Raw genomic sequence first — 67216 nt, forward strand, 5'->3', positions numbered from 1 at the left:
AAAGAGCCAGTGCGGACTCTATTGTTTGTTTTGTCAAGAGAACTGGTTTCTGCCAGTATCCCACAATGCCTACCCTGATGGTTTTGCTGAGTGTTATGTGATCTCTGGTGCCCTGTTGGCTTGTGCCCCTCCCCTTTCAAAGCTCCAGGAAGTCCCGCAGCTCCTGGGACAGAGCAAGAGACGTGCAGTGTCTATGTCATGGACCCAGCCTAGGGCGTTAAAGGACTGTCAGACACTGACCCACATCAATGGAGTTGCTGTGAGGACAATGGGAACCCCAAGGACTGATGTAGCTGGAAGTGCCAGCAGGCCGACCATGTGACCCCACAGGCTTTGCCAGGGGAGGCCAATGGATGGAGAAGTGACGGGAGTCACAGCGACATAGCAGTTCTGCCCTGCTTGGCTAATGCTGGCCGGACTGAACACTGGCCAAGCCCCTGTCTCTCCATACCGGCTGAAGGCCACTCACATCCTGTGGCCTCGGGTCTCTTCCTCATTTTGCCGAGGCTGCCCACTGTCTCTCTGGGAGCATCACATGCTGGAGGGGCTCACTACAGGAATCTGGCTCGGATGGATTTGCTGCCAGGAGACAGGGATCACTGGCCCCAAAGGCCATTTCAGTGTTGCAGATAACACAGTTTCTGTGGGTCCTTGAGGCTTAGCACACCAAAGGGGTCCCTCCCAGGTAGCTGATAACAGGCTGGGGCATAGATCAGACCTTGCGGATCTGTGTCAAAGGGTACAGCAGCCAGAAGGCGGCTGTGGACACGAGAAGGAGGGGACTCCGACACAGACCTGAGCATCCAGGATTTAACAAAGAGATATTGGCGCTTCGTCTTGGGAGATAATGAACCTTCCTAATGGATTTGGGACTTTCTGACTTAAAGTGTTACCATTTGGGTTAATGAATGCAGGAGCCACCTTTCAGAGGCTTGCCAACCGCGTGGCTGGGTAACAGGACTTTGCCCGGGCCTATATCGAGGATATTACAGCCTTCGTTAATCCCTTGTGGGATCATAAGGATCACGTGGAAATGGTGCTGAAGAGACTCAGAAGTGAAGGTTTCATTGTAAACGTGTCAAAGGGCAAGATGGGGCCGCCCAAATCCCTTACCTTGGCTGTGGGCAGGAGGGGGACAATCCGCCTGGATCCCTGGAAAGTGGAACCCGCTGTTCATTGGCCCATTCCTCAAGCAGAGGACAAGGCCAGACATTGGCAGACGTGGCTAATCGTGGCCGCCAGTTTGAAGAGGGTCTCAGAAACATTGTGCCTGTTACCGTAGGACAAAGCCAGGCAAGGCAGGGTTGGCTGCTGCTTGTGAGAAAGGTATTGAAGATGCACCACAAATTCTGTCGGGAAAGCCAGTTCTGGCCAGTCCGGACTCTGGCCAGGTATTCAATAGGGATGTGAAAGTGTAAACAGTTAATCGATGAGCCTGGATTTATCAGTTAACTTTCATAGGGACACACAACCCTTCCCCCTTCCATGCTGCTGCGTCTGTATCAGCGGCAGCAGGGCGGGGGCGGGGTGCTTGCTTCCCCCACCCTCCGCTACCTCTGTCCTTTATCCATGGGATAAACCAGAATAAATGCATTTTACCATCCCTAATATAGGACATCCTTGGCCAGGCATGGGAGAGCAAGGACAGATCCAGAAAATGGAAGCAACACGCCCCCCGCTCTGGTTCAAGTACAGCTGCTTGGTGTTTAACCATTCCCCGTTGTTCTGACCGCTGAGTTCCCGTGTTAGCGACAGGGCCGGCCTCCATGAGGCGAACTGAGGCGGCTGCCTCAGGTGCCAGACTGTGGGGGGAAGCCACTAGGACCCAGAGTGTAGAAAATTGTGCCTGCTGCTGGTGCAGATGTGTTCTCTCTGCTCTAGATGCACAGAGATGGTGGAGAGCTGTGCTGGAGGAAGAAGGCAGAATTGAGACCTTTCAAAGTTTTGGCCCAAGCGAGGGGGCATGGGGGTATCATTTGAGCTCCCCGCCTCAGATGCCAAAATGTGGGCCGGCCCTGGTTAGCGATGGCCCCCAAGATGGAGATCTCCTTTGCCAAGCAGGCTGTGAGCTGCTCACGAGAACACACAGTCTGGGGAATCTCTGGGGCAAGGCGAGGTTAGCCACGCCTACCTGCAGATAAAGCACTGGCCGCGCTGGAGATTCACGGGACCGGTAACTCGCGTATGAAACAGATGTTAGAAATGATGGGAACCGTCCCTCTGGGACCCTGCTATCATCCTGATACAAGGAGTTTGATCTCTTGATCCCCTCTCTCCAGAGAAGCTGCCCGCCACGGAAGCAGCATCAGAAACACAAGATCTGTAACTCAGACGCAGCCCGAGCCTGGTCAGTGTGTGGCTGCGTGTCTGTTATGAATCTGGGGCTGAACAGGATTTCCAATTTATTACCCAAAGCAAAATGCCTTGCAAGCCGCAAGCAGCAGTGTGTAGCCAGGAATGGCAGATTGCCTGGAATTCAAAATGGAGGCTGAGAGCGTAACCATCGCAGACAAGCCTTTAACCTTAAACTTGGACTGGAAACTTGCACACTCTGACAGAGCTGCGCCGAGGGTTGCCAGTTTGGTTTGAACGTATTCCTGCAGACTTCGTCACATGACATGAATGATTAACCTTTAATTCCTGGGGGTCTGGCAACCATCGGTGAACCAGGGTGCTTAAAGAAAGAATCATATTCCCTCCTTTGTGCTGTACAAACCAGCCATGCCGCATCGGAACTAGCCACCTGTCCATGAAAGCTAGCAGTGGGGAGATTCAGTGTAAGAATATCAATGTCTGGCGCACGGCCACGGGGTTGTGTGCAGTTCAGAAATGTGCTGGGTGGACTGTAGATTGTTGGGAGTCCATATTATTGTGTGTCATCATCGTCAACAACCATGGGCTCAATGCCTGTTGGTGTCTGATGCCTCCCTCACTGTTTCCTTCCATCTTTCCCTGTCCAGCGCGGATTGGCTTAGTTTCTGTAGACGAGCTCCGCACCAATCTGCTATATCATCTACCCATTCTCTGTGGGGTTTTCCCCTCCTATTCGAACTATCCATTATGGCAAATACCAAGGTCTTGACTTTTCGCTCATTGTTCATTCTTCAGATATGCCCGAATAGCAGTAGCTTCCATTCTATAACCTTCTGCAGTCGGTTCACTTTCAGCTGTATCTTCCTATATAATTCCTCATTGGTGACCTTCTGCATCCATCCTATTCTCAAGGGATTTAAATAAACATGGCCGCCGCTTTTTTTCCGGCTTGGGGAAAAGCCGGAAAAAAGCGTCTAGACTGGCGAGATCCTCCGGAATAAAGCCCTTTTCCGGAGGATCTCTTATTCCTACTTCGAAGTAGGAATAAGAGATCCTCCGGAAAAGGGCTTTATTCCGGAGGATCGCGCCAGTCTAGACGCTTTTTTCCGGCTTTTCCCCAAGCCGGAAAAAAAGCGGCGGCCATGTTTATTTAAATCCCACGGGGGATATTTAAATCCCCTGCGGATTTCCCTATTCTGAAGTTGGACATTAATATGCCTCTTCCGGAGAAGGGGCCAATGTAGACGTAGCCAAGATGTTTCTATAGCAACTCCTCTCAAACTTCAATATCCTTCTTTTTTAATCTTTTGTTATCACCCATGTCTCACATCCATACAACATGCTGCTGAATACAGTACATACGTTTTCAAGACGTTCAGCTTAATTCCTAAGCTAATCGCTTTACTTTTCCAGATCTTATCCATCACCTTAAAACTCACTCTTGCTTTCGCTATTCTAGTCGCTATTTCCTTCTTACAGTCTAGATCATACGTCATGTATGATCATACGTCACCCAGATACGTGAATGTCTCTACGTTCTCTACTTCAATTCCATCTACACTGATCTTCCTTCCTAGTTCCTTATCTCCAAATATCATTGTCTTCGTTTTATCAATGTTCATAATCGGTCCATTCCAATTCCCTTCCTCATTTAGCACCTGCACATTCTCGCTAGCTTCTCTTCATCTTCCTTGATGATAACTATATCATCCATGAACCTCAAGTTGTTAATTCTCACCCCATGCACTGATATCCCTTCTGCCTTGTCCATCGCTCTCTCTAGGTGCATGACGAAGATACTCAGCGATATCGGAACTCCTTGTCTTGTACCTCTACTTGTTCTAAACCAACTTCCCAACTCTCTGCACGTTCTCACCGCTGCCTCCGCATTGTCGTCGATATCCTTCAGAAACCGAATCAGTCTGCTTCAACACCACCCAAGTCACTTTCTGATCTATACTGTCAAATGCCTTCTGAAAATCGACGAAGCAATTGTAGATGTTCTTGTTCTTTCATTGAGCTTTCTCCGCTATCAATCTTAGTGCCAATTATTGTGTGTGTTGGCTTGTAATCCCTGGATATATGCATTCAAAGCAGCCTATGTCAGGTGTCGTACGTCCCCCTAGGGAGGTAGTCATCCATGGATAGATGCCGGTTTTTCCCATGTTCCCACACTAGCCTCAACTTCCTGGACACCATGATCAGCTTTCCCAGTGGAACCCTGCAGACAGCTGTACACAAGGAACTCCCAGATCACCATACCTACCTTCACAGAGCCAGTAATCACCCAGACACACCAAGAAATCTGTAATTTACTGCCAGGCTCTCCAAAAAGGAATGTGCTTCTAGGACAAAGCCTGGTTGATCCACCTTCACACACGCAAAACCGCTTTCACCAAAGGAGGACACTCCACCATTAGCTCGCATCATGGAACAGGCTACTCAGATACCTGAAAGAACCTGTTCCAATATAGAAATAATGTCCCAATTGTGGGCCTGGGATGGCCCTGAACACAGGCTGGCCCAATAAAAGGTTTTACCTCACCCACCTTGTCTCTAGTAGCCTGGGACAGAGACAGCTACAGCCCCACTGCAGACATCTGAACTCCTTAATTAGTTCCCAGGCGAAAGCTCTTAGCTTCCTCCAGAAACCAATGCGAGTTATCTGTGTGTGGACACAGGGTATAATCCACGCTCATAAGTCCCTGCGTCGCCCTGTCCTCTAACCTGGAGTGCCCTGTGCCATGTGTTGCAGCTGTGTCCTGTACTGCCCAGCCCTCTCCTGGAGAATACAAGTGTATATAAAACCTTTCATTTCATCCACAGAAATAACACGCACACAGCTGGCTGTCTCCAAGAGCATGTCCCCAACACTTCAATGTAAGCACATGGGATTAGATCAAGCAATAAAACAAGTTTATTAACTAGGAAGAGGCAGATTTGACATGAGTACAAGCAGTGGGGCATAACAGTCAGAAATGGTTACAAGCAACAGAAAGGAAAGGTGCAGCTGTTGCCTAACACGTTGTTACATTCCAAGCAACGCTTTCTCTCCCCGTGCTCTCAGCAGTCTTGCGGAGCAAACTTCATAGGTCAGGAGCCTTCTCCCGTTCAGTGCTGTGTCCTTTGCCCCTTGTGGTGCAATGAATCGATGGCGAGAGCGAGGCCGGAAGAGGGGGGGGTGAGTTGTCCCTCCTTTTTATAGTGTCAGCCCCCACTTGGAGAACATTTGCCACTGAAATGCAGGAGAGAATCTACAGGGAAGGATGCTCCCTGCTGCTTTTCTTTCACCTGTTGGAGCATCTTTTGTTTCCCTTCCTGTTTGATGTTGCTGAGATGCAAATTGAGCTGGGAAGCCGGTGGTTTGAGACAGGCATTCGCCGGCCTCAGTTCGGAACACGTTAACAATATACAGCGGACGCCTATGGCTGCACGTACAACGCTGTCCCTCGCTTTTGATCAGGGCGATACTGACCAGCCACTTATACGATTACAACTGGTGCCTTGCAAGGTGTTAGGAAGATTGTGATAGCAGGTAGGGTGTGGACACGGGTACATTGTCACAATCCTCCACCTTCCCCCCTCAGTCCTTTGTTCTTGAGCCTCAGCTTCCCCGCTGAGAGGCGGAGAAATCTCTGAAAATGGGCACTTGCGTTGTCTTTCTGGCCCCCTTGTTGATGTGGGTCAATTTCAGATAGTTTCTTAAAGACTTCTTCCTCCACCCAGATGAGGGCACCACCCACCTGTCTAGCAGCCTGTCCTGCATGCAAATGTGCTTCCTTCCTTCTTTCTCCACACAAACAATACAGTACATAGGGGAAACTGAGGCACATATAAGAGGTCATAAAAATATTACCAAAAATATCCCATTTTGTCCCAGGCACCCATGTTCCCTGTAAGCAGAGTGCTTGTTTGGCCTCCCAGGAGAGATTCAAATGCTGCCCAGCTGATTAGCAGAGCACCCACAGCCAGCACATCTGTTTCTCCAGGTGGTGCACATCTGCACATGCCTCAGTGCACTGAACAAAATGTATTCTGCACATGGATGGAAAAAATTAGCAGGCACCAATCTCCCATCTATTTTGTTTGTTTTATTTTCCCTATGGCTGAGCTGGTGCAAAGTGTCTCTATTCACCATGGCACTGCCTTCCAGCTGGCCGAGGCGTTCACATTTGATAAGGAGCCCAGGTCTGACCCCTGGCATGTTATAGGCTGGGGCGGCCAAACGTACTGGATCTGCAAGCCACACACGACAATCTTCAGAAGTTCGAGAGCTGAGGCACACCTGCTAGGAGTCGGGGTGGGAACTTCAGCCCTGCTCCTGCTGAAGCCCTGAGACCTGGCAAGACACCCCACGGGGCTGAAACCCCAAGGCCCCCCGCTCCCTGCTGGACAGAAGCCACTGCCACACCACCCTGCTGCAAGGCAGAAGTCGTGAGCTCCCTCCCGCATGTGCTAGATGAAGACTGGGGGGCCTCCAGGACAATTTGACAACCCCTGGGGCCGCTAACAGTCAGGGCCTGTGGGGCCCCATGGGGCTGGGTGTGGCACGGACACACAGTGACCGAGACTAGGCAGTGGCTGCAGCTCAGACTGGAGGGGCATCGGTAGCTGAAGGGGCCTGTTACTCTGCCCGTGGTGCATGCTGGATGTCTTGGCATGTCCCCAGTACCCTCTACCTCTCCCCAGAGGACAAGCCCAATCAGCTGTGCCATGCATCTGCAGGGGTGTCTCCGCCCCTGGACCACGGACTCTGTTAATGGTTCATTCGCATAGGAATAAGAGGCTGGAGCAGCCCCTGAAAGACAGACAAGCAGGAACTGTGCAGCTCCACAGACACCCAGGTCCCCCAGCACTGTGCCATCCCCTGGCACGGCGTCACCCCCTGGTACGGAGGAGTGTTGGGGGCCCCTCTAGCCCTGTGCAGACAGCTCTGCAGCACACGGCCCCACAGCGGCCGCCTTAGTGTTGCGGCTCTGGTGAGCACAGCCCATGCAGCCTAGCGAGTTACTGTAGTGTCTCTGGTGAGCCCGGAATATACACTGGTGAGTTGTTGTGGAGTTTCTGATGAGCGCGCGGCCCACACTGACTGGTTATTGCAGGGCTCTGGTGACTATGGGGGATGTGCAGACTGGTGAGTTATTTTAGGATCTCTAATGAGCCGGGAGGCTGTGCAAACTGAGTTATTGTGAGATCTCTGGTGAGCTCAGGGGATGCACACAGACTAGTGAGTAATTGCAGGGTCTTTGGTGAATATGGGCTGCGCACAGACTGGTGAGTTATAGAGTTTCTGGTGAGCACAGGATGTGCATACTGGTGAGTTATTGTGAGGTCTCTGGTGAGCCCAGGGGCTGCGCACAGACTGGTGAATTAGTGCAGGGTCTCTGGTGAGCCCAGGGGCTGCGCACAGACTGGTGAGTTAGTGCAGGGTCTCTGGTGAGCTCAGGGGCTGCACACAGACTGGTGAGTTAGTGCAGGGTCTCTGGTGAGCTCGGGGCTGCACACAGACTGGTGAGTTAGTGCAGGGTCTCTGGTGAGCTCGGGGCTGCACACAGACTGGTGAGTTAGTGCAGGGTCTCTGGTGAGCTCCGGGCTGCACACAGACTGGTGAGTTAGTGCAGGGTCTCTGGTGAGCTCCGGGCTGCACACAGACTGGTGAGTTAGTGCAGGGTCTCTGGTGAGCTCGGGGCTGCGCACAGACTGGTGAGTTAGTGCAGGGTCTCTGGTGAGCTCGGGGCTGCACACAGACTGGTGAGTTAGTGCAGGGTCTCTGGTGAGCTCGGGGCTGCACACAGACTGGTGAGTTAGTGCAGGGTCTCTGGTGGGCTCGGGGCTGCACGCAGACTGGTGAGTTAGTGCAGGATCTCTGGTGAGCTCAGGGCTGCGCACAGACTGTGAGGTAGTGCAGGGCTTACACCTAGGCTACGTCTACACTGGCATGATTTTCCAGAAATGCTTTTAACAGAAAAGTTTTCCGTTAAAAGCATTTTCGGAAAAGAGTGTCTACATTGGCAGGATGCTTTTCCGGAAAAGCACTTTTTGCGGAAAAGCGTCCGTGGCCAATCTAGACGCGCTTTTCCACAAAAAAGCCCCAATCGCCATTTTCACGATCGGGGCTTTTTTGCAGAAAACAGTACTGTGCTGTTTACACTGGCCCTTTTGCGCAACAGCCCTTCTGAAAAAGACTTTTGCCCGAACGGGAGCAGCACAGTATTTCCAGAAAAGCACTGATAATCTTACATGAGATCGTCAGTGCTTTTCCGGAAATTCAAGCGGCCGGTGTAGACACCTGGCAAGTTTTTCTGGAAAAGCGGCTGATTTTCTGGAAAAACTTGCCAGTCTAGACACAGCCCTGGAGTTTGTGATTTTTGCAGGGCTGTGAGCTGGCAGCTTGTCTCGGGGGCTGGGAGACAGTCGCAGGGACTTTATGTGTCTCCCATCCCACAGGTGCCCCTTGCACTGCCCGGCTGGAAGCTGCGAAGGTCTCTCCCGGCCCGCGATGCTGCTCCTGGGCTGCTCCTCCAAGCTGTGGCTGCTGGAGGGGATGCTCCGGCGGGGCCTGCCTGACACGCTGCCGGTGACCAGGATTTGCCCTCGCTCCAGGGAGAGAACGGGGAAGGTCCCTCGGTGGCTCCTGGGGCACATTTGGGGCTGGGGCGAAGGCCCTTCCCCGGGCAGGGCAGCAGTATGCGGGTCCCTTCGCCTGGCAGGGGGGCGGCTGGGCAGACTTTCCTGGATGCACAGGGGCGGCGCCATACCCCAACCCGTGACCATTCTGAGAGCGATCCCTGCAGTGCCCTGGGGCCCGAGGCTGGACCCCCCCACAAGGGCCTGCAGCCCCCCGGCCTCTCCCTGGCTCCCCACAGCAAATGCCTGCGGGGGGCTTGGGCCGGGGCCCTGCAGGGAACGCCCCCGTGTGCGTGGGCAGAGACACCGGCAGCCTTGGCAACACACGGCAGCGGTGCACCTGTCCCGGGCTGGCAAGGCTAAGCCACAGCCCAGCCAGTGCAGGGGTGAGGCCACGTGGCTGCCCCTGAAGAACAGACACACCCCTGGGGGGCTGCTTGCAGGGCCCCACACAAGAGCCCCCCAGTGTCTGCTGGGCTCCAGGTGGTCCCACCTCCCCCCCAGCATAGCTCCTGTCAAGGGCCCGGGGCTCCCCACATTCTCCCTCCTGCCTGGGGGCTCCCCCCCCCGTTACTGGGACGCGGGGCTCCCTGGAGCTAGAACAGAGCTGCAGCGGCTGGGGGCTCCTCTCTGCCCCCCAGGCTAGCAGCAGGGAGCCCGCTGCTGGCCAAGAGGAGCACGAGGGGGCAGGGAGAGCCCGGCAGCAGCCCCATGGGACGGCCCTGGTGCGCAGGGAGCCTCGCCCCCGCCCCCGCCCCGGGGAGCAGGCGACCCCGCCTCTGACCCCCCCCTCTTGGCAGGTCTACGGCGCGGTGATGCACGTGAACCGCGGGAACCCAGCCAGGAGCGAGGTGCTGGTGGATTCATGGCCCGAGTTCAAAATCGTCCTCACCCGGCCACAGAGAGCGGTGGGTTGTTGGGCCCCTCCCCCCTCTACACCACCATCTCTGCCCCCCTCCCCTCCCTCACCTCGTGCCCTCTCTGCCCGGCTCCCCTCCCCCCTTTCCTTAACCCTCTCTTTGCTTGGTGTCATCCCTACCCCTCCCCTGTCTCAGTCCCACCCCCCCCAGCCCGTCTCCCCTTCCTGCTGCACAAAGCCCCTGGGTTCTGTTGATGGGGCCTCTTCCCCCCCAATCCCTGTACCCCACTTCCCCCACTGCTGCCCCGAGGGGCGTGGGGGGTCCCAGGCTGTGCTCACCCCAGGCAGTCTCCCCCCCACAGGCGGCATGGGAGCGGAATGATTACGGCACCAACTTGTACGCGGCTTTCTACCGGGACGAGGGCGCTTGCCGGGCCCTGCTGGCGAACACCCAAGCCGTGGACTGGGGCCAGGCCTTTCAGATGCAGGGTGAGCCCCTCCTGCCCCATGGGCCCCCTACCACTACACAGTAGGTCCCCGGAGCCCACCTGGGCCCCTTCTCTGTCCAGCCCCAGACACCGGGATGAGCAAAGCTTGGAAACGTGCAGCGGGGTCGCGCTGATCACAGCGGCCCTTGGCCCGTCTCTGCGGCTCTCCCCCCACATCCCAGGCACCGCTCAGGGCCCCTCTGCTCACTGTGCGCTGTCCCTGCAGGCCTCCAGCGCGGGGTGTACGAGACCATCAGAGACACTGCCAAGGCCAGGGGGCTAGAGCTGGAGATGTATCCGTACCTGCCGTTGCTGCACCCAGACCCGCCCGCCCTGCCCCAGGAGCGGTAGGTGGTGGTGGTGGTGGGGGGGGGGGGTTAGGGAATACGTAGCCAGCCAGGGCTAGACAAAGGGGGGAGTAGGGATAGGGGCCTGAAAGGACCCCAGGCCAAAGGCTTCCATTGCATCATGGGTCCGGTGGCTCGGAGCTCCCCAGGCTAACAGCACTGACAGGGTAGGGGCATCACGTCGGCCGCACACGCAGCCCCAGGCCTTGGGCACGTCGACCAGGATTTCCCATCACGTCCAGGGGTTAGGTGTAGTCAACCCACGTGCTTTGTTGGGGGCAGGAGCAACCCAGCCCGGCCAGGGAAGCCCTGGTCTCTGTCCCCACCCGAGATGGGGAGAGCAGGGGGAGGTGCAGCCTTCAGTCTCCAGGGATCCCGGTGCTGCCCTGAGCCCGGAGCCAGCCCCTCTGAGAGGAGGGGGGCTCTAAGCACGGCCCCCTTTTAGGCCTCTCCCCCGCCAACAAGCAGGTGCCTAGGTTGGGCCCTGCAGCGCTCAGCCCGGGGACTGTGGGGAGCCGAGCGGAGCCGAGCCCCACCGCCGGGGATGCCTCTGCTGGGGCCGCACTGGGCTTGTCTGACAGCCCCTGCGCCAGAGCCCGGGGTGTCTCAATCCCCTCCCCCCAAGCTGGGTCCAGACTCCTGCTCCCCTCAGACTCGCTTCCCTCTGCTCGGGGGCCAGGCCCCCTCCAGTCTCCCTCCCTCCATGGGTGGCACTGGGGTGGGGTGGGGTGGGAGGGCTTTACACCCTGGACCCACAGCACAAAGCCCAAAGGCGGCTAAGCCCTAGCACGTCACCCGTGTGCGGCGCTGCCTTCAGAGCTGGGCACCCCGCTCCCCCAGGGGCACATCCCCCCACCGGGAAGAGGCTGGCACCACCATCCCTGCTGCCCTCACATGCCATGTCAGGCCAACTCAGTTTCCCCTCCCAGGCTCACTCACCCTGGTACCAGGCTGGCCCCCTCCCCCAAGCCGGGCCACTCCTGCTACGCTCATGGTGCCCCCTTCCCTCCAACTCCCCCCTCCCCCGACCCACGCTGGTTCTAGCCAGGCCCAGCCTTAGGGCCACACGGCTGCCCTGAGCTCCGCACCTTTGGGGACCCGCCCTACCCGCCCCGCAGCCAACCACACGCCGCCTTGGGCCCCACAAACACTGTGGCCTGGTTCTAACCCCCCCACGATGGCCCCTCCCTTTGCCAGGGCAGTTCCCCCGTGCTCACCTGCCCCGTCTCTCTCCCCCCTGCCTTGTGCTGCAGGCCCAGCGAGGGGTTCAGGCTGGCCCCCGTGTCCCCCGCCCACGCCCTGCTGCTCAGCGACGCCTGGATGTTCGGAGGGAACAGCTGGAGCCTGTGCTACGTGAGCCACCTGATCCGTGACTTCCCCAACGCCTGCCTGCTGGCCCCCGAGGGGCACCCCGTCTCCTGGTCCCTCTCCGACCCCCTGGCTGCCCTGACACAAGGGTACACCCTCCCTGAGTATCGGGGCAAGCACTACATGGGGCATGTGGTGGGGATGCTGGGGGCACATCTCCATGCCCTGGGCTTCCCTGTGTACTCCAGGGTGCTGCCCCACAACAAGTCTTCCCTGAGAACCATGCAGCGCCTCGGCTTCCAGATCCTGCCGGGGGTGTTCTACCAGCTGGTGGTGACACCCGCCTTCGGCCAGTCCCTGCCAGCTAGTACCCTGCACTAAGTAGGGCCCTGCGCCCAGCTCTGGGGGGTCGCTGCCTCCCATGGCATGGAACGCTGTGATGGGGGGGTGAAGGGGACATGGCCGGGAACCTTGCGCCCAGCTCTGGGGGGTTGCTGCCTCCCAGCACGGAACACGGGGCGGGGGGGGGATGGGGAAGGGGGCTGTAGCGTGAGTGATGCCCAGCACAGCTGATCCTAGCGACTAAGCCGCATGGCAGGGGGGCGAGAGGGGCACGGGGGAGGCGAGAGATTCCCCTCGCTGCCATGGGGCACAGGGCTCTGCACCCTACGAGCCCTGGGCAAGGCTTGGAGGCGATGGCTGCTGGGCTCCTTGCAAGGGGCCTCCCCCTGCCCGGGGCCCCCGAGAAAGGGGGACACCACCAGCCAGCAGGGGAGGCCTGGGGCAGGAGACTCGCTCCTGTGCGTTGCCCCCTGCAGGAGGGCAGAGGCTCAGCAGGGGGCGCTCTCCAGGCAGGGACACAAACTGCCTTCATCCCGGGGGAGGAGGGCAAAGGGAGAATTTTGTCATGTTTGTGATGCCTCCATGCCTCAGTTTCCCTCTGTACTTGGCACCAGGGGTGCAAAAGGGGTAAAAAGCTGCCCCTCAGCCAGAGTAGGGACGAGAAGGGGGAGGGGTCACGTGGCTGAGGAAGCAGGATCTGGCCTCCCACTCAGAGCAGTGGAGGTGCCGCAGGAGTGGGAGGTTCCCCCAGGCAACCAGAGCTGAAGCAAGGCGCTCTCGGCTGCCACCCCCAGCTCGGGAACAGAGGGGCCCCCCCGGGTGCAGCGCTGGCTTTTGGCGAGGATTCAGGAGCTCCAGAGCTGCCAAAGGCAGAACCAAAACCAGCCGCAGCAGCCAGGCTGGGCGGGGCCCCGGCCTGTGTCGCCGTCACTTCTCTGTGCTCCCCTGGGATCCCGCGCCGGGCTCCAGGCTCCAGTGAACTGCTGTGGGGGACAGGCTGCGGCGTCGCTGCCGACGTGGGCCAGGGTGCCAGACGGGCTCAGCGGGACGCCGGGCAGAGCTCGCAGGGCGAGGCAGAGGGCAGGAGCCGGGTGGCTGACCCCAGCAAGAGGCCCCTTGGGGGCTGGCACGTCACCGGGTTCCGAGGGCTGGTTTGCAAGCCGGGACCCAGCACCAATGCGGGGAGCAGCGCCGGGGGCTCGCCAGGGTGGGCGCGTCAGCAGGCAGCGCCGGGGGAAAGCCGCCCGCCGGGGAGCTGTCCTGCCCCAGCCAGCGCTGAGACTCAGACTCGCACGCACTCGCCTCCATTTCCCGAGATTGTATCGTTATTTAAAAAACTGTGTACAAATCACCACGCTCCCGTCATTCAGTGCGTCGGCCCGGCCGGCTCAGTGGAACCGCTTCTCCTCCCACACGTACAGCTTCCCTGCAGGCGCCTTCCGGAAAAACAGGCTGTTCCCTCGGCTCATGTTCCCCTGCGGGGGGAGGGCGGGGAGAGACGGGCCGTCAGGGGGGCCTGCCCCGCCCCAGCCAGCCAGCCCCTGGCCCACCTCGCCCTTTCCCACCTCCAGGCCTGCTGCTTCCCAGCCCTTCTCTAACCAGCCCCCCAAGCCATGCCCCCCCGCAGCACCGCTGGGCCATGGGGCCAGGCTGGGCCGTACCTCCTTGAGCAGCTGGCTCCAGCAGTCTAACCAGGAGGAGTAGTTGGGGGCATAGGGGGGGAGGCCGCCAGCCAGCCTGCAAGAGAGAGGGGGGGGAGTGAGCAGAAGTGAGCCATGTGTCCCATGGGCCCCACATCCCCCCTCACACACAGACCGGGCCGTAAGCCCTCCGCGCCCCAGATCCACAGCCCACACCGAGCCCCGCCAAGGCCTCTGGCAGGGGCCAGTCACCCTGTGGGCCCCCTGCCGGCCCTGGCCGCCACCAGCAGCTGCAGCCCATCCATTCCCAGAGCCCCACACGGCCTCCCCTGGGCCACTTCCTGTCTGAGCCCTTCTGGGCGGCGTTGCTAGAACAGGGCCAGAGCCAGGCAGCTCGGCCAGGTCCCACGCTCAGCACAAGGGCAGATGGCCCAGGAGAGCAGCCTTTCTCCAGGGCACAGAGCCGATGCTCCCTGGGGAGGGTGTTGCTGGCTCAGGCTGTCTCGCCCAAACAGGCCCAGGTCCGTCCTGGGAGGCTCCTGCCAAGCGCCCGAGGGGGGGGGGACACGGGGGGGAGGCGTCGCAGGGCCGTGGCGCCACAGGAGGCTGCGTGAGGGGAGAGGCGGGGCAGGGGGCAAGCAGTGAGCAGCAAGGGGGTATGTGTGTGTCATTTCCCTTCCCAGCCGCAGGATCCATGGACGCCCCGGTACCCCGGTCTGACCCAGGGGTCACTTTCACTTGCTTCCCTCAGCTCTGGCAGCCTTGCTCTCCCTCAAACATCTCCCAGCACCTCCTGTGGCAGGGAGTTCCCCAGGCCTCTCCCGCATGGTTGCGGGGAAAGTCACCTCTTGGCATTTGAACATGCTGCCCGCCTGGGGCCATGCCTGGGCTGGGCCGAGCGCCCTGACCTGCCTGGGGCCCCTGGCTTGCGGACGGGCTCTCCCCACCCCCGAGGGTGCCCTCGCAGCGCGGGGGCAGGCAGCTGGCGCGGCCAGCGGGGCACTCACCCACAGTTGTTAATGGCCATGAGGTTGGAGACGAGGACGAAGGGGTACGTCAGCATGCTGGCGAAGAACTGCAGGCAGAGACGGGCCATGGTGAGCGGGGCGGGGTGCTGGCTCCGCAGCCCTCCCAGTGCCCCGAGCCCAGGGCCGTGTGGGCGGCTCCCAGTGTGGCAGGCCGCTGCTGCCGCCTCTTCCACGAGCTGGGCCCCTGCTGGGCTGGGGGTCTGCGTCCTGCCCATCCCGGAGCACCGGGGGCCCAGAGAGCACAGGGCCTGCTTGGGGGGGCACTGGCCCAGCCCTGGGGAGGGGGCAGCCCACGTGCACTAGGAGCTCACCCACCACGTGGTGCCAGCTAGTGATTTAAACTCACGTCAGGATGCCAACCCCACGCCCCGGCACAGCTCTGTGGGGCTACTCCTTGGGGGTGCCCCTCCCCCACTCCAGGGCAGGTGCCATGGGGCTGTCCCCTCCCCCCAAGGGAGAGGAGAGGTTACACACGCACTCCAGTGACGGCCTGCGAGTAGCTCTTCATCTCGCTCATGGTGGAGACCTGGAGAGGGAGGGAAAGGCATTGAACAAGGAGACCCTGTGCCCTGCCGCAGCCTCCCCCCCGCATGGGCCTGGCTCTGCCCCAGTTCCCCACCCCGAGCCCACAGGCTGGGCTGTGCCAGGGCCAGAAGCCCAAACTGCCCCCACGCGGGTCACGGCCAGGACAGGCTCCCCGGCCAGGCGTGGGGTGGGGAGCGCAGAGCACAAAGGGGGCGCCAGGCCGGGCCCAGCAAAGACGGGAACTTCCCAGGCTGAGCAGAGACCCCCAACCCCCGAACTCCACTGGCCTCCGCCCCCTCCCCCCAGAGCGAGGCGGCAGGGCCTACCCCGTTCTCCAGTGCATAGGTGTTGATGAGGTAGGCCAGCATGTTACAGAGCCACAGCGACAGCACGTCGCCCAGCAGCCGGGGAACGAGCCCCCTGAAAGAAACAGCAGGTGAGTGAGCGCAGGCCGCCCCCAGCACAGGCTGGCAGGACCCCCCTCCGGCAAAGGGCAGCCCCACAATCCCCCCACGCAGCACGGGCGGGGCTGTTACCCCGAGGGACTGGGCCCTGCTCACGTGCAGACTGAACCCAGGCGTCCGAGTCACAGGCTAGTGCCCTACCTCGGTGGCAGGGGGAGACCGGGGCGCACAGGCCTGGGCCAGCACTGGGGGCGAGAGGAGGGGAACAGACATCTCCACTGTGCTGAGCTGGGACTGGAATTCATCGCCCCTTCCTGAGCCACGGGGGGAGCGGGGCAGCAGAGTCCCTGCTGTCCTCCCTGACGAGCCCCCCCCTTCCCATCCCTCCCAATTCCTACCCCCCTCCAGGCACCCCAGGGGGCACCCCCCCGCCTCCCGGCCGCAGGACTCACGCAAAGAAACCCAGGATGCCTTCTTCCCGGTAGATGGTGACGAAGGGGCTGAAGAGGCCACTGGGAGAGAGGAGAGACGCCGTCACACGTGGCTCCCGATGGAAGGGCCTGCAAGTTACCACGTCCCCTGGCACCGCCGCACCCCCCAGCCCATGGCCCTGGCCGCGCCGGCAGGTGCCCTGCCCCTCCGGCCTGCCCTTACCTGTACTTGGTCTCCCTGCCGATGAACTGCACCATGCATCTCAGCGTGATCACTGCGGGCAGAGCCAGACACAGCAGGTCAGCGCGGGGCAGCCGGGCTGCGCCCCCGCCAGAGAGCACCCCCTGCAGGGGTCAGACAAGGCAACAGAGGCCCCGAGCCCACTGGGTAAACAGGCCAATTCCGCCAGGCACCTCCTGGCCGTGGGCAGAGCTCTGCTGGGAAGGGATGGGCCCGGACTTGTCCAGCCCAATCCCTCAGCAGTGGGCTCCGTGGGTGGACCCCCGGGAGCAGGGCCGGGCATGAGCCCCACCAGTGGCCCCCTGGTGCCGCACACCTACCGTGCAAGGGGTGGGTGACGAGCGTCGCGGCCGAGCGGGCAACCATCTCGCGGGAGGTCTGGAACAGACACGGGCCGTCAGGGCTCAGCCGGGTGGCACAGAGCAAGCAGGGAGGGGCAGGTGGAGAGAAGCGGCAGACGGCAGGGCCGTGCGGGGGCAGGGGCTTGCTCCACGCTGCCCAGCGCCCAAGCCAGGAGGTGGGAGCAGGGGCAGCCGGGGGGCTTTGCACACTGCCCTCAGCCCAAGCACCGGCTCTGCAGCTCCCACTGGCCAGGAACCGCAACCGAAGGAAACTGCGGGGGCGCCCCTGCCGATGGGGGAGCTCACAGCGCAGCCTGGACCTTGCTTCCGAGGAGACCCCGGAGCGGGGACCCGCTGCTGCTTCTGGGAGCGGCTTGATGTTAGGGGTGCTGGCTCTGGGTGGTGCTGAGTCCCAACCCCGATCCTTCTCCTGCCCTCCAAACCCCCCCCCCCAGTCCGGAGCACCCTCCTGCACCACAACCCCGCCCCCGAGCCCACCCCCCCAGCCGGAGCCCTCCCCTCCCATCACACCCCAGCCCCCTGCCCCCGTGGCTCCATGGGAAGGCAGTTACGGTGACCCAGGAGTGCACTGGTCACTGCCTAGGTGAAATCTAACTCCAGCATGCACCACCCGTCTGGGCTGGTAGCCCCAGTTCACAGCCTGCGTGGAGGCAGCACTCCTGGGCGTGAGCCCCCAGACAGCATGACACACCCCTCGCCCCAGGGGGGCCAGCTCCTGTGGCGAAGCCCCCAGGCCCGTCGCTGACTCCAGCCTCCCTCCGGCCGGGCCTGCGCTCACCTCCTTGACCACCTGCTCCAGCGAGGACACGGACTCCTTGTGGCTGGCTCCAGACTCCTGGGAGAGGGAGCGAGGCCAGTTCAGACAGGAGAGCTCCCCTGCTCCCCTAATGGCCCCCACCCCACCCAAGCACAGTCCCCTCCCCCAGAGCTGGCGCAGAGATCAACAGCCCTGCCTTGGTCCCCTTTGTTATTCCACATTCCCACCCATAAGCCAGCCAGGCCAGACCCACCCAGGTGGCTGCCACCCCCCCCCCCGTAACGCATCAGGCTCTGCAGGCTGAGCATCCCCCGACAGGGGACGTATCTACCATCTCCCCGGTGCAGGGAGACCTGGGAAAGGCACCTGCCAGGGACAGGACTCAGAAACCAGCTCCGACATACCTCCTCCTGGTCAGCTTCCTGGTACCGCTAGGAGCAAGGGGACAGGGTTAGCACAGCCAGGGCGGGGAACATGAGCATTCACCGCCCCTACGCACAGGGCCCAGGGCAGAATGCCATGTGGACCAACAGCAGGCGGCCTCCCTGCTTGGCTAGCTCCCCTTCCAGCCCTCCCACCGGGGACACCGCCCCACTCCCGCTTGAAATCACAGCTAGCCCCCCAAGAGGAGCCGACAGGCCACTGGACCAAAACTCCAATCCCTGGATGCCTCCTCTACAAGGGACAAGAGCACACGGGAGACCCCTTTGGACTCAGGACCTGGGCAAGTCCAGCTGCCCCGGGAGTTACCGAACCCCCCAGGCCGGGCCAGCTGCGGCCATAGCCAGCCTGCGGCAGCAGCCGCTCCCAAGGGGGTTTCCCCGCCCAGTGTACCTGTAGCACCCTGCTGTGCACAATGGTGCCGATGGCGCCTGAGCAGAGTCGGGGAGTCAACCCTTTGAAGAGTCCGGCTCTTCCGTCTATCTTCATAATGTGCTTCGCTGCAAAGTGACACGGGCATGAGGGGCACCTCCCCTGTAGCCCAACCAGCCAGTGTGGAACCCCCCCCCCTCAGGAACCCCCGCACCGTGCTGCAACCCACTCCGCAGCTGGCGGATTCGGGGGGTTACACCAGACAGCCTGTTTGCAAGGACTTTTCTAGCTCTGAGGCTGGCTTCCAGCGCTGGGGCTACGGGCCATTGGCGCGACTCCTGCGGGCTGGTCAGAAGGGGGCCTGACCCATGTGATGCCAGGAGCAGAACTCTGCAGCTCAGAAACCCTGGGGAGAGGAGCAGGGGGCAGTGCAGGACCTAGTGACAGGCCAGCCAAGTCACGCGTGGGTGCGATGCAGCCGTTCCGCGCGACCAGGGCTCAAGCCCTAACCCCGTCTGAAATGGCTTTATGACCAACGCCTTTGTTGGGGGGGTTTTTGCTTGCCTGCCGTGGATGGGATACGAGGCTATGATATGTGCTGCATATGGACATACAGGCCTCAGGGAGCAGAGGTCCCAGCTGAACGCCCAGCCCCCTGCTCAGGGCACACACTCCAGGTCCACAGGGTATCTGGAGGTGACGTCAGACTCCTGCCCCTGGAACACACCCGTCTTGGTGGCACAGCCCATGGGTGGGATCCTCCCACAAAATCCAGACCGGCTGAGTGGTCTGGTGCCATCCATCAGGCATGGCAGGGGAGACCTCACTGTGTTCACTTCAGTATTGGGGGAAGGGCCCGGCCTACTCTCACCTACAACCCCCACCCTCTGGTGCTTCCCTTCCTGCCCTGTCCGCAAATCCACGTGCTTGCCGCAGACAGGGACTCACCGTACGCAAAGAGCCCCGGCAGCTGGTAAACCTGTCGCCCAAATATGTTCCTGCCCAGGGTCGGAGGGAGCGGCTCATATCCCACCTTCAAAACAAACAGAGCAACTGCAGCAACCTGCCCTGATGATCTTCCAGTGCCTCCTCCGGCCCGGGACCGTCAGTAGCTAATTGAAGGGTTCCAAAGCCAAAGCCGCTATATTTAGCGGTGGGCCCAGCGCCTCCGCAGTCTGCCAGTGGGCGGGACTCAGCTAGGCCTGGGTTTAACCCCTTGCCAGCGAGGCACAGGGAGGCCGTGAGCCCTGGCGGCTGCCCTTTGGCGTGGCACAGGAGAGCCACAAACACATTCACTTATTCTCCCCTAAACGAAGCCCCTGCACGTTCCTGGCGCTCTCGCTTCTCGGCCTTGGTATCCGCATGCTGCAGGCACAGGATTAGACTCAAAGCCGCCGGGCTCGGGGCCTGCCGGAGAGAACGATCCGGGGCATGACCCTGACAAACATGGGCCGTTCCCGGCTGCTCCTTCCGGTTACCAATGGATTTGGCCTTACAATGATTTCAAAGGGTTTCTCTAGGGGTACCTGCCCGTGCGCCCTGCAGCTCTAGAGCAAGCTGCCTTCATTGTGTCTGCGAGGACAGGGGACTGCCCTGGGCGCTCGAGGGTTAAGTGGTCTCGTGCTGCTGAAATGCTGCCTCTTTCCAGCCAGGAATAGTATGAGAGGACTCCGACACTGGGCTGAGACCTGACAGCCAGCCAGCAACACCAGGTAAAGCAGAAGGGAGCGGTGCGACTGGGTAGCTCCACGGAGCTGAGGATCGGAGGGGAGATTGGCAGGAACCGACAGCCACGTTGGGAATCAGACCGCTGGGGCTCCCCCGAGGCAGAAGCCCACAGACCCAATGAAGGTGGCCGTGTGGCTAGTCCTGGTAGGCCTGTTATTGCTGTTTGCCCGCGAGGCTCAGTGCAGCCAGCGAGGGAGACGCAGCCTCCTGGAGCTGGGCCTCACTCTGTGGTGTTACCGACACAGGCTGCAGACCCCGCTGCTGGCTCTCAACCTCTATGGGTGTTACTGCGGCAGTGGAGGCTCTGGGACGCCACGGGACACAGTGGATGAGTGCTGCTTCCTCCATGACTGCTGCTACCGCCACGCCCGGGTCTCTTTGGAGTGCAGGGGAAGAGTGAAGTGGCAGCCTTATGAGTTTGCGTGCCGCCGCCGGGGCACAGAGTGCCGCTCTCAGAGCGTCTGCGGCAGGATGGCCTGCGAGTGCGACAGGCAGTTTGCAGAGTGTCTGATGGCAGCCAAGCCCAGGAGGGGGCATTTCTTCTACAACAGGCGAGAGCTGTGTGCTGGCCCCAAGGGCACCTGCCCGGCCACCTTCCCTGAAAGGGCCGAAATCCTTCACTGGAGTAAGACCCCTCCCACCTCCACTCCTAGCACTGGCTCTTGACGCCAGGGCCCTGAGCTGCGCAGGGAGCCACGGATGGAAACTCCTCCCCGGGACTGAGTGCTTCGTGGGGACGTGCAGCGCTCTCCTGGTGCGGGGGCAGCTCTCACCCTCTCGATGAGTAAATGTTTTCAACAACTGCTGGGCACTCTCACTGTGGTCTGAGCAAACCGGGACATGTGGGGAGAGCAGGACGGAGTCACAGGGGGACAAGGAGGGTGGGGGGGGGGGTTGTTATGGGTTCTGCCTGGATACGCGGGGATCAGTGGCTCTAGCGCTGGGCAGGCCCCGTATGGGCAGCAGGGAGGTAGGTGGGTGCAGATAGCTGCTCCAGGGCTGCAGGGCAAGCAGAGACCTAGGACACTCCCCGCGCTGTGAGCCCGCACCTGGGCAGGGAGCTGCAAAGGGACTTGCCCCGCCCGGGTAGGCCCCGGGGTGCTCTGCAGGGCACGTTCCTGTCCCGCCCCCTGGACTTTGACCCCCGCAGAGGCCAACAGAGCTGGGGGAGGTGGGTCCTACGCCCGGGCGGGGGCTCACAGGAGATCATTGCTGGGGGGCGGGGCTGGGGGGGTCGCTGCTGGGGGGCTCGGCGGGGGGGTCGCTGCTGGGGGGCTCGGCGGGGGGGGTTCGCTGCTGGGGGGTGGGGGGGGGTCGCTGCTGGGGGCGGGGCTGGGGGGCCCGGCGGGGGGGTCGCTGCTGGGGGGCGGGGCTGGGGGGCCCGGCGGGGGGTTCGCTGCTGGGGGGGCTCAGCGGGGGGGGTCGCTGCTGGGGGCGGGGCTGGGGGGCCCGGCGGGGGAGGGGCACTGCTGGGGGGCGGGGCTGGGGGGGTCGCTGCTGGGGGGCCCGGCGGGGGAGGGGCACTGCTGGGGGGCGGGGCTAGGGGGGGTTCGCTGCTGGGGGGCGGGGCCCGCTCTCACCTGCACCAGCACCTTGACGTACATGAGCGGCTGCGAGAGCGCGGTGAGGCCGGAGCCCAGCAGCACCTGCGAGGCCGCGTCCGCCATGCTGAGCTGCACCGGGCCGGGCACGTCACCGCGCCGCCCCCACGTGACCGGCACCGAAAAGGGCACGGGGCGGAGTTACCACTGCCGGGCACTTCCGGGTACCCTCCCTGCCACTTCCGGTCCCGGGGCGCTTTCCGCGCTCCACTTCCGCCCTCCCTGCCTCGTCATTTCCTGCTCGCGTAAATGGTCCAATGGGACCTTCGGGGGGCGGGGCGATAACCAGCTTCGTGCTCGGGCCTGCTGCGGGTCACGTGGCTTTTCCCGTCCCAGCGCGGGAAAGCCGGGGCGTGGCGCTCTGGGGCCGCGGCGAAGCGCCCAGCAGTGGCAGGGCAGCCCCGGGGCTGACGGGCCGGCTGGAGCCCGCCCCGGCTGCAGGTGCCCCGGGAGCCCCCGCCCGCCCGGCCCCTTGCGGGGAGGAAGCCTCCAGGCTGCTCAGATCCCTTTAATGCGCTGCCGATGCGGAGCGGGGGGCCCAGCCCGCCCCTCGCTGCGGCCGCGGGGGGCTCTCGCTCCGCTCCGGCTTGGTGCAGAGGGGCTGGAAGTCCCGCAGGCTCCACGTCACGCGGGTGGGAGGCAGGAGATGCTGCGAGCGGCTCCGCTTCAGCTTGTGGGGCTCAAGGGCCGCGGGCTGGGCAGGGAGCTGAGGTCTGGGGAAGAGGTTCCTGCTCAGCAGTAGAGTCACAGGCGGCTGCTCGGGGCCCCACCACACGGACCTAGGGGACAGACACAGTCAGCGCCGCTCAGCACCTCCCCCCTTCCCCACGGGCTGCTCACACTGGGGCCCTCTCCAGCTCCCTCTTGTCCCTACTCCCTTTCCCCCAGGAGTGCTGCCCTCGGGCTTCCCACAGCTCCTCTGCCTCCCGGCCCCCTGCCCCATTCCCCTGGTACTCTGGGCTGGGTCACTACACTTCCTTCATGTCCCCTTCCCTGCGTGTCTGCTCTTCCCACAACTCCTGCCCCGTGGCCAATATCTCCTCCCTTCCTGCAAGCCCCTCCAGTGCCAGTTGTTGCTGTTACCTGCCCCAGATCAGCACTGGTCCAGTCCTTGGCTTCCCAGCCCTGTTCAGCTGTTACCTGGTAATGCCACTGAACTGAAGGAAAGGGGCTTCTGTGGGGAGAGCCCCTTCCTCTGGAGATAGTGAGGCCAGGGAGGACACAGAGTGAGCAACCCCTGGAGCACTAAGCTGATTCACTGAAGGATTGTGCCTCATCCAGGCCACTGCTGTCCCCCTGCAACATGGCTCTATGGGGCAGTGTAATGTGCTGCTCTGTGCTCATACCTTCAATGCTGCCCCTTCGCTCCCTCCCTACATGGATGCTTTGGGGGTCATCTCTGCTCCCAGGAACCAGCAGTAGGCACCAGGGCCCACTCCTGCTTCCCAGTGAGAGAAGGCTCCATAGGCTAAGAGTCCATCACGGCTGCCTCAGGCAGGGTTCCCCAGATTTCACCTGTGACAGCACAGCTCAGTCAGTGGTACAGCAAGCCCCCCCAACACACACACAAAGGGCAGCCTGGACAAGGAGGCGCTGGGACTCCCACTGTTCCAGCTGGCTGTTAAAAGCCCTGCTCAGGAGCACATATGCTCAGGGTGCCTGGAACACTGCTGTGCCTCCCGGGCCCTGGGGTACAGTTTGTGCTGCGAGTTTGGAGTCATTTGCTGAAGGGACTCCCAGATCCAGCTACCGCAAATGACCTCACTTTCTATCAGCTGGGTCTTAGAGTTTTGCATGTGGCCAGGGAAAACCGATGCCCAGTAACCACAGGACTCTGATCCCTCTCCTAGCTCCCGTGGGCTTACATGGAAACTGGTCCCTAACCTGCACCATAACTGGGGTGGCCACAGACAGGGATGTGCACCAAAGTCAGTGAACTGTGTGTAGCAGAGCATCATACCCCATCCTGCCCCCTCCCTGTCCCCCGTCAGCTCCTTTGCACTGGCATCCGTTTGCCTGGAGAGTGGGATGAAGAGGGAGGGCAGGTCGTGGCGTACGCGGCTGCACCCACATCTCAAAGAATCAGTTGCCATTCCTTCTTCCAGTGGTGGCAGGTGTGTAGTCTGCTCTGGAGACTTGCAAGCAGTACCGGCTCCATGTCTATTCAAACAGAGACAGCAGAACTGCTCTTCCCCAGCTTACGCCCCCCACAAGCAGTCCAGATATTGCAGTTTGCTAAACCTGGGCACTGCAGACTAAGCAGCAACGCTGCATCTAGCTACTATGGGAACAACCCCGAGTAATGCCACTAAGGCAGCCTGCACCCCTGGCAAGTGAGCCCAGAACCTGCGTGGAGGCTGGCGTTGGCTACAGTGTATGCTGTCATCGTGCAGGAAGTGTCTGGAAACAGTCTGAGCTGAAACCGCTTGAGCGCTCATCTGGTCTGCACAAGACACATAACACTGGAGAGAATCAAATAGGCTGAGTCCCGTCTGGAGAGAACGCACCCACTGCATGAAGGCGCAGTTCATCTGCCTGGGAGCGCAGCTTAGGAAACATACAGGCAACTGTGTTGTTTGGTTGAGATGAAGCAGGGAAACCACTTTAGACCAAAATTTTGGATGTGGCCTTAAGGGTCCTTTGTCTTTCAAGTAGCTGAGTGTCTGTTGGGCCTGGCCTTAGGGCTTGAGTTCACGTAAAGAACAGTGCTTAGCGCCAGGCTTATCTAACCGCTCATTAAACATAACTAGTGAGCTAATGGGGATAAAACTAACTGGCTGTGTCTACACTGGCACCCCTTTCCGGAAAAGGGCTGCTAATGAGACCAGTCGGAATTGCAAATGCCCCGGGGATTTAAATATCCCCCGCGGCATTTGCATGAACACGGCTGCCGCTTTTTTCCGGCTCGGGGTTTTGCCGGAGAAAAGCGCCAGTCTAGACGGGATCTTGTGGAAAATAAGCCCTTTTCCGGAAGATCCCTCATTCCTACTGAAAGTAGGTGGCAGGTGTGTAGTCTGCTGGGGTGGGCAAGCAGCTACTGAAAGTAGGAATAAGGGATCTTCCGGAAAAGGGCTTATTTTCCACAAGATCCCGTCTAGACTGGCGCTTTTCTCCGGCAAAGCCCCGAGCCGGGAAAAAGCGGCAGCCGTGTTCATGCAAATGCCGCGGGGGATATTTAAATCCCCGGGGCATTTGCAATTCCGACTGGTCTCATTAGCATCCCTTTTCCGGAAAGGGGTGCCAATGTAGACACAGCCACTATGTACAAAGCACCCAGCGTAATCTCACCCTGGGGCAATAACTCAGCAACTGCAAGTCAGGCTGAAGGTAGTGAGAAGGAGCTGACTATGGGGGGGGGCTTTGCCCTTCCATGGCCTCAGGAGGGGCCATGAGGAGGCACTAGCTGCTTGCCCACCCCAGCAGCTTCTGCTACACAAAGTTCTCTGCCTTGGGTGTGCTGGGCACTCATGCACTTGCATGGGAACAGGTCTGCCCTGAGCTATCGGCTGCTCAGTTCCCTTTTACATGCCGCTGGCTGTAGTCGCTGGCTTTGCTTGGCCTGGGTTGCTGGCTGGACTGACCCCTCCCCCCTGCCATTTCCCCGTCCTTTTCCCCTGGGCGCTCAGAAGCGTGGATGCCTGCAGAGCCCCCCAGGCTGTTTCTCTGGGGAGCCTTTGTGCCAGCTGAAGGCTCTGAGTGCCCCATTCGCTGGTAGCAGCAGAAGGAGCCCCTGTAGAAGTGGGTCCCTGCAGAATGAAACAGGCAGGGCGTCTCCCTATGTCTGGGGAAGGTGGGATGGCAGTGGGGTCACAGCATTGGGGCAGCAATCAGACCCCTTCCGGGCCACCTCGGCTACCCCACCCCCTCCACACGTACACCGCCAGGTAGCGAGCCCAGGCCCAGCGCCGCACCTGCATGGGCTGGCTCCAGCAGTGGATGCAGAGTGCGCCATTGAGCTGCCTAGGGGCAGAGAGGAGACAAAGGTCAGAGCACTAATTAGCAACAGCAACCCCTGCTCTGGTTCTCAGTGCAGCTCCATGTGAGCAGGCAGCAGGATGGGGGAGGGGGAGAGACCCCCCTCCCAGGCCCCACCAGGGTACAGCCATGACTGGAGAGATCCCTCTCCCTTCCCCCGCCACACATCAGCTCCCACCCTGGCAGGACAGAGGCTCCTCTTGCACCCTTTGCCCCCGGGAGGGCCCCAGGGTGAGCCCATGTGGGACAAGGTCCCTGTGGCCACCTTGCAGCAGGGACAGGGCCTGGGGCACTGGGACAATTGTGGGGGGGCTGCTGAGTGTCACTGAACCGACCGTAGGCTCTGCACATGATGGAAACCACTCCGAGCCGGGGGTGCAGCAGCAGCCCTAGACCCAGCGCCCACGGATGGGGCCCAAATAACGCCCTCCTTCAGTGGGGGGAGTATTTCACTGGAACAGCCCAGCTCTGCCACACATGGGGGGGATGGAATTTCCCTGGAACAGCCCAGATCTGTTGTGGGGGGGAGAGGCAGGTTTCCCTGGAACAGCCCAGCTCTGCGGGGGGAGGGGGGGCCTGGACCATGCCAGGTGCCTAGCCTGTCCCTTTGCCCTGAGAGCGCGGTAACCCCTGTGGCGCCAGCCCGCAGCCTGCTCTCCACCCTCACCTGTGTGCCGCGGGCCCTGGGGCTCTCCGTCCAGCAGGGCATGGAAGGGCGGGGGCTGCTCTCGGACGGGCGTTGTGCCGGCAGGTCGCGGGGGCTGCGGCGGGGGCAGCGTGGTGATTATCAGGGGCTGGGGCGGCCGGGCCCTCCATAGGCGCTCAGGCCAATGGCTGTGCTGGCGGCACAGTTTACTCTCCCATAGGCGCTCTTCTGGGAGCAGACAAACAGCGGGGGCAGAGGGTTTGAGCCCTGGGACACAGCCCAGTGCCGGGGAGCTGGGGCAGGCCTGCTCTGGCAGGGGTGAGCACCCATTCCTCCCTTTCCCTTCCCCTTCCCCGTACTCTTAGCAAGCCCCAACTGGCCTACAGAGCCCTTCATGAGGAGCTGCCCGGCCCCAAGGGCGGGTTCATGAGGGACCCTGCAGATGCTATGCCGCTGGGATGGGGGCACGTGCTTTGCAGCAGTGGGGGGCAGGCCAAGGGTCCTGAGGCTGGGGGTCACACTGGGCAGCCTGCAGGGGCTCAGAGTCTCTGACGTCTGCTGCTCCCCCAGCTCCCTGCTCCCTGTCAGCACTGCCCTCCTTAGAACCCCAGGGACCGGGTGGGGAGCTCAGAGACTAGCAAGAGACTCTGCCGCAGTCGAGAGGCGTGTCCCCCCCAGGTCTCCAGCCAAGCCACACGCAGACCATAGACCAGCTTCATCCAGAGAAGCGGGTGGGCTCTGCTCCTGTGGGTAGGGGGCCTCGCAGCAAGCGGCTGAGGAAGGGGCCAGGCTTAGCTCTTACCCTTGGCAAAGAGAAGTGAGTTCCCGCCTACCCAGGCTCACCCACACCAGCCCCTTCTCGGGATCCAGGGCAGCTGGAGAAGAAACCAGAGCCCTGCCCAGTGTAGCTCGGCTGACCAAAGCCCCGCGTAAACACAGCTGTGGCAGGGCAGTGTCCATTGACGGAGCTGTGGTCGTTCGGGGCCGAGGCTGTCTACACACAGGGCCTACGCCGATATGGCCTCCGTTGTGTAGACACATTCTGGGCATTTAGGGTCAGGTCTCCAGCCAGCCTCTGGTGCCCTCCAAGCCATCGGGAGTTGGATCAGGCACTAAGCCCTTCGTAACTGGGCTGGACCGAGCGACCCTGGAGCGGAGGCAGCTCCATGTGCCATCCTCCTGCTCTCTGGGCTGGGGCTCCGCAGGGCAAGCCAGCGTTTGAAGAGGCTGGGGCAGTGGAGCTCGCCGTTCTGCAGCATTTATAGTTAAGGAGCAGGCTGAGCAACTCACTTCCAAATGGGCAGAGAAATCCGACCTGGGCCCCAGGACTAGCCTCCGGGCCTGCAGTTCCTTTGCTTCGTGGTGGGGTGACAAAACTGAGTGTATACTAGACACTTGGCAGCTGCTACGCTGTCATTACCCCCACCCTGTACGTACCCGCACAGACACACGCAGCCTTTCTACCACGCAACGTGGGCCAAGACCACTTTGTGCCTGGACCTGGGACCTCCTCCTGGCCGGCGTTGGGCTGTCTCCTCGGCAGATCGGAAACGAGGCCGGTTTCCAGGGTCCTGCCCTATGCGGGGAGACACGGACCCTTCAGCGTCTCCACGCGGCCTCCTGCCAAGGGCCTGCGTATCGGAGCCCCGTCACTGTTTGTAGCAAAGCCGATTGGGCCGTGCTAAGGGCCAGGTGTCCTGAGAGCTCAGGGCCAGTGCACAACCCAGGGGATTGAGACAAACCCGCAGGGAGAAGGGGAGAAGGAGCGAAAACAGAAATGTCCTGCTCCAGAGCTGGGCGCGTGAGGTGGTGGGCAGGGGAGAACAATTAGAAGTGTTGGTGTGTGCAGGTGTGTGTAGCACTCCCTGACCCAGAAAGTGTCTCATTGCGGCACCAGGCCTTTTCGTCACGGAGACAGAGCCTCCCCGGCTGGGGCTCCCCTCAAGCCGGCACCCCTCCTTGGTGTCAGACGCAGACCCTGCTGCAACCCCTGCAGTGGGGAGCTCAGCGCTGGGGCACCCAGTAGCCCCGGCTGTGCAGAGGGGCAAAGCAGGTGGTGCTGTTAGCAGTGGGCACGCTGGTGGGGGGGGCTGCACTGCACCTGTTTGCCAGAGCTGTCCTCCGGGCACAGAGCCGCCGTGCTGACAGGCTGGCGGGTCCGGCAGCTGGGGCTCCCCGACCTTCTCTCCCCTGTCACCTGCAAGGAGCCCCGGAGGGGTGTTTGCAGAAGCAAGCAAAGGAGCCCTCTCCTCCCTCGGCCAGCCGCTGGCAGAGCGGGCACGAGCCAGGCCACACCCCCGGGGGAGGACGCGCACTGGGCCCACTGAGGGATCGGAAAGCCGATGTGGCCAGGGCATGGGTCGCTCTGTGGCACGTGCGTGGGCAAGGTCTCTGTCTCCCGGCAGGGAGCTGAACCCAGAACCGCTCCCACAACACCCTTCAACCAGCCAGAGAGCCCCCGAGGCCGCCCCTCATGTCATCCACCGCCACAGGGGACTCATCCCTTGGCAGGCCCCCGCCTCGCTCCGTGGCGTGTTCCTTACCGGGGCCTTGTCTTGGCCTGCCAGCCCCTGATGCGAGCTGTACTTCTGGCGCAGCTCGTTCCTCTCCTTCCTCGTCCGCAGCCGCTTCTTCTTCTTCTTCTTCTTCTTCTTCTGCGGGACCTGGGGGGAGAGCCAAGCCCCGCGCTCAGGCCTGCTCCCCTAACACTCCTCTGCCTGGCCCCAGCCCTCAACCGAGCCAAAGAAACACGGGCCGAAGCCTGGGGCCTGACCTGCTCCGGCCCATCCTGCTGCCCCAGGCCTGGAGCCTCGATGCCACACGCCCCTCTAGCGCTCACAGACTGCAGCAGACCCCAGCATTGCCTGCTGGATGCAGTCCCAGCCCCAGTCTTGCTCCCAGTGGGGCAATAGCTGGGACCGGCCCAGCCCTGGGAGCGAGGGAAGAGCCCAGCTGGGCACTGCAGCAGGTTTCTCGCTGTGGAGAACCAAGGATGAGCTGGGCAGCCCAAGTTCCTGGCAAATGGGGGAGCCCAGCCAGGCAACGCTGCCCTGCCATTTCACACCTCCGTATGCCAACCCCTTCCTTGAAAGCGTCACCCCATGAGCCTCCGGCCACCACGGGGCCCCGCCACAGCCCCCTGCCTAAGTGGCAGGTGGGCACGAAAGGGAGCCAGGCGCAGGCAGAATGGCTGCCCCACACGGAGCCTAGTGGCCTCATGTCTATGGGCTGGGATATGGGGCATCAGGTGGGGGGAGCTGCCCCTTGGTGCTGCCCACACTCAGTGTCTCCCGTGGCCACGTGGCTCTCACCTTCTCCGTCACATTGAGATGAGCAGGGAGGCCATCGGACTGGGAGCTGTTGGAGCCGCTGGTGCTGCGTCGGGCAGAGAGAGCCCCTTAGCTGTTTGCACAGGTTCTGACCAGCCTGCAGATGAGACAGCCTCCCCCAGCGGCCCTGGGCACCCCAGAGCCCCAGCCACCCCACACCTGGCTGGATTTATGGATGCCAAGTGGTGGAGACTCGCCGTGGCCCAGCCGGCTGCTCCAAAGTCATTCCCCTCCCTGCTAGACACGGCCCCTTGGCTCTCTGAACATGTCCCTGCAGCGCCAGCTGTTGAGCCTCGCTCTGCCAGTGTCTGCTACACTCCGACCCCCAGGTCACCTCCTACCCTGAGCCAGGGGGCTCCAGCCGAGCTCAGGCTGCTTGGCAGGCCCCCAAGTGCTGGGCACAGCCAAGGCCCACGAGAGGCAGCTGTTGCTTGGGGGTTCCCTGAGGCTGGCCAGGAGCACGGGCCCACAGCTCTGGGGGTGTCTGGGCTCAGAGAGGAGGGGGCAGGTGCTGAGCAGGTTTCCTGGGGCAAACCAGGCTTGGGGCTCAGTCCTGCCCTGTGTACTCAGAGAGGGGTGTCCCCGGGGCAGAGCCCCTGAGCGGGTGACAGGGCGGCGGTACCTGGACTCCATGTCTGACAGGGAGAGGTCGCTCCAGGCGCCAGCTGAGTCCTGCTCATGCCCCAGCTCCTGCAGCTTCCCATGGATTTGCTGCTGCAGCAGGTCCTGGAGCTCGGACAGACACTGCAGGAACTGAGGGTGGAGAGGCGAGAGCTGCCAGGGGCTTCCCGGGGCAGAGCGGGCCTGGAGTCTCTGCTCGGCCAGGCCCCCTCCCCCCGAGCGCAGCCAGGGCAAAGGGGGGAGCATGGAAGCCCCTTATGGGAGCCGCTGCCCAAGGAGACCCAGCGTCCCTGTGATGCAGAGCGATTCCAGAGCGTGCAGAGGAACCCAATGAGAACAGACACGTTAGGCTGCCACCTCTGCTCCTCTGCCTGCCTCCCCACCCGCCCACGCCCCGCTGTGCCCACGGCTGCTATAGCACTGCCCCCGCTGTGCCCACGGCTGGTATAGCACTGCCCCCGCTGTGCCCACGGCTGCTATAGCACTGCCCCCGCTGTGCCCACGGCTGGTATAGCACTGCCCCCGCTGTGCCCACGGCTGCTACAGCACTGCCCCCGCTGTGCCCACGGCTGCTACAGCACTGCCCCCGCTGTGCCCACGGCTGCTACAGCACTGCCCCCGCTGTGCCCACGGCTGGTATAGCACTGCCCCCCGCTGTGCCCACGGCTGCTACAGCACTGCCCCCGCTGTGCCCACGGCTGCTACAGCACTGCCCCCGCTGTGCCCACGGCTGGTATAGCACTGCCCCCCGCTGTGCCCACGGCTGCTATAGCACTGCCCCCGCTGTGCCCACGGCTGCTATAGCACTGCCCCCGCTGTGCCCACGGCTGCTATAGCACTGCCCCCGCTGTGCCCACGGCTGCTATAGCACTGCCCCCGCTGTGCCCACGGCTGCTATAGCACTGCCCCCGCTGTGCCCACGGCTGGTATAGCACTGCCCCCCGCTGTGCCCACGGCTGGTATAGCACTGCCCCCGCTGTGCCCACGGCTGCTAGAGCACTGCCCCCGCTGTGCCCACGGCTGCTATAGCACTGCCCCCGCTGTGCCCACGGCTGGCATAGCACTGCCCCCCGCTGTGCCCACGGCTGCTATAGCACTGCCCCCCGCTGTGCCCACGGCTGCTATAGCACTGCCCCCGCTGTGCCCACGGCTGCTATAGCACTGCCCCCGCTGTGCCCACGGCTGCTATAGCACTGCCCCCCGCTGTGCCCACGGCTGCTATAGCACTGCCCCCCGCTGTGCCCACGGCTGCTATAGCACTGCCCCCCGCTGTGCCCACGGCTGCTATAGCACTGCCCCCGCTGTGCCCACGGCTGCTATAGCACTGCCCCCCGCTGTGCCCACGGCTGCTATAGCACTGCCCCCGCTGTGCCCACGGCTGCTATAGCACTGCCCCCGCTGTGCCCACGGCTGCTATAGCACTGCCCCCCGCTGTGCCCACGGCTGCTATAGCACTGCCCCCCGCTGTGCCCACGGCTGCTATAGCACTGCCCCCGCTGTGCCCACGGCTGCTATAGCACTGCCCCCGCTGTGCCCACGGCTGCTATAGCACTGCCCCCCGCTGTGCCCACGGCTGCTATAGCACTGCCCCCGCTGTGCCCACGGCTGCTATAGCACTGCCCCCGCTGTGCCCACGGCTGCTATAGCACTGCCCCCCGCTGTGCCCACGGCTGCTATAGCACTGCCCCCGCTATGCCCACGGCTGCTATAGCACTGCCCCCGCTATGCCCACGGCTGCTATAGCACTGCCCCCCGCTGTGCCCACGGCTGCTATAGCACTGCCCCCGCTGTGCCCACGGCTGCTATAGCACTGCCCCCGCTGTGCCCACGGCTGCTATAGCACTGCCCCCGCTGTGCCCACGGCTGCTATAGCACTGCCCCCCGCTGTGCCCACGGCTGCTATAGCACTGCCCCCGCTGTGCCCACGGCTGGTATAGCACTGCCCCCCGCTGTGCCCACGGCTGCTATAGCACTGCCCCCGCTGTGCCCACGGCTGCTATAGCACTGCCCCCGCTGTGCCCACGGCTGCTATAGCACTGCCCCCGCTGTGCCCACGGCTGGTATAGCACTGCCCCCGCTGTGCCCACGGCTGGTATAGCACTGCCCCCGCTGTGCCCACGGCTGGTATAGCACTGCCCCCGCTGTGCCCACGGCTGCTATAGCACTGCCCCCGCTGTGCCCACGGCTGCTATAGCACTGCCCCCGCTGTGCCCACGGCTGCTATAGCACTGCCCCCGCTGTGCCCACGGCTGCTATAGCACTGCCCCCCGCTGTGCCCACGGCTGCTAGAGCACTGCCCCCCGCTGTGCCCACGGCTGCTAGAGCACTGCCCCCCGCTGTGCCCACGGCTGCTAGAGCACTGCCCCCGCTGTGCCCACGGCTGCTATAGCACTGCCCCCGCTGTGCCCACGGCTGGTATAGCACTGCCCCCGCTGTGCCCACGGCTGCTATAGCACTGCCCCCGCTGTGCCCACGGCTGCTATAGCACTGCCCCCCGCTGTGCCCACGGCTGCTATAGCACTGCCCCCCGCTGTGCCCACGGCTGCTATAGCACTGCCCCCCACTGTGCCCACGGCTGGTATAGCACTGCCCCCCACTGTGCCCACGGCTGGTATAGCACTGCCCCCGCTGTGCCCACGGCTGGTATAGCACTGCCCCCCGCTGTGCCCACGGCTGGTATAGCACTGCCCCCCGCTGTGCCCACGGCTGCTATAGCACTGCCCCCCGCTGTGCCCACGGCTGCTATAGCACTGCCCCCGCTGTGCCCACGGCTGCTATAGCACTGCCCCCCGCTGTGCCCACGGCTGCTATAGCACTGCCCCCGCTGTGCCCACGGCTGCTATAGCACTGCCCCCGCTGTGCCTACGGCTGGTATAGCACTGCCCCCGCTGTGCCCATGGCTGGTATAGCACTGCCCCCGCTGTGCCCACGGCTGCTATAGCACTGCCCCCCGCTGTGCCCACGGCTGGTATAGCACTGCCCCCGCTGTGCCCACGGCTGCTATAGCACTGCCCCCCGCTATGCCCACGGCTGCTATAGCACTGCCCCCCGCTGTGCCCACGGCTGGTATAGCACTGCCCCCGCTGTGCCCACGGCTGGTATAGCACTGCCCCCGCTGTGCCCACGGCTGCTATAGCACTGCCCCCCGCTGTGCCCACGGCTGGTATAGCACTGCCCCCGCTGTGCCCACGGCTGGTATAGCACTGCCCCCGCTGTGCCCACGGCTGCTATAGCACTGCCCCCCGCTGTGCCCACGGCTGCTATAGCACTGCCCCCCGCTATGCCCACGGCTGCTATAGCACTGCCCCCCGCTGTGCCCACGGCTGGTATAGCACTGCCCCCGCTGTGCCCACGGCTGGTATAGCACTGCCCCCGCTTTGCCCACGGCTGGTATAGCACTGCCCCCCGCTGTGCCCACGGCTGCTATAGCACTGCCCCCGCTGTGCCCACGGCTGCTATAGCACTGCCCCCCGCTGTGCCCACGGCTGGTATAGCACTGCCCCCGCTGTGCCCACGGCTGGTATAGCACTGCCCCCGCTGTGCCCACGGCTGCTATAGCACTGCCCCCCGCTGTGCCCACGGCTGCTATAGCACTGCCCCCCGCTGTGCCCACGGCTGCTATAGCACTGCCCCCGCTGTGCCCACGGCTGCTATAGCACTGCCCCCGCTGTGCCCACGGCTGGTATAGCACTGCCCCCGCTATGCCCACGGCTGCTATAGCACTGCCCCCCGCTGTGCCCACGGCTGGTATAGCACTGCCCCCGCTGTGCCCACGGCTGGTATAGCACTGCCCCCGCTGTGCCCACGGCTGCTATAGCACTGCCCCCCGCTGTGCCCACGGCTGCTATAGCACTGCCCCCGCTGTGCCCACGGCTGCTATAGCACTGCCCCCCGCTGTGCCCACGGCTGGTATAGCACTGCCCCCGCTGTGCCCACGGCTGCTATAGCACTGCCCCCCACTGTGCCCACGGCTGGTATAGCACTGCCCCCCGCTGTGCCCACGGCTGGTATAGCACTGCCCCCCGCTGTGCCCACGGCTGGTATAGCACTGCCCCCGCTGTGCCCACGGCTGCTATAGCACTGCCCCCCGCTGTGCCCACGGCTGCTATAGCACTGCCCCCGCTGTGCCCACGGCTGCTATAGCACTGCCCCCCACTGTGCCCACGGCTGGTATAGCACTGCCCCCCGCTGTGCCCACGGCTGGTATAGCACTGCCCCCCGCTGTGCCCACGGCTGCTATAGCACTGCCCCCGCTGTGCCCACGGCTGGTATAGCACTGCCCCCCGCTGTGCCCACGGCTGCTATAGCACTGCCCCCGCTGTGCCCACGGCTGCTATAGCACTGCCCCCGCTGTGCCCACGGCTGCTATAGCACTGCCCCCCGCTGTGCCCACGGCTGGTATAGCACTGCCCCCCGCTGTGCCCACGGCTGGTATAGCACTGCCCCCCGCTGTGCCCACGGCTGCTATAGCACTGCCCCCGCTGTGCCCACGGCTGCTATAGCACTGCCCCCGCTGTGCCCACGGCTGCTATAGCACTGCCCCCCGCTGTGCCCACGGCTCGTATAGCACTGCCCCCCGCTGTGCCCACGGCTGGTATAACACTGCCCCCCGCTGTGCCCACGGCTGGTATAGCACTGCCCCCCGCTGTGCCCACGGCTGCTATAGCACTGCCCCCGCTGTGCCCACGGCTGCTATAGCACTGCCCCCCGCTGTGCCCACGGCTGCTATAGCACTGCCCCCCGCTGTGCCCACGGCTGGTATAGCACTGCCCCCGCTGTGCCCACGGCTGGTATAGCACTGCCCCCGCTGTGCCCACGGCTGCTATAGCACTGCCCCCCGCTGTGCCCACGGCTGCTATAGCACTGCCCCCCGCTATGCCCACGGCTGCTATAGCACTGCCCCCCGCTGTGCCCACGGCTGGTATAGCACTGCCCCCGCTGTGCCCACGGCTGGTATAGCACTGCCCCCGCTTTGCCCACGGCTGGTATAGCACTGCCCCCCGCTGTGCCCACGGCTGCTATAGCACTGCCCCCGCTGTGCCCACGGCTGCTATAGCACTGCCCCCCGCTGTGCCCACGGCTGGTATAGCACTGCCCCCGCTGTGCCCACGGCTGGTATAGCACTGCCCCCGCTGTGCCCACGGCTGCTATAGCACTGCCCCCCGCTGTGCCCACGGCTGCTATAGCACTGCCCCCCGCTGTGCCCACGGCTGCTATAGCACTGCCCCCGCTGTGCCCACGGCTGCTATAGCACTGCCCCCGCTGTGCCCACGGCTGGTATAGCACTGCCCCCGCTATGCCCACGGCTGCTATAGCACTGCCCCCCGCTGTGCCCACGGCTGGTATAGCACTGCCCCCGCTGTGCCCACGGCTGGTATAGCACTGCCCCCGCTGTGCCCACGGCTGCTATAGCACTGCCCCCCGCTGTGCCCACGGCTGCTATAGCACTGCCCCCGCTGTGCCCACGGCTGCTATAGCACTGCCCCCCGCTGTGCCCACGGCTGGTATAGCACTGCCCCCGCTGTGCCCACGGCTGCTATAGCACTGCCCCCCACTGTGCCCACGGCTGGTATAGCACTGCCCCCCGCTGTGCCCACGGCTGGTATAGCACTGCCCCCCGCTGTGCCCACGGCTGGTATAGCACTGCCCCCGCTGTGCCCACGGCTGCTATAGCACTGCCCCCCGCTGTGCCCACGGCTGCTATAGCACTGCCCCCGCTGTGCCCACGGCTGCTATAGCACTGCCCCCCACTGTGCCCACGGCTGGTATAGCACTGCCCCCCGCTGTGCCCACGGCTGGTATAGCACTGCCCCCCGCTGTGCCCACGGCTGCTATAGCACTGCCCCCGCTGTGCCCACGGCTGGTATAGCACTGCCCCCCGCTGTGCCCACGGCTGCTATAGCACTGCCCCCGCTGTGCCCACGGCTGCTATAGCACTGCCCCCGCTGTGCCCACGGCTGCTATAGCACTGCCCCCGCTGTGCCCACGGCTGGTATAGCACTGCCCCCCGCTGTGCCCACGGCTGGTATAGCACTGCCCCCCGCTGTGCCCACGGCTGGTATAGCACTGCCCCCCGCTGTGCCCACGGCTGCTATAGCACTGCCCCCGCTGTGCCCACGGCTGCTATAGCACTGCCCCCGCTGTGCCCACGGCTGCTATAGCACTGCCCCCCGCTGTGCCCACGGCTCGTATAGCACTGCCCCCCGCTGTGCCCACGGCTGGTATAACACTGCCCCCCGCTGTGCCCACGGCTGGTATAACTGCTCCCCGCTGTGCCCACGGCTGATATAACACAACCGCCCGCCGTGCCTATGGCTGGTATAACACTGCCCCCTACCTGCCTCCCCGCATCCCCAGGGTAGGTCCAAGTTTCTCCATGTGTCCTGCTGCCTGACAGTTCTCAATGTAACCCCACCGTGTGCTCTCCCATGCCCTGAGCACCTCCCCAGGCCTGCAGCACAGGCAGAGCCCACAGGCACGAGGCAGAGGCAGAGGCAGGGCTGGCAGCTCAGGGAGCTGAGGAGGGGTTGTGCGGCCCTAGTCCGCAGGATCCTAGTCTGCGTGACTGGCTGGAGAAGAGGCTGGGATGAGGGATAAAGCCCAGGGAGGAAAAGTGAGACCAGTGGGTGTAAATTCCCTGGTGCAGGACTTTCAACAGCCTTTCCCTCTGTGGGATCCAACCAGTCCTCACACCCATTTGCAAGCGGTGCGGGCTCACCACATTTTGATGCAGCAAGCCCAGAAGTGCAGGGCTCATCCCTGGCACAAATTAACCACCACTGTCCTGGCCCTACCCACCTCAGCCCCTGCCGCAGGACTGCGTGGAGCTAGGATGTGAACAGGTAACCCGGCAGCATATGAGCCCATGTGGGCTGGGGGCTGGCAGCCTCCCCCTCCTGTGGGACTGGAGCAGCTGGGCAGAAATAGCCCCTCACCCGCCCCCATTTAATTAGTTAACTGGTTACATGGGACTCTACGTCCCGACGTGGAGCGGATCTCACCTTGGAGCGGTCGGGGTCACAGAAATCCAGGAGCGTGTCGCAGACGTGATAGCCCAGAGATTTGAGGTCCTCCGAGGTGAAGTGGGAGTCGCTCTTCCTGCCTGAAGGAGGGGGAGAGGCACAGGCTGTGAGGGCTGGATTCACAGCACCCCCTTTCACCCTCGCACATTCTTGGGGTTTGCCCAGCAGAGGGCACATGGGACAGCACGACCCACCTTCCCCAGTCTGCTCAGCTGCCCTCCCTCCTATCCGGGCCCTGTGGCTCCACAGCTCTTCAGTCTCAGTGTAGCCCTGTGACACAGCAGGGATTTTCTGTGATGTTCTGTATGAATGCCGTGCGTGCCTCAGTTTCCCCCATGTGCTGCGTGGTTAAAGAGGGGGAGGGGCAAGGCTATGGCAAAGGTGTGGCAGGGGCCGGCTGGAACAGGTCATTGGAGAACCCAGAAAACAACAGCAAGGCCGATCACCAGGACATTTGGTATCTAGCAACTAGGGACCATGGATGGTCCCTTATGTGCTGGAACTAGGCAGGCCTGTACACAGGGCAGCTGCGAAGGGTGTGAACACCCCCCCCCGTGGTCCTCCAAGTAAGTGTGAGGCTGGGGTGTCGCGGTGCCGCAGCCTCCCTCCCTCGTGCTCTGGCTGTCCAGGGGAACGCTGGGGCTGATCCCCCCCACTCCCACCAGGAGCAAGGCCGGGAGTGGACCACTGTGGTGGGGCGGGGCAGCCACTAGCTCCTCCCATAGCTTGTACCCTGCCCCCCCCCCCGAAATTCCTGCGTTCGGATCTGCTCGGGATGCAGAGGCGCTGTGGCATCCCCTGGCTGGAAGTGGTTTCCATTATATACAGGGTTTGCTCTCAGGCACCCCGCTTTACGAACTGTTCCAGCGCCCCTGGCTGGCCCACCCCCCCGCCAGCTGGGAACAAAGGGCGGAGGCGGGCCAGCCAGGGAGGTGGGACAGAGGAGCACAGAGGGGGAGCCAAGGGGCTCACACAGCGTGGCTGGGAGCTGGCTAACGAGACAGGACCAAGCGGTAACTGTCTATTCTCTGGGCTAACCAGCTTTCCACACTGTGTTCCACGTGGCGACTGACCCCGCTGCTTCCACAGCGCTGGCTGAGTCTCGGGCCAGCTTTTGAAGTGAAGACGGACACAGCACGCTAAGGCCTGCGCCTCCTCTCCTCCCTCTCCTTGGTCATTGGCACAGAGCCCCACAGCCTGCTTGACCCCACCTCCTGCCCCCACTAACCTCCCTGTGTCCTGCCCCCACTGCTTCCCCTCCCAGTTCAAACACGCTGCTCCCCTAGCTCTTCCTTCTCAGCCCCACATCTGCATCCCACCTCCCCCCCCCCCGGCCTTCCCCAATCTGCTCCCACCAATCTCAGGCCGAGCTGCACCCCATCCTCCATTTCCACAGCATCCCCCACCCCACACCCTGCCCATCTTGCCCCGTGTGGCATTCCAGGTTCTGCCCTCCTACTTCTCCCCCCACCTGTGGGGCTGCCCCTGACTCCCCTGCCTGTTGCAAGGCCGAAGGGCCTCCCCACAGTGCAGAGGGGGTTAATTGTCTTGGGAAGCACAGCTGACCCCCCTCATCCTCCCAGCAGGATGTAGTGGGGGGAAGGGCAGCTGGGAGGAAGCAGGCAGGGAAAGCAGGTAGAGCTCCGCATTTCCCTGCTAGGACCTGGTGCAGCAAGGTGGGCCTGGCTTCCCCCTCCTTGGGAAATGGCCAGGCACAAAGCAATAGGCCTGAGTCACCGACTGCTTCCTTGCTCAGCCCATGCTCCAGATTGCCTGCGGCCATTGCCTGTTTCAGTGCCCCAACCAGGGCGCCGGGACAGCCGGCGGTGGGCGGTTTGCCGGGGCCCGTAGGGGCGGGAAGTGCTCACTGGGCTGCTGCTGGACAGGCCACCCCGACAAATTGCCGACTGACCTGCCCAACTCCCCCATCTTGCCAGAAGGGGGTGCCTGGACCACGGGAGGGAGGAACCCTACACAGCTCCTGGGCCCCTCTTTGTCTCCCCGCGCTCCCTTTCTGCAGGGCTCCATCCCCATCCCTATGCTGGTGACTCACAAACTGCCCCCTGCACCGCCGAGTGCCTGCCTGGCCTCCTTCATCCTCCTGGCAGGCTCCCCTGAGCTACAGCGCCTCCCTCTGGCCCTCTGCACTGCCCCTGCTCCGGTGCTGCTGGACAGCCCAGCTGTCAGGCCCAGGCCTACTCTGCAGCTCCCGCCTCCCCCGCGGCCCAGACTGCGCCCACACCCTGGGGGCAGGAGGAGGCAGCTGGTGGAGGCAGCGTGCCCACGGGTTTGTGGAGCAACAGGCCCAGTGGGGTCCAAGCACCAACTTGGAGGCTGGCACCAGCCCAGAGCCCTGGTGGTGCCAACCCAGCTGAGCTCCCAGCGGGTGATCCATAGGGCAGGAAACAGCCTTAAACTCTTGTCTCTCGGCACCCCAGCTCCCTCCCGGCCCAGCAGTGGCGCTGCTCTTACCCAGAGTGGAGCCGCTGAAGGTAGACTCCATGGTGTAGCTGTTGGGGATACCCATCCTCCACATGACAATCCGTCCCGTCCCTTCTTTGCTCTTTTGCACCTTAAACTTACAGCTGTGGAAAGAAAACTGCAGCACCCCAGGGGGTCAGCGCGGGGTCGGGATTGCCCCCAACACCCCCCCCATCTGCAGGTCTCCCCATATCCCAGCCAGGGGCTCGTCCCCTTTCCTAGGCGGATGCTAGTCAGCTTCCTCTCTCCTTGCTCAGCGCCCTTCTGTTTCTTCTAATTCCTGCGCCCTCCGGCTGCCCGGCACGAGCAGGCGGGGGAAGTGACTCCAGCGGTACCTGCCTGTCAGCCTGGCCACTTAGCTCAGCTTTGTCCCTCAGCTCATGCTTGGAGCTCGCTCCGCAGGTTTTGCTGAAACAATCCCAAACGTGCCGCTCCAGACAGAGGCCTGCCAGGCCAAGCGCCCACCCCAACAGCTAACGCTTGGAAAAACGACCCCCAGCTGAAAGCCGGAGGTTGGCAGGGGGCTTGGGAACCTCAGGTTTGCCTGCACCCACCAACAGCTCACACAGAAATGCTGGGGGGGGAGGGGCCTGGCTCTACAAAGCCCAGGGAGCTTGGCCCCTGCTGCCAATGGGGCTTGGCTCTCCCTGCTCGGAGCGGATTTCGTGTTGCAAAGACCAACTCTAAGGGTGGGAAATGCGAGTTCAGGTTGCCCGTGCCACTTTCGCCCCACCCCCAGTGCCCAGTCAGTCCCTGGCTGTACATACAATGGTAATGGGGTGACCACGGCAGTCCTGGCCTTAGGTCCCTCCAGCCCCCTGCTCTGGGGCAGCCGCAGCCCACGTGCAGCTCTGCTATGCCCCAGAAGAGAGCAAACCCTCCCTGGCTTCATGGTGGGATTCCCCCCACCTCCTCCACAGCTGGCTCACTGGCTCAGAGAGACTGGGACTCAGCTGCAGAGATGCAGCTTCGCAGCCAGGACCCCACTCAGCCCGCGGGGGCCAATGAGGGGCTCCAAGAACAGAGACGATGCGTCTCCTCATAGGATCCTACGGCTGGAAGAGACCTCAGGGGGTCATCGAGGCCAGCCCCCTGCCCAAAGCAGGACCAACCCTCGGGATTGGATGCTGGGGGGCCCCTTCCCTTCCTGGCACCCTCCCTCGCCCACCTTGTCAGGGGCGTTCTTGCTGAGCATGAGCGGGAAGATGCGCTCGTGGAGCCGCTGGGCAGGCGAGCTCTTGTTGTTGCAGCCGTACATGAAGACGTTGTTCTTGCGGCTGTGGCCGTGGAAGTCACAGTACAGCAGGACCTCCCGCTCCTCCAGGACTCTGCACGAGGGAGGAAACCCCCAGGCAGTCACACAGGTTTACAAATGAACAGGGTGGGATACAGCCCCTAGACTGGACTCCTACTTGCCTCCGGGGGAAACTAACACTCCATTCCTACCGCCACAGGGCTACATCTCTTTGGAGAGAGGAATGCAAATGAAGACAATCGAAACTGCACGTGAAGCCAGGATTTAAATATCTTGTGCTTCATTTGCATAATCGCGTTCTGGCGCTATTTCGAAATAGTGCTATTTTGAAAAAAGAAACGCAGTCTAGACGCAGTTATTTTGAAAGCAAACCCTTCTCTCAAAATAACCCTTATTCCTCATACAATGAGGTTTACCAGTTATTTCGAGAGGACGGTTTTCTCTCGAAATAACCGCGTCTTAACAGCGTCTGTTATTTCTAAATAGTGCTATTTTGAAATAGCGCCATAACACGAATATGCAAATGAAGTGCAGGATATTTAAATCCCGGCTTCATTTACAATTTCGAATGTCTTCAGTTGCATTCCTCTCTCGAAAGAGGGTGCAAGTGTAGACATAGCTGGAGTGACTCTTCCCAGGCCTGGGCTCTGCCCAGAGACGGATTATTCTGGCAGACATTGTACACAGCCAGTTTTGAGCTGTGAAGACGCAGGGAGGGAGAGCCCTGCTTCAGGAGTCAGAGTGTGTCTACACTGCAGTTAGAAACCAGCTCCCTCGGGCGGACAGGGCATGGGCTAAGGAGCTGTTCAGTGCAGCATGACATTACATATAGTGCATACAGGCAGTCCCCGGGTTACGTACAAGATAGGGACTGTAGGTTTGTTCTTAAGTTGAATTTGTATGTAAGTCGGAACTGGTACATATTGTAAGGGAAACTCTAGCCAAATATTTCTCCAGAGCTCAGTTTTATTCTCCCACACCTCACTTCCCTCAGTCCTTTATTCTCAAGCTGAGGTGTCTGCTGCGAAAAGCCGCTCTGTGTCTCCCTCATCTGCTGGGGAGGAGGGCGCTAGTTTCGCGTCTCCCTGGTCTGCTGGGGGGAAGCAGCTAGTGCGGGGTTGCCTCACTCCGTTTGTAAGTAGGGATCCGATGTAAGTCGGATCCATGTAACCCGGGGACTGCCTGTACTAATGAATCTCAAGCAGAGACTTACATTGATTAACAGTTGCAAACTACCTGCCCAAACTACTGCAGAAGCAGCTACCTTGAAGTAGTAGCCTCTTGCTAGTCTTTACACTGGATAAGAAACATTAATCCTGTTCTAGTGCCATCTTTCATCCTTAGCCTAATCATGCATTTCAGATTAGAAATACTAGACATTTAAAGCTAATCAACTAACAATCAAAGCCTGCTTTCTCTCTGTTCAAAGCGTTTGTGAGAGCAAGGTCAATTCAGGAAGCACTCGCTAAAGTTACAAAGAGGTGAAATAAATATATTAGCAAAGGTGTGATACTTGTATGGGGGCTTTTAACAAAACTGGACGAATGGGTGCAAAATGGAACATGACACCGGACTGTAAATTCAGGCTTAAAGGACATTTTAGCAGTTATCAATGGGTAATGCAAAAATGAAGTGGCACTCTTTGCGAAACCTCAGTGTCACTGAGGAGAGGAGGAGAGAAACTTAGAGGTTAGAGGAGACTCTGGGAAATACAACAATTAATAATAATGCCTAGTTTTTATCCAACACTTTTCGTCAGACGATCTCAAAGCACTTGGCAAACCACGTCAGTCTCATTATTCCTCTTTTACCTATGGGAAAACTGAGGCACAGAGAGGAGACATGGCTAACCAGAGGCAGAGCCAAGAATAGACCCTGCTGGTCACCTGAGTCCCAGACCAACGCTTTAGCCACTAGGCAGCACTCTCTTTCTAAAAAATAGAAATTGGTTTTAAGTAGGAATAAGGGATCTTCCAGAAAAGGGTTTATTTTCTGCAAGATCCCTGTCCTGACTGGCGCTTTTTACCAGCAAAGCCCCGAGCCGGAAAAAAGCGGCAGCCATGTTCATGCAAATGCCGCAGGGAAAATTTAAATCCACGGGGCATTTGCAATTCCGACTGGTCTCATTAGCATCCCTTTTCCAGAAAAGGGTGCCAATGTAGACACAGCCAAAGTGTTTTACCAAGGGGTGGGATGTCAGGATCATTAGCCCCATTTTACAGAGGGAGCAACTGAGGCATAGAGCGAGGACATGACTTACCCAGGGATAGTCAACAGGCTAGTGAGAGAACCGGGGTTAGAACCCACTCCAGTGCTCTACCACTAGGCCACACTGCCTCTCATCAGGGGTCATCTCTTTCCCTTGCTATGCTGTGGTGGTTTGACCCAGGCCAGAAAGGGCTAACTGACCCATTCACAGAGAATGGTTGTGGGGTTTGTGTGGTTACATATGTATTGTTAGAGGTTGCCATTGTAACCCTAAGTTCCTGCCTAAGGATGTATTACTGACAGGGAGATTAAATAGGAGGTTCATTCACAGACACTTCACTGTCACTGCTGTCAAGAGGCTGGCAGTACCCACCCTGGGATATATTCAAACTCTCGGATCCTTTCATGTCAGAGCTGCTTAATCTTCATCGGGGAAGTTCGAGTTGCAAGACTGAGATCCAGTCCTGTCTGGATCACCTGATCCTGGACTGTAATTTAGGGACTAATTCTGAAAGAACTTTTTGCACCTCTAAAGTTCACTCTGAAACTCACCATCTCTACTGTGAAACTGACCTGAGAACTATATTCAGGTCTGTATGCATAATGATCTTTTAACTACTTCTCTCGCTCTCTTCTTTTTTAATACATTTTAGTTTAGTTAATAAGAATTGCCTATAAGCATGTGTTTGGGCAAACTCTGAAGCATTCATGAACCTGGTGAGTCATGCGTCCCATTCTTTGGGATCAGCAGAACGTTTTTTATGATAAACAAGATTTTCAGTAGCCCCCATCGTATTTGACGTGGCTGTCTGTGTGGGAGTCCAATGCTGGGTTGCTTTAAAACAAGGCTGGGGAACCATTTTTGGGTTGGCACCCTCTCACCCACAGAAACATCAGTCAGGGGCTGCACACAAGTGAAAAGAAAAAAAAATACAAACCAAAAAAACCACCCGTCACTGATGTGACCCCTGACGGAAAAGGAGAGACACTCCAGCATTCCCCTCACACACTAGAGCAGTGTTTCTTAAATTGTGTTCCGTGGCAGTCGGAGGTGTGCCACGGAGAACAACAGAGTTCAAAATGGCTGCCCTTAAAAGGGCAGGCAAACTTTTTTTTTTTTGCTCTGTAAACCCCCCCCCCCCCAACAAAAAATCCTTGGAGTTCCTCATAAAAAAAATTGTTTGGTGTTGTTTGGTCTTAAAAAGTGTAAGAAACACTGCACTAGAGCCATGGGGGGCCCAGCCTAGTAGATTTTGCACGCTCCTGCCCTGCAATAGGACAGTAGGGGTGCTGGAGTGCCAGTGTGGGCTCTCCAATGCTGGTGGGGGCCCTGAGCCTTGGGGGCTGGATCTAGGCAAGCCAGGGGCTGCATCCAGTCCCCAGGCCTGAGGTTCCCCAACCCTGCTTTACGGGAACTGTGGTTTGGCTTCTGGGTAACTGGTAAGATCAGGGCTGGTCCTAACCAATCGGTGGCCCCGAGTGACCATCCGGCTCGCCCGTAGGGTTGCCAGATGGTTAAAAAAAATATACCTGACGAAAATTTGTCAAGCAAAGGAAAAAAAGAGTGATGGAGAATAACCAGGAAACCCGGGGGGAGGGTTCAGGAGGGCAGGCGAAACGTGGTCGCGGCCTACCCTTAAGACCAGTTCTATCGGTGGCCCCTTGAAAATGGCGGCCTTGGGCAACCACCTGGCTCACCTGCCCCTAGGACTGGCTCTGGGTAAGGCATTGTGAAAGCTGTTTTATTGCTGGCTGGGTGAATCGATGTCTAAGAAATAACCACCAGTTTAGGAGATCGTCTGCCCCATTCTTTGCAGTTTGGTCCTAACTGGGCAATCTCAGGGCATGTCTACACTAGGAAATTATTCTGAACTAACTAAATCCAACTTAAGAACTCCTGATTGTACAAAACTGAAATAGCGTGTCCCCACTACAGGGAAGCCTTGAAATCAGACCGAGGCAGGCTCCGTGAATGTGGATGCGCTACCTCGACTTAGAGCCCCAGGAAGCAGTGGGCAGTAATTAGTTCCAATTACTCTGGGGAGTCATTATTTTGAAATAGTGTGGATGCTCTGGTGCCGCTAACACTATTTCAAAATAACCATTTCAAAACAAGCGTTATTCCCCAAGAAAAGCAGGAGTGCAGATTTCGCAATAAGCGGCCCGTTATTTCGAACTAATGGGCTTGGTGGTGTGGACGCTCCACTTATAAATTCAACCCAAGGGGAGTTATTTTGAAATAACGTCCTCATGTAGACCAGGGCTCAGTATAGGCACTGGTCAGAGGTGGCGTAGCTGCTCCCCGCTACCCGCTGAGGCCAATGAGTGCAGCGCCCTGCAGCTCACCTCTGGATCATGCTCCGGGTGTGCCAGATGCAGGGGAAGGACTCCTTCAGGATGGTCTGATAGTTGCGGTTGAGATCTCTGCCGGCCAGTGAGCAGCGGTAGTTCCCCACGATCACCCCGTCTGGATTGAGCATGGGCACCACCTTGAAGATGAAGAGCTCGCGGAGGAGCTGAGCATCGGGAGAGTCGCTCAGGATGAAGTCCAGGAAGCCCCTCATCACCCACGAGCCGTTGGTCTCCCCGGGGTGCACCCTGGCGCTCAGCACCACAGCCCTCTTGGCGGCCATGGCGGCGGGGTTGCGGGATGGGCTAGTGATGGTGAGGAGGTAGACGGTGTTGCCGGCGAGGCTGCTACACAGGACGCGCAGCTTGCAGTACTGCGAGCGGACCGGGTCGCTGGTCAGCGCCAGCAGGTAGCGCTGCAGGTCCGAGAAGGTGTAGGGGTAAAAGTGGGCAAAGTAGCAGGTGTCGTGGTCGTGGGGGAAGCGCGCCGTCCACGTCAGGCAGTACAAGGCCTGGCCCTCCTCGGAGCTGCACCGGAAGTACCGGATGTTGCTCCCCTCTCTCCGCCAGCCCACCCCGTGCTCCTGCGCGTCCCGCTCCGAGTACAGGAGCGGCTTCATCCCCATGCTGTACAGGCTCTTGGGCTTCATAAGGTTGACAATGGAGAAGCGGTAGGTGACGTCGCTCCTGGTGTTCCTGACCTGGAAGTAGAACCACTGGGTGTGCTTGCTGGTGTACAGGTCCGTGCGCAGCGTCAGCTCGTACTCGTACGGGCCTCTGCAAGGAGCAAAGAGAAACTCTGAGACACCCGGAGCAGCTTCTGCCTGCGGAGCGCAGGAAAGGCCACAGATAGGCCTGCTCTGTGCACATCAGCTGCCAGCTAGTGGGCTCGTCTGGAGTGGCTCTAGATACTTGGACTCCAGCTGGATTCCCTAGTTAGGCCAGTGGGGCAGTGAAAACAGTGTCATAATTATACGCTATTACACTCAATTTCAGGGAGTTGCCCGGCCCTGCTTGCAGGCGAGGGGAAGCTGTAGGGAAGTGTGCAGACTGGCAGTCAGCAGAGATCCAGCCTGCAGCAAGTAAGGGGGAGGGAGCAGCCTGCTTGGTCTCTCTCTGCTTTTGGGTGTTAACATTCTGCGTTCTAGCAATAAAGTCACGTCATGTCACAACCCGCCAGCACGAGGACAGAGGTTTCTCTCCAACTTTTCTTTGTGTAGGCCGTAGATCCCCCTCCAGTGCGCAGGTCTGTGCGGGGAATAGGCCTTTGTTCCGTTACATGCAATGACATGCCAAAAGCCTCGTTAAAAGAATGATCTTTAAATGGCAAGTCCGGCAATAGGCCATTAGGAAATACCAGCTTCACCTGTGCCCGGCAATCCGACGCCTGTCCCTGGGGGAGTCCGCAGCATGGTACAGCCATAAAGACTCCACCGCCTGCTGTGTTTCCCTGCCTCAGTCAGTGCATGAGCTTCCCTTCCCACAGGACATGGAGGCAGAGGTGTTGGAGCCATTACCAGCTGGCAGAGAGTAGAGCAACTTCTTGGCTGCTCTAACCTGGGTGGGGGCAGAGAATCCAGCAGCCATCACAGTGCAGCCTCCCCTCCTTCCCCCCGAGGCTGCGGGAGAGGGGATCCCCAGGCTCAGGCCTGGCCAGTCAAGCTCTGTAGCTGTTCCCTCGGCCCAGCTGCCAAAGCTCCTCCCAGCAATGCAGCAGGCAACCACTGGGGGCACTGTCCCCTCATGCCCCTATCCTACCCAACGCAGCCGCCCAAGCTCCCTCTTCGCCTGCCCTCCATGGAGAGCCTACCCCGGGCACCCTGGCTGAGCTGGAAAGCTCCCTCTGCCCTGCCTGCCTTGGACAGCCCCACGGCCTCTGCCCCCTGCCCTCTCACTCACACTCGGACGGCCTTCTGGAGGTTCCCGCTCTCGAACCTGGATTCAAAGAGCAGGGTGATGTCCTCTGGACCTTCCAAGCTGACGGCACGTGACATGATGGGCCCTTGTGCGCCTCCAACGCGGGAGCAGGTGAAATAGGAGCCTTTGGCCGCTGCCGGGAGAGGAGATGCCCGTGTCACACCTACAGCCTGCGCTGCACCCGTCCCCTGCACCTCGCAGCCTGGCCTGTGTTTGGAGTCCTGTTGCCCTCCAACGCAGGGCGGGGAAATTTCTGGGTGCCAGTCCAAGGCAGGGAACGTCTGTGCTGGAAGTGCCCAAAGCTGCCCCCATTACCAAGCAAATACCCCACTGCAGCTGAACTTCTGGCTTCCCCTATGGCCTCCTCTTCATGTCCCCTCACCCTCAGGCCCCCATGCGACAGCCCCCCCGTTGCCTCCCCTGGGGGCAGCCTGGACTAATCCCCAAGCCATGATTGGAGAGCACTCCTAATAGTCATGGAGCAGAGAAACTGAGGCACAGGGCTGTAACACGATGTGCCCGAGGTCACCCAGCAGGCCTGTGAACAGAGCCCCGTGTCCTAAGCCCCAGACCAGGGGTCTGTCTGCCGTGAGGCGCAGCCTTTCTGCTGGTGCTCACTGCCGGGCTGGTATCACGTCAGAAGCAGGATGGAGCCAGAGTGTGGGCAAGCAGCACCACCCTCCTCCACTCCTTGGCCTGCGCACCAGCGGGGCTCCATGCCTCTGCCCCGTGCGCCGCAGGAAACGGGACTTTCGTACCAGGCACAGAAACATCCCTGTTCCGATGTGTCTGCATCAGGGGCACGTCTGCGCAAGAACCTGCCGCGGCGGCGAGTCTCAGAGCCCGGGTCCAGTGCGTTGGGCTCATGCCAGGGTTCTAAACCCAGCAGTGTAGAGGATCCCACAGCGAGGCTGTGAAACCTGTCCAGGAGGGAGGCTCCTGGAGCCCAGCTCCAGCCAAGAGGGGACGTCTACACTGCAGGGTTTAGAACCACGGCACTTTGGGGTTAGTCAGGTGAGCCAGGTTCTGAGACTTGCTGCTGCGGGGTTTCTACTGGCTGTGTAGACGCGCTAAGAGCCCCAGGGGCGGCGCTGCTCCGCGAAGGGCTGGGTGTGGACATGACCCGCTGGAGCGCTAGGTTGAGAGCTGAGTAGCTGCCAGACCAGTGCGCAAAGGTGGCTTCACTTAGGCATGGTGCACCTTAGTGCACACTTCAGTGACACGGGCGTAGTTAGGTGCCCGACATAGCGGTGTCAACAACACCCTGTGGGGATGCAGCAACGCCAGGGGAAGAGGGCTTCTGCTGACACAGCTAACATCGTTTGGGGCAGGGGTGCCCCCACACTGGCAGAAATATTCCTTCTGTCGGGGTAGGCTATTTCTCTCCTTGGCGGCTATGCTGGCATAGCTCCACCAGCATGGGCTCTGGTGTAATTTCCACCCCAGACAGAGGTACCCACAGGAGTGCTGATTAAAGTGTTAATTTCCCAATTAACACCTGGGCTGATCAGCTTTGGCTTGACTGGCCTTTGGCTCTGGCCCTGAGTTATTTGCATGACTCATGAGCTGGAGATGGGAATTTTGCAGATCTGTCACCGGAAGCGCAGAGCAAGACTGCGAGCAGAGGGGTCGACTCCATGGATGCTCCGGGGCTCAAGCACCCATGGAAAAAAATAGAGGGTGCTCAGCACCCATCAGTTGCAGCTGTTCCGGGGCCCAGGGCTGGCTACTGATCACAGTTCAGGGGGAGCCTGGGGCTGGCCGGAGGTGCTATGGGGAGGAGGGGCAGAGAGGTATGTATGGGGGCTGCGTGGGAAGGAGCAGAGCAGGGGCAGGAAGAAGCAGAGCAAGGGTGGAGCCCCCATGCAGAGGGGATGGAGCATTCACAGGCAAAAGTAATGTCAGCTCCTGCGCCCCGAGGGTTTCACTAGAGGGTGGGGAGCTTGTGTCCTGCTCTGGGGCTGAACCATTGCAGCCAGCATTCTCGGAGGCCTGCCAGGCATGTCTCAGCCCTGCACCAGAAAGCCCTGAGAGATTCCACGCCCAGGCTATCGGCCAGTGCTAGGGGGTGCACATACCTGGGCGTATGCGATAGACCACGGTTCCTTTCGCCTGCCCCACAATTAGTGGGACCGGCTCATTTCCTGTGGGCTGGTAGAAGGGCTCCGGTTCAGGCGGCACCCACTCTGCGGAGACAGGGGAATGGCTTCTGTTATGGCTGCAGGGGGGTCAGATGGCAACAGAAAAGCTTTCTCCGGAAGCGAGCTCTCAAGCCTCTGTGCCCTGTAGTGACAGAGAGAGAGGCACGACCCTTCCCTGGTGTCATTCCCCCAGACTCCCCTAGGGGAAACGCCCACTCTGGATCCTCCAAAAGAACAGGAGACCCCAAGGGCTGGCTGGAAAGTTCTGTGCAGGGAGAGTGCTACATGGGCTGCTGCGGAGGCAGAGAATTCTGGGTAATGCTGGGGCTTAGCCCTGTCTCTCCAAGCCTCCCTGTGCCACAGAGCCCAGCATAAGCCAATGGGGAATGATCCACCACATGGGGGAGAAGCAATCTGGCTTCTGGTGCACTAGATCCGACCAGCTGGCAGGGAGGCAGGCACAGCGCTCCGGCAACCTGTGCCTTGGCAGGGCCTGAAAAACGGAGCGGGGCCAGATAAGAGAAGCAACAAACAGACGAGCTGTTCAGGGGAGCGGAGCAATGCCAAAGGCAGGGGAGCGTTCTGGCTACAAGCCCCTGCCGGGTGGGTGCATCCCGAAAACAGGGAGATTCGGGGGACAGGGAAGATCGAGGGTCGTGGGCTCGAGCTTTAGCCTGTGACTGGGAGGGCAGCCCCATAGGGGACAGGGGCAGTGACCCACAGAGGGCTCTGATTCCCAATGCCCTGTCTGGATGGAAGCCCCCGGCAGCCCCACACCCGACAGGGGCAGTGACACACACAGAGTATGTTACCGATGTGCTGGATTTGCTCCTCGATGACTTCGCACTCCACGGGCCAGCGGGGGGCCTGCAGGGGGCCCTGCGAGATGGGCACAGCAAAGAGACCCCGTGGCTCCCGCAGGCGCCGCACCCCAGGGCCCTCGAGGTGGCTGAAGAGAAGCTGTTTGCTCTTGAGAAGGGCCGCCTCCAGCATGAGCGAACCTGCCAAGAGAACAGGAGCGGGCGCTGGGGGCTGGCCTGGTGCCCCGCTTCCCTGGTGCATGCACACGGCACAGCTGAGAATCGGCAGCGATAGGAAAAGGCTCACCAGCACTCCTGGCCCCACGTGGCTGCCAGCAGCTGAATCGGCCAAGGCGGGAGCAGCACCAACACTCGGTCACAGCTCACGCCCGGGTTGCACAGCGGCAGCTCTAGCTTGGCTACTTGCAGAAGGTCCCTCAGGGTACGTCTACACTACAGCGCTAATTCCAACTAAGCTAATTCGAACTAACGGATCCAGACTAAAAAACTAGTTCGAATTAGCGTTTTGCTAATTCGAACTAGCATGTCCACATTGAGTGGACCCTGAACAGGGCTTAAGGATGGCCGGAAGCAGTGCCGGCAGGGCATCAGAGGAGGACTTAGAGCATGGGGATGCTGTCTCAGGCTAGCCGAGGGCTGTGCTTAAAGGGTCCCGACCCCCACCCCGGACAGACAGTTCTCAGGGGTGCCCCGCTTGCAAAGCATCCTGGCTTGGAGTGCCCTGAGTGCCCACACTGGGCACATCACACCACTCGGCCATCAGCCCGGCTGCACTTGCCGCAGGCTGCCATCTGGGGAGAGAGGGCAATTGGGGGGCTGCAGGAGAGCTTCCACCCCCAGAAGCCCGCAGAGCCAGCTCAGTCCTCCCCATTGGGGGCTCGTGCCCCATTCCTCCCTCACCTCCTTCCACTTACCCTTCCCTAGTCCCCCTTCCTGATGTACAAAATAAAGAAAACGTGTGGTCAAAAATAGAATCTCTCTTTATTGAACAAAACTTGGGGAGACTGGGAAAAGGAGGTGGGAGAGGGGAAGAGAGAGGATGGAAGAGGGGAGGGCAACTAAAATGATCAGAGGTTTGGAACAGGTCCCATATGAAGAGAGGCTAAAGAGACTGGGACTTTTCAGTTTAGAAAAGAGGAGACTGAGGGGGGATAGGACAGAGGTCTCTAAAAGCATAAATGGGGTGGAGAGGGTGCATCAAGAAAAGTTCTTCATTAGTTCCCATAATAGAAGGACTAGAGGACACCAAAGGAAAGGAATGGGTAGCAGACTTCAAACTAGTAACAGAAAGTTGTTCTTCACAAAGCAAAGAGTCAACCTGTGGAACTCCTTGCTGCAGGAGGCTGTGAAGGCTACAACTAGAACAGAGTTTAAAGAGAAGTGAGATAAATTCATGGAGGTTGGGTCCATGGAGTGGTATTAGCCAGGGGGTAGGAGTGGTGTCCCTGCCCAAAGTTTTGGAAGGCTGGAGAGGGATGGCACGAGACAAATGGCTTGGTCACTGTCTTCGGTCCATCCCCTCCAGGGTCCCTAGGGTTGGCCGCTGTCGGCAGACAGGCTACTGGGCTAGATGGACCTTTGGTCTGACCCAGGACGGCCATTATAAGCTCAGGGCTCAGGGTCGGGGGTCTCAGTGGACCACCTTGATTTTCATGCACACCTGCTCCTGGGTGGCCAGGCTGGCAGCTCTCTCGCCCTAGACGGCCACTTTCCTGTGCCTAGGGCGGAGGTCGTGGACAAGGTCCATGATGTCCGCACTAGACCAGGTGGGTGCCCGCCTCTTGTGGTCCCAGGCAAGCTCCCGGGAGCCGCCAGCCTGGTCCCGGGAAGAGGGGGAGGGCTGGGGGGCATCGGGTGGCTGGCTCGATCCGTGCCAGGTACAGGGTCTGCTAGCTGGGTGCTGGCAGGCTTGCACCTGGCACGGGCACCGTAGCCAGCCCGTGCCCCTTTAAGGGGTCCGGGGCCGGAAGGGGGGCAATAGAGTTTCCCTGGTGTTGGCCAGAGTGGCCACCAGAAAAAGCTGGGGAGGGCTAGCCTCCCACTAGTTCGAATTAAGGGGCTACACACCCCTTAATTCAAACTAGTAAGTTCGAACTAGGCTTAATCCTCGTACAATGAGGTTTACCTAGTTCGAACTAAGCGGAGCGCTAGTGTAGCGCCTATCAAAGTTAATTCGAATTAACGTCCGTTAGTTCGAATTAACTTTGTAGTGTAGACATACCCTCAGGGAGCATATCCCAGTGCAGCACCCAGCCCACTGGAACATCCTCTGCCATGGCTCCTCCCACGGCCTGCCCATGCTGGGGGCACCCTTCCTAGGGCCTGGGGGAGGCGGCAGGGTTTAGCTTGTTCACTCCAACCCTCCTAGGTGGGAAAGGCTGCGCTTTACACTCTTCCATGTGTTCTTCAGCCGGGACGCCCCCGTAAAGCCAGTGTGCTCTAGCTATGGTTTGGGCAGCAGTAGTCCCTGGGGCCCCAGCCAGCGCCCTGCAGAACAGTCCCGTGCACAACACCACAGTGCAAGCTCTGGGCTCAGCACCCAGCAGTGGGTACCAGCCGCCTAGTGTCTCAGCTTTCAGCTCTCGTATTTGTAATGAACCTTCCAGTAATAGGATCCAAAGCAGCTTTGCCTTGGGACTAGCCAGACGGCCTTTCCCCCAGCCTAGCCACAGGTGACAGCCTGGCCAGCTCCCAGTGGGAACGGGCGGGGGGGCAGTGCCTCTGTTATTGGCACAAAGGCAATGGGCTCAAGCCAGGCCAGGGCAGTGGCGAGGTCTTACAAGCCAGAGAGCCATCTGTGACCCCCAGGCTGTTTCCCCAGGGTGAGAGCATGTGGATTTGCAGTTTGAGATGGAGATGATGATAAATTCTCCTGCTGGAAGGAGGCTCCCAGACGTGAGCCCAAAGCTAACCCTGACCCCACTCACCCTGGACACGGCCATGCAGCTGGGGTACAAAACCCCATCCGGATCCTGCTATGTGCTAGAGATCCCTGGGGGGAGAGCAGGGCCTGATTGGCGCCAACAGCAACCTGAACAAGCCAGGTGAGTGAGGAAGAGGTGGGCTCGTGCCATGTCCACAACCCAACAGCTGACCCCCACTTTGCCTGGCCCGTCCCATGGAGAGAGCAGAGACAGCACAGAGCTGAGTGGGGGACAACACCCCGGTGAGCTACCAAGCCAAGAACAGCACCTGGCTCCTCAAACTGCCTGCAAAGCTCCACGGGCCAAGCCAGCCACACAACAGAGCCTCTTCCCAGGGGGTTTCTCTCACTTTTGGCTTGTTGTCTTGGCGAACGGTGGGGACGCCTGCAACTCACTATCTGCGTTTACCTCACTTGCGGGTAGGGTGGCCAGGTGTCCGGTATTCTACCGGAAAGTCCAGTATTTGCACTCTCTGTCTGGTAAAAAAGATCAAAAAATACCAGACACGTGCAATGTCCGGTATTCTCTGATTTTTCCTGTCTGCGCAGCGGACGGAACCTGGCGTGGGCGGGGGGAGCGGCTAGAAGGCGGGGCTACAATTGGTGCTAGGAGCCTGTGATTGCGCAGAAGCCTGGCGGGGGCGGGGGAGTGGCTGGAAGGCGGGACGCGATTGGCGCTGGGAGTTCTCTATAATCATTTCAGCTGCAGGATAAAAAGGAGCTCTTCTAAATTCTTCTATAGCCTTCGCTTTAGAGGAATAGAAAACAATGAATATAGCATGCACAGTTGCACAATTACTTCTAAGCCTCTTTACATAGAGATGGTGTAGGATGAAAGCGGTTTATAATAAAGGTAAGCATTAAACACAGCATGTGTGTTCGTGGCAATGGTTTTTTTTTTGCTTGACAAATTCTTAGCCCGCGTGTTCGTTACTCTTTGGGAAGCCATCTGGCAACCCTACCTTCGTGGGGAGGTGCCCAGTTCATGTGTATGTGAAGCAACTGCATCATGCTGCTAGTCCCTGTAGGAAAGTTGCACCTGGACGTACCTGACTCCTAAGCAACCAGACCACACTGTGCCGCTTGGCTTTGGGCAGGTATTGGGCAAACAGCTTGCCTGAGAGGGGATCCTTGGGGCTGGGAAGCAGATGGTGGGGGGGTTGAGCAACCCGTTCCATTCTTAGTGCTTCAAAGAGAGGCAGCAGAGTGTCTAGGGCTAAGAAGGAGGCGGCTCTGTCTCGGTGAGGCCAAGGCTTTGTGGGTAAAGGTTCAGGCTGTGTCCAGCCACCTGCACGATGTGACCGACTGTTCGTGCCTTGCTTTGATCAATTGTTGATCTCGGTTTATTTTCAGGGCAAAGTTATTCATTCTCCTTTGTGCTTGTGGTAGTTTCTTACTGAAGCCTGGAGCTCCCATTGGACGGCTGCCCTGGGGAGCATTGCAGGGAATTCATTAGCTTTACATTTGCTTGTTTGTGCTCTCCATAAAAGGACAGTGGATTGGTTCCCTCTCGCTGAGAGCCTGGGAAGCCCAACAGCCCACAAAGGGATCAAGTCACTAGCCTGCTCTGGAATTAAAACCCTTTACCACTGCACAAGTGCTCTGGGACTGTTAATAGCCAAATCTCCTAAACAGGGGAGGCAAGACATCACAGCCCTGATCCATCTACTCCACAGGTAAAAGACAGGCAGAAAACACCAAGCCTTCAGTATGCCCAGCCCCAGGAAGGATCCCCTCCAGCCACTGCCCCCCACTTTGCAGAGCCCCTTTATAAAGAGCCCCTCACTGGAAAAGGGGACTGCGCAGTACTGGGATGAGATCAGGACCCCCCCAGAATCTGGATTTTACACAAGTTCTTTTCCACTTTCCTGGGGTAACCAGCCACCTCCCCAGCAGCGCACTGACCGGTCATTTCACCCCAGCTCGGACAGACTGTGCTGCAACTTGCAACAAGCCCTGTTCCTGGGGAGCTGCGTTTTCACACATCCACTCCTTAGCCAAGGTGCCATTCCCAACACGCAGCGTATTCTACAAAGTGGCGTTCAGACCCCTGGGAGATGGTGGCTCCTCAGCCCCCAGCTAGGCCCCCTGACATGGCTCAGCCGTTTGCTCCGGGCCCTGTGCTCCCCACCCCCACGGTCTCTTCTCAACCTCACGCGGGCCCTGAGCTGCAGAACTGAGCCAATGGCTGTCATGGCCATGGGAAACTGGCTCCTCACGCTGCATTGCTCACTCACAGATCAGCTTCTTCCCGTTGTCCTGAAGGGACTCAAGGTCTGATCCACCGCTCTCCTGGAGGGCCTCCCGTGCCAGCAGCGAGTCCGAGCTCTGTGGCCTGGGCAGCTGCCGCACAGGGGAGCTGTTCTCCACTGCTTGCTCCTCATCTAGGAAGAGACGTTGCTGCCAGTGCTGGGGATGTGCCGAGCTAGCCTGGCCACCGTGCGCAGGGAACGACCCAGCTCCGCTCTCGGGGGTGGGACAGACTGGACCAGCAGGCAGAGCCACCTCAGTCGTCCTATGGATGGGACTAGCGGAGCCCGGGGTGGCCTGGGGTATTACCTGGGGGGGTTGGTACAGGGCTGCAGCAGGCGTTGCCCCCCTCCCACACTCACTGCGATGGTGGGAGTTGGAATGACCCAGTAGCCTGCTCCACTCTGCCCCGCTGCCTGTCTCCCACGCTTCACTGAGGTGGCATGGTCTGGGGGAGGGAGCCCTGTGCGAGGGGTTCAATAGAAGCAAAGAGGGGGGAGCAGGGGCAGGAAAGGGTGGGGCAGATCAGAGTGAGGCTTGGGGAAGAGATGGAGTGAGGACGGGCTGGGGCCTGCAGAGACCCCTCCCTGGACGCCATGCCTGAGGCACTGTGGGAGGGTCGCCCTGGGTCCCCTGCCCCTCTAGGGATGGCAGCAGGTCTTCTAACTTCCAGCTACTCTGCTCCTGAGCACAAGGGAGTGAAGGGCTATTGGCTGTAGGGTCCTCCCGGGGGATCTCAGTCATTTAACGTGAAAAGGCCAGATGGGAGCCAGAGGAGTCACTCTGTCCCACTGAGGAGTCGTCCCTGGTCCCATGGTTCCCTACACGCACAAAGCTTGCAGATACTAGATGCCTGAATACTAGCTGTCCCCCACCCTCACTCACTTTCACCAGGATGGGGCAGAGGGTTGGAGTGTGGGAGGGGGTGTGGACTCTGGGTGGGAAGAGGTTCTGGGCTGGGTGCAGGAGGAGGTGAGGGTGCAAACTCTGGGAGGGAGTTTGGATGTGGGGGGCCCAGGGCTGTGTGCAGGAGGGGACTGGGGTATGGGACAGGGTGTGGGCTCTGGGAGGAGAATCAGGGCTGGGGCAGGAAGTTGGGGTGAGCGCTTGTCTTGGGCGGTTCCAAGTCCCAGTCACCAGCACAGTAGGACTAAGGCAGGTTCCCTGCCTGTCCTGGTCCCACACTGTTCCCAGAAGTGGCCAGCACATCCTTCCCTGTGGCCCCTAGGCAGGCAGCCATATGGTCCCATGACCTGCTCCTTCCTGCAGGCACCACACCTGCAGCTCCCCTTGGCTGCAATACCCAGCCAATAGAAGCTGTGGAGTTGCCACTTGGGGCAAGGGCAGCACGTGGAGACTCTCTGCACTCCCACACATGGAGGCCACAGGGAGGCACCTGCCAGCTGCTTTAGGAGTGTGGCAGGGCCAGGGCAGGCAGGGAGCCTGCCTTAGCCCTGCGGTGCCCCTGGACTTTTAGTGACTGATTTCCCGGTTTGGTTTCAGGAGCTTATGGGAGATGGAGCTCAATTCCAGGAGATTCCCAGCAAAAGCGGGAGGCTTGGCAATCCTATGGGGTCCTGGCATCCAGCCGATGTCTTGTTCTCCTCGGGACCGGGGTGTTCCATACAGCAGTAGGGAAGGTGCCAAGCTCTGCAGTTGACAGCAAACCGCTCCCCACAGCTGCCCCCACAAGCTGTGCCCAGTGCAGGAGGGCAGTCTAAAGGGATGGGGGAGTGAAACCTAGAGGCATCCAGCAGCTGAGTCTCTGCTTGCTGCCCAGTGAAATGTCTGGCTGGTGAGCAGCCAGGTGCCTGGGGTGCTCTCACCTCTGAAGTAGCCATAGTACTGGAGATGGTGGTGCATGAAGCTCTCATAGGGATCCGTGAGCAGCTGCGGGGAGGGGAAAGGGAAAGGTGAGACCCAGGCCTCCACACCTCAGGATACCAGCACACAAGAGTAAAATGAACAAACGGGACAGAGAGCACAGGGCCAGTCCCCTCTAGCCACAGCCCTGTCGGGCCAGCCCCTTCACCTGTGCCGGTTCAACCCCGATGCCCTGCACTGCTCTCCTCCCCCTTCCTTGCTGCAGTCCCCCATGGCTTAGCCCCATTGGCTGAAATCAGTGAATGGATCCCGCTCCCCCCAGGCCCAGTTCTGCACTAACCTCAGGGGTTGGCCCCTGGGCTGGAGACATGGCAGGCAGCAGTGACAGCTCTGTCGGTCACTAGGGGAAGCAGAGAAATTGGTCACCCGGAGTGGAAATGGACCTGATGGCCCCCAGCCCCTGCCTACACACAAACCAGACCTCCCATTCTATATGTTCCCACACACTTCATGAAGGGAATCTCAGCTCTGCACCCCCATTCTGCTCCCTCAGCAGCTCTCAGGATCCAGGGCACATTACTCAGAGTAGAGGCTGCTCTGGTGGGGTATCTGCCAAGTTATCAAGAAACATCCCAATCACAACGCACCCCCACACGCTGCTTGTCACAGCCATCACCTGCCGCACGGGCCTAGGTGCTCCATGGACACCGCACCTCTTCCCTGCACCCCTAGCTATTGCCTGCCCCACGGGCTGTGTGCTCTGGGGCTCAGCACCTCCACTTTCACCCCCATCCACGCCCATTTGGTTCAAGGCTGCCCCCCCGGCAGCTGACAGTGCAGAGCCAAGTGCTGGGCTAAGCTGGAATCACAGGCAGTCAGCTGGCATGTGGAAAACAGGAGGCCGGGCTGCTGCTTGTGCTGTAGGGACACCCCCCTCACACCCTCAGCCCAGCCACCCCCAAACACTCCCCCTCAAGACACACCCCACATGTTCTCCCCGCCCCAGAGCCCAGACCCCCCCCACCACGCTCCCCTCCGCCCCAGAGCCCAGACCCCCCCCGCTCCCCTCCGCCCCAGAGCCCAGACCCCCCCCCCCCGCGCTCCCCTCCGCCCCAGAGCCCAGACCCCCCCCCCCGCGCTCCCCTCCGCCCCAGAGCCCAGACCCCCCCCGCGCTCCCCTCCGCCCCAGAGCCCAGACCCCCCCCCGCGCTCCCCTCCGCCCCAGAGCCCAGACCCCCCCCCGCGCTCCCCCCCGCCCCAGAGCCCAGACCCCCCCCGCTCCCCTCCGCCCCAGAGCCCAGACCCCCCCCCCCGCGCTCCCCTCCGCCCCAGAGCCCAGACCCCCCCCCCGCGCTCCCCTCCGCCCCAGAGCCCAGACCCCCCCCCCGCGCTCCCCTCCGCCCCAGAGCCCAGACCCCCCCCCCGCGCTCCCCTCCGCCCCAGAGCCCAGACCCCCCCCCCGCGCTCCCCTCCGCCCCAGAGCCCAGACCCCCCCCCCGCGCTCCCACCCGCCCCAGAGCCCAGACCCCCCCCCCGCGCTCCCCTCCGCCCCAGAGCCCAGACCCCCCCCCGCGCTCCCCCCCGCCCCAGAGCCCAGACCCCCCCCACCACGCTCCCCTCCGCCCCAGAGCCCAGACCCCCCCCCCGCGCTCCCCTCCGCCCCAGAGCCCAGACCCCCCCCCCCGCGCTCCCCTCCGCCCCAGAGCCCAGACCCCCCCCCCCGCTCCCCCCCGCCCCAGAGCCCAGACCCCCCCACCCCGCTCCCCCCCGCCCCAGAGCCCAGACCCCCCCCCGCGCTCCCCTCCGCCCCAGAGCCCAGACCCCCCCCACCCCGCTCCCCCCCGCCCCAGAGCCCAGACCCCCCCCCGCGCTCCCCTCCGCCCCAGAGCCCAGACCCCCCCCCGCGCTCCCCCCCGCCCCAGAGCCCAGACCCCCCCCCGCGCTCCCCCCGCCCCAGAGCCCAGACCCCCCCCCCGCGCTCCCCTCCGCCCCAGAGCCCAGACCCCCCCCCCCGCGCTCCCCTCCGCCCCAGAGCCCAGACCCCCCCCCCCGCGCTCCCCTCCGCCCCAGAGCCCAGACCCCCCCCCCGCGCTCCCCTCCGCCCCAGAGCCCAGACCCCCCCACCCCGCTCCCCTCCGCCCCAGAGCCCAGACCCCCCCACCCCGCTCCCCTCCGCCCCAGAGCCCAGACCCCCCCCCGCGCTCCCCTCCGCCCCAGAGCCCAGACCCCCCCCGCGCTCCCCTCCGCCCCAGAGCCCAGACCCCCCCCCCGCGCCCCCCCCGCCCCAGAGCCCAGACCCCCCGCGCTCCCCCCGCCCCAGAGCCCAGACCCCCCCCACCACGCTCCCCTCCGCCCCAGAGCCCAGACCCCCCCCCCGCGCTCCCCTCCGCCCCAGAGCCCAGACCCCCCCCCCGCTCCCCTCCGCCCCAGAGCCCAGACCCCCCCCCCCGCGCTCCCCTCCGCCCCAGAGCCCAGACCCCCCCCCCCGCGCTCCCCTCCGCCCCAGAGCCCAGACCCCCCCCCCGCGCTCCCCTCCGCCCCAGAGCCCAGACCCCCCCCACCCCGCTCCCCTCCGCCCCAGAGCCCAGACCCCCCCACCCCGCTCCCCTCCGCCCCAGAGCCCAGACCCCCCCCCCCGCGCTCCCCTCCGCCCCAGAGCCCAGACCCCCCCCCCCCGCGCTCCCCCCCGCCCCAGAGCCCAGACCCCCCCACCCCGCTCCCCTCCGCCCCAGAGCCCAGACCCCCCCCCCGCGCTCCCCCCGCCCCAGAGCCCAGACCCCCCCCCCGCGCCCCTCACCGCAGCCTCGCAGCCGGCACCAAGCCTCTCCTCATGCCCGGACGCGGTAACCGAGCAACCGGCAGTGGGCGTGGCTCCGCGGAAGAGCTCCCTGCTCATTGGTCTGTCCGCGCGGGGCGGCCCCGATGAGCGCCAATGGCGGAGCCAGATGCAATCGAACCCACCCTCGTGCGGGGCGGGTTGGCTCGTCTCGTCTCGGGGCCCCGCCCCCGCCCGGCCTGACTGGACCTCCCCTCCCCCTCCCCCTTCCATGCTGCCTCAATCTGTTTGTAGGGACCAGCTCCTACTGCCCCATAGCCCCGCACTGTGCAGGCCAAGCTCTACTGCCCCACAGCCCCGCCCTGTGCAGGCCAAGCTCTACTGCCCCACAGCCCTGCACTGTGCAGGCCAAGCTCTACTGCCCCACAGCCCTGCACTGTGCAGGCCAAGCTCTACTGCCCCACAGCCCCGCACCGTGCAGGCCAAGCTCTACTGCCCCATAGCCCCGCACTGTGCAAGCCAAGCTCTACTGCCCCATAGCCCTGCACTGTGCAGGCCAAGCTCTACTGCCCCATAGCCCCGCACCGTGCAGGCCAAGCTCTACAGCCCCATAGCCCCGCACCGTGCAGGCCAAGCTCTACTGCCCCATAGCCCCGCACCGTGCAGGCCAAGCTCTACTGCCCCACAGCCCCGCACCGTGCAGGCCAAGCTCTACTGCCCCACAGCCCCGCACCGTGCAGGCCAAGCTCTACTGCCCCACAGCCCCGCACCGTGCAGGCCAAGCTCTACTGCCCCATAGCCCCGCACTGTGCAAGCCAAGCTCTACTGCCCCATAGCCCTGCACTGTGCAGGCCAAGCTCTACTGCCCCATAGCCCCGCACCGTGCAGGCCAAGCTCTACTGCCCCATAGCCCCGCACCGTGCAGGCCAAGCTCTACAGCCCCATAGCCCCGCACCGTGCAGGCCAAGCTCTACTGCCCCATAGCCCCGCACCGTGCAGGCCAAGCTCTACTGCCCCACAGCCCCGCACCGTGCAGGCCAAGCTCTACTGCCCCATAGCACCGCACAGTGCAGGCCAAGCTCTACTGCCCCATAGCCCCGCACAGTGCAGGCCAAGCTCTACTGCCCCATAGCCCCGCACAGTGCAGGCCAAGCTCTACTGCCCCACAGCCCCGCACCGTGCAGGCCAAGCTCTACTGCCCCATAGCACCGCACAGTGCAGGCCAAGCTCTACTGCCCCATAGCCCCGCACTGTGCAGGCCAAGCTCTACTGCCCCATAGCCCCGCACCGTGCAGGCCAAGCTCTACTGCCCCACAGCCCTGCACTGTGCAGGCCAAGCTCTACTGCCCCATAGCCCCGCACCGTGCAGGCCAAGCTCTACTGCCCCATAGCCCCGCCCTGTGCAGGCCAAGCTCTACTGCCCCATAGCCCCGCCCTGTGCAGGCCAAGCTCTACTGCCCCATAGCCCCGCCCTGTGCAGGCCAAGCTCTACTGCCCCATAGCCCTGCACAGTGCAGGCCAAGCTCTACTGCCCCACAGCCCCGCACTGTGCAGGCCAAGCTCTACTGCCCCACAGCCCCGCCCTGTGCAGGCCAAGCTCTACTGCCCCACAGCCCTGCACTGTGCAGGCCAAGCTCTACTGCCCCACAGCCCCGCCCTGTGCAGGCCAAGCTCTACTGCCCCATAGCCCCGCCCTGTGCAGGCCAAGCTCTACTGCCCCATAGCCCCGCCCTGTGCAGGCCAAGCTCTACTGCCCCATAGCCCTGCACAGTGCAGGCCAAGCTCTACTGCCCCACAGCCCCGCACTGTGCAGGCCAAGCTCTACTGCCCCACAGCCCTGCACTGTGCAGGCCAAGCTCTACTGCCCCATAGCCCCGCACTGTGCAGGCCAAGCTCTACTGCCCCATAGCACCGCCCTGTGCAGGCCAAGCTCTACTGCCCCATAGCCCTGCACAGTGCAGGCCAAGCTCTACTGCCCCACAGCCCCGCACTGTGCAGGCCAAGCTCTACTGCCCCACAGCCCTGCACTGTGCAGGCCAAGCTCTACTGCCCCATAGCCCCGCACTGTGCAGGCCAAGCTCTACTGCCCCACAGCCCTGCACTGTGCAGGCCAAGCTCTACTGCCCCACAGCCCCGCCCTGTGCAGGCCAAGCTCTACTGCCCCATAGCCCTGCACAGTGCAGGCCAAGCTCTACTGCCCCATAGCCCCGCACTGTGCAGGCCAAGCTCTACTGCCCCATAGCACCGCACAGTGCAGGCCAAGCTCTACTGCCCCACAGCCCCGCACTGTGCAGGCCAAGCTCTACTGCCCCACAGCCCCGCCCTGTGCAGGCCAAGCTCTACTGCCCCATAGCCCTGCACAGTGCAGGCCAAGCTCTACTGCCCCATAGCCCCGCACTGTGCAGGCCAAGCTCTACTGCCCCATAGCACCGCACAGTGCAGGCCAAGCTCTACTGCCCCATAGCCCCGCACCGTGCAGGCCAAGCTCTACAGCCCCATAGCCCCGCACTGTGCAGGCCAAGCTCTACTGCCCCATAGCCCCGCACTGTGCAGGCCAAGCTCTACAGCCCCATAGCCCCGCACTGTGCAGGCCAAGCTCTACTGCCCCATAGCCCCGCACTGTGCAGGCCAAGCTCTACTGCCCCATAGCCCCGCACTGTGCAGGCCAAGCTCTACAGCCCCATAGCCCCGCACTGTGCAGGCCAAGCTCTACTGCCCCATAGCACCGCACTGTGCAGGCCAAGCTCTACTGCCCCATAGCCCCGCACTGTGCAGGCCAAGCTCTACTGCCCCATAGCCCCGCACTGTGCAGGCCAAGCTCTACTGCCCCACAGCCCCGCACAGTGCAGGCCAAGCTCTACTGCCCCATAGCCCCGCACTGTGCAGGCCAAGCTCTACTGCCCCACAGCCCCGCACAGTGCAGGCCAAGCTCTACTGCCCCATAGCCCCGCACTGTGCAGGCCAAGCTCTACTGCCCCATAGCACCGCACTGTGCAGGCCAAGCTCTACTGCCCCATAGCCCCGCACTGTGCAGGCCAAGCTCTACTGCCCCATAGCCCCGCACTGTGCAGGCCAAGCTCTACTGCCCCATAGCCCCGCACTGTGCAGGCCAAGCTCTACTGCCCCATAGCCCTGCACTGTGCAGGCCAAGCTCTACTGCCCCATAGCCCTGCACTGTGCAGGCCAAGCTCTACTGCCCCATAGCCCCGCACTGTGCAGGCCAAGCTCTACTGCCCCATAGCACCGCACAGTGCAGGCCAAGCTCTACTGCCCCATAGCACCGCACTGTGCAGGCCAAGCTCTACTGCCCCATAGCCCTGCACTGTGCAGGCCAAGCTCTACTGCCCCATAGCCCCGCACTGTGCAGGCCAAGCTCTACTGCCCCATAGCCCCGCACTGTGCAGGCCAAGCTCTACTGCCCCATAGCCCTGCACAGTGCAGGCCAAGCTCTACTGCCCCATAGCCCCGCACTGTGCAGGCCAAGCTCTACTGCCCCATAGCACCGCACTGTGCAGGCCAAGCTCTACTGCCCCACAGCCCCGCACTGTGCAGGCCAAGCTCTACTGCCCCATAGCCCCGCCCTGTGCAGGCCAAGCTCTACTGCCCCATAGCCCCGCCCTGTGCAGGCCAAGCTCTACTGCCCCATAGCACCGCACTGTGCAGGCCAAGCTCTACTGCCCCATAGCCCTGCACAGTGCAGGCCAAGCTCTACTGCCCCATAGCCCTGCACTGTGCAGGCCAAGCTCTACTGCCCCATAGCACCGCACTGTGCAAGCCAAGCTCTACTGCCCCATAGCACCGCACTGTGCAGGCCAAGCTCTACTGCCCCATAGCCCTGCACAGTGCAGGCCAAGCTCTACTGCCCCATAGCACCGCACTGTGCAGGCCAAGCTCTACTGCCCCATAGCCCCGCCCTGTGCAGGCCAAGCTCTACTGCCCCATAGCCCCGCCCTGTGCAGGCCAAGCTCTACTGCCCCATAGCCCTGCACAGTGCAGGCCAAGCTCTACTGCCCCACAGCCCCGCACTGTGCAGGCCAAGCTCTACTGCCCCACAGCCCTGCACTGTGCAGGCCAAGCTCTACTGCCCCACAGCCCCGCCCTGTGCAGGCCAAGCTCTACTGCCCCATAGCCCCGCCCTGTGCAGGCCAAGCTCTACTGCCCCATAGCCCCGCCCTGTGCAGGCCAAGCTCTACTGCCCCATAGCCCTGCACAGTGCAGGCCAAGCTCTACTGCCCCACAGCCCCGCACTGTGCAGGCCAAGCTCTACTGCCCCACAGCCCTGCACTGTGCAGGCCAAGCTCTACTGCCCCATAGCCCCGCACTGTGCAGGCCAAGCTCTACTGCCCCATAGCACCGCCCTGTGCAGGCCAAGCTCTACTGCCCCATAGCCCTGCACAGTGCAGGCCAAGCTCTACTGCCCCACAGCCCCGCACTGTGCAGGCCAAGCTCTACTGCCCCACAGCCCTGCACTGTGCAGGCCAAGCTCTACTGCCCCATAGCCCCGCACTGTGCAGGCCAAGCTCTACTGCCCCACAGCCCTGCACTGTGCAGGCCAAGCTCTACTGCCCCACAGCCCCGCCCTGTGCAGGCCAAGCTCTACTGCCCCATAGCCCTGCACAGTGCAGGCCAAGCTCTACTGCCCCATAGCACCGCACAGTGCAGGCCAAGCTCTACTGCCCCATAGCACCGCACAGTGCAGGCCAAGCTCTACTGCCCCACAGCCCCGCACTGTGCAGGCCAAGCTCTACTGCCCCACAGCCCCGCCCTGTGCAGGCCAAGCTCTACTGCCCCATAGCCCTGCACAGTGCAGGCCAAGCTCTACTGCCCCATAGCCCCGCACTGTGCAGGCCAAGCTCTACTGCCCCATAGCACCGCACAGTGCAGGCCAAGCTCTACTGCCCCATAGCCCCGCACCGTGCAGGCCAAGCTCTACAGCCCCATAGCCCCGCACTGTGCAGGCCAAGCTCTACTGCCCCATAGCCCCGCACTGTGCAGGCCAAGCTCTACAGCCCCATAGCCCCGCACTGTGCAGGCCAAGCTCTACTGCCCCATAGCCCCGCACTGTGCAGGCCAAGCTCTACTGCCCCATAGCCCCGCACTGTGCAGGCCAAGCTCTACAGCCCCATAGCCCCGCACTGTGCAGGCCAAGCTCTACTGCCCCATAGCACCGCACTGTGCAGGCCAAGCTCTACTGCCCCATAGCCCCGCACTGTGCAGGCCAAGCTCTACTGCCCCATAGCCCCGCACTGTGCAGGCCAAGCTCTACTGCCCCACAGCCCCGCACAGTGCAGGCCAAGCTCTACTGCCCCACAGCCCCGCACTGTGCAGGCCAAGCTCTACTGCCCCACAGCCCCGCACAGTGCAGGCCAAGCTCTACTGCCCCATAGCCCCGCACTGTGCAGGCCAAGCTCTACTGCCCCATAGCACCGCACTGTGCAGGCCAAGCTCTACTGCCCCATAGCACCGCACTGTGCAGGCCAAGCTCTACTGCCCCATAGCCCCGCACTGTGCAGGCCAAGCTCTACTGCCCCATAGCCCCGCACTGTGCAGGCCAAGCTCTACTGCCCCATAGCCCCGCACTGTGCAGGCCAAGCTCTACTGCCCCATAGCCCCGCACTGTGCAGGCCAAGCTCTACTGCCCCATAGCCCTGCACTGTGCAGGCCAAGCTCTACTGCCCCATAGCCCTGCACTGTGCAGGCCAAGCTCTACTGCCCCATAGCCCCGCACTGTGCAGGCCAAGCTCTACTGCCCCATAGCACCGCACAGTGCAGGCCAAGCTCTACTGCCCCATAGCACCGCACTGTGCAGGCCAAGCTCTACTGCCCCATAGCCCTGCACTGTGCAGGCCAAGCTCTACTGCCCCATAGCCCCGCACTGTGCAGGCCAAGCTCTACTGCCCCATAGCCCCGCACTGTGCAGGCCAAGCTCTACTGCCCCATAGCCCTGCACAGTGCAGGCCAAGCTCTACTGCCCCATAGCCCCGCACTGTGCAGGCCAAGCTCTACTGCCCCATAGCACCGCACTGTGCAGGCCAAGCTCTACTGCCCCACAGCCCCGCACTGTGCAGGCCAAGCTCTACTGCCCCATAGCCCCGCCCTGTGCAGGCCAAGCTCTACTGCCCCATAGCCCCGCCCTGTGCAGGCCAAGCTCTACTGCCCCATAGCCCCGCCCTGTGCAGGCCAAGCTCTACTGCCCCATAGCACCGCACTGTGCAGGCCAAGCTCTACTGCCCCATAGCCCTGCACAGTGCAGGCCAAGCTCTACTGCCCCATAGCCCTGCACTGTGCAGGCCAAGCTCTACTGCCCCATAGCACCGCACTGTGCAAGCCAAGCTCTACTGCCCCATAGCACCGCACTGTGCAGGCCAAGCTCTACTGCCCCATAGCCCTGCACAGTGCAGGCCAAGCTCTACTGCCCCATAACACCGCACTGTGCAGGCCAAGCTCTACTGCCCCATAGCCCCGCACTGTGCAGGCCAAGCTCTACTGCCCCATAGCACCGCACTGTGCAAGCCAAGCTCTACTGCCCCACAGCCCCGCCCTGTGCAGGCCAAGCTCTACTGCCCCATAGCCCCGCCCTGTGCAGGCCAAGCTCTACTGCCCCATATCCCCGCCCTGTGCAAGCCAAGCTCTACTGCCCCATAGCCCCGCCCTGTGCAGGCCAAGCTCTACTGCCCCATAGCCCTGCACAGTGCAGGCCAAGCTCTACTGCCCCATAGCCCTGCACAGTGCAGGCCAAGCTCTACTGCCCCATAGCCCCGCACTGTGCAGGCCAAGCTCTACTGCCCCATAGCCCCGCACTGTGCAGGCCAAGCTCTACTGCCCCGTAGCCCCGCACTGTGCAGGCCAAGCTCTACTGCCCCA

At 61.7% G+C, this 67216-nt stretch overlaps 3 protein-coding genes across 19 annotated transcripts; 1 reads left to right on the forward strand and 2 right to left on the reverse strand.

The window, feature by feature from the left end:
* Window positions 1–5218: 5218 nt before the first annotated feature.
* LOC102453937 (glycine N-acyltransferase-like protein 3) lies at window positions 5219–13635 on the forward strand. Of its 7 annotated transcripts, none has more exons than XM_089778968.1 (6): window positions 5219–7358; window positions 8761–8998; window positions 9741–9848; window positions 10162–10328; window positions 10514–10634; window positions 11888–12156. In XM_089778968.1, the coding sequence occupies exons 2-6, from the start codon at window positions 8813–8815 to the stop codon at window positions 12005–12007; spliced, it is 702 nt and encodes a 233-aa protein (XP_089635094.1). In that variant the 5' UTR covers window positions 5219–7358; window positions 8761–8812; the 3' UTR covers window positions 12008–12156. The 7 variants fall into 7 exon arrangements, with proteins under 7 accessions (XP_089635094.1, XP_089635091.1, XP_075785180.2 ...); XM_089778965.1 differs by having other exon boundaries at window positions 5230–7361; window positions 8765–8998; window positions 10162–10288; window positions 11888–13635; XM_075929065.2 differs by having other exon boundaries at window positions 5230–7358; window positions 10162–10288; window positions 11888–13635.
* Window positions 13588–22055, reverse strand: MTCH2 (mitochondrial carrier 2). 2 transcript variants are annotated; one of them, XM_075929103.2, is made up of 13 exons: window positions 21794–22055; window positions 19434–19518; window positions 18507–18613; window positions 18077–18103; window positions 17694–17750; window positions 16874–16931; window positions 16536–16587; window positions 16334–16393; window positions 15804–15897; window positions 15431–15478; window positions 14932–14999; window positions 13946–14021; window positions 13588–13759 (listed from the first exon to the last, which is right to left on the reverse strand). In XM_075929103.2, the coding sequence occupies exons 1-13, from the start codon at window positions 21878–21880 to the stop codon at window positions 13673–13675; spliced, it is 906 nt and encodes a 301-aa protein (XP_075785218.2). In that variant the 5' UTR covers window positions 21881–22055; the 3' UTR covers window positions 13588–13672. The 2 variants fall into 2 exon arrangements, with proteins under 2 accessions (XP_075785218.2, XP_075785219.2); XM_075929104.2 differs by having other exon boundaries at window positions 21816–21954.
* A 251-nt stretch (window positions 22056–22306) lies between these two features.
* Window positions 22307–60449, reverse strand: AGBL2 (AGBL carboxypeptidase 2). Of its 10 annotated transcripts, none has more exons than XM_075928912.2 (20): window positions 60374–60449; window positions 57917–57976; window positions 57579–57642; window positions 55740–55886; window positions 50571–50759; window positions 49696–49803; window positions 47600–47750; window positions 45698–46477; window positions 41057–41216; window positions 39880–40006; window positions 37387–37487; window positions 30387–30517; window positions 29747–29810; window positions 28979–29098; window positions 28537–28632; window positions 27873–28011; window positions 26457–26663; window positions 25726–25774; window positions 23775–23974; window positions 22427–22593 (listed from the first exon to the last, which is right to left on the reverse strand). In XM_075928912.2, exons 2-20 carry the CDS (start codon window positions 57944–57946, stop codon window positions 22559–22561), a joined length of 2898 nt encoding a protein of 965 aa, XP_075785027.2. In that variant the 5' UTR covers window positions 57947–57976; window positions 60374–60449; the 3' UTR covers window positions 22427–22558. The 10 variants fall into 10 exon arrangements, 9 of the variants coding, with proteins under 9 accessions (XP_089635043.1, XP_075785026.2, XP_075785025.2 ...); XR_016349742.1 differs by having other exon boundaries at window positions 22457–22593; window positions 26457–26550; window positions 60374–60447; XM_089778917.1 differs by lacking the exon at window positions 23775–23974 and having other exon boundaries at window positions 22307–22593; window positions 47636–47750; window positions 60374–60448.
* Window positions 60450–67216: the final 6767 nt, after the last annotated feature.

Source organism: Pelodiscus sinensis, chromosome 5 (assembly GCF_052426305.1).
Source record: "Pelodiscus sinensis isolate ZL-2025 chromosome 5, ASM5242630v1, whole genome shotgun sequence".
Taxonomy (NCBI): Eukaryota; Metazoa; Chordata; order Testudines; family Trionychidae; genus Pelodiscus; species Pelodiscus sinensis.

Bases quoted from the DNA above. Each gene is read 5' to 3' on its own strand.
- LOC102453937 (XM_089778965.1), top strand. From the start codon at position 8,813: ATGCTGCTCCTGGGCTGCTCCTCCAAGCTGTGGCTGCTGGAGGGGATG. The intron at 9,849-10,161 runs GTGGGTTGTTGG...TCCCCCCCACAG, and splicing joins TCACCCGGCCACAGAGAGCG to GCGGCATGGGAGCGGAATGA. The intron at 10,289-10,513 runs GTGAGCCCCTCC...CTGTCCCTGCAG, and splicing joins CCAGGCCTTTCAGATGCAGG to GCCTCCAGCGCGGGGTGTAC.
- MTCH2 (XM_075929103.2), bottom strand. From the start codon at position 21,880: ATGGCGGACGCGGCCTCGCAGGTGCTGCTGGGCTCCGGCCTCACCGCG. The intron at 18,614-19,433 runs GTGAGTCCCTGT...GTCACTTTGCAG, and splicing joins GCCGGGGCTCTTTGCGTACG to CGAAGCACATTATGAAGATA. The intron at 14,022-14,931 runs GTGAGTGCCCCG...TCTCTCTTGCAG, and splicing joins ATGGCCATTAACAACTGTGG to GCTGGCTGGCGGCCTCCCCC.
- AGBL2 (XM_075928910.2), bottom strand. From the start codon at position 57,946: ATGTCTCCAGCCCAGGGGCCAACCCCTGAG. The intron at 57,643-57,916 runs GTTAGTGCAGAA...CCCTCCCCGCAG, and splicing joins CCCAGGGGCCAACCCCTGAG to CTGCTCACGGATCCCTATGA. The intron at 41,217-45,697 runs GTGAGCTGCAGG...TCCCTCGTGCAG, and splicing joins ACCCGGAGCATGATCCAGAG to AGTCCTGGAGGAGCGGGAGG.